This window comes from Rattus rattus, chromosome 8 (assembly GCF_011064425.1).
Source record: "Rattus rattus isolate New Zealand chromosome 8, Rrattus_CSIRO_v1, whole genome shotgun sequence".
In the NCBI taxonomy this organism is placed as follows: domain Eukaryota; kingdom Metazoa; phylum Chordata; class Mammalia; order Rodentia; family Muridae; genus Rattus; species Rattus rattus.
Genome location: NC_046161.1, coordinates 55,322,585 through 55,394,673, shown reverse-complemented (window position 1 = coordinate 55,394,673; position 72,089 = coordinate 55,322,585). Strand labels below are relative to the sequence as shown.

General features: G+C 49.3%; 1 long non-coding RNA gene across 1 annotated transcript; it reads right to left on the bottom strand.

Annotated features, from left to right (window-relative positions):
* Positions 1-29,659: 29,659 nt before the first annotated feature.
* Positions 29,660-41,272, bottom strand: LOC116906929. The gene is made up of 4 exons (XR_004388782.1): positions 41,124-41,272; positions 40,497-40,589; positions 29,969-30,036; positions 29,660-29,824 (listed from the first exon to the last, which is right to left on the bottom strand). It is a non-coding gene; the product is annotated as an uncharacterized LOC116906929 (long non-coding RNA).
* Positions 41,273-72,089: the final 30,817 nt, after the last annotated feature.

Genomic DNA, 72,089 nt, shown 5'->3' with positions numbered 1-72,089 from the left:
TGATGGGGTGAGCCTGCTGGCTGCTCTCCTGGCATCTGCTGCTGGGAGGAGACCTGAGCCCCTAAGGAAAGCCAGTGGTGCACAGCAGCACCAGTGAGTGGACTACAGCTGAGGAGATGCCAAGTTAGCCAAAGGGGTGGGGTTCTCCAGAGGGCCAGAGCCCAGAAATGACGATGCATTTCACAGAGGATTGAGTAGACTGGCTCGGGAGATAGGGGCTGGGTAGTTCAGTCGCAGCTGTTCATATTAAGAGAAGGAAGACCCGCTGGATATCTTGGTAGTACCGATTTGACGATGAAATCTGGTGGATTCCTGGAGAGGCACCAGGAGCTGGGTTCTGGTGGCAATAAAAGACCTCAGGGGCAGCTGGAAGATGGGCTACACTGTACACTGAACTTATTAGCACAATGGGAAGGCCGGTCGGCAAGCAATACGTCACCTACTCTAAGGGAGGGGCTCTTTTCGTCTATTGAGTCTTCCCGGAAATGGCCTCACAGAGCCACCCAAAGTCAATCAAATTGGTAATTGAGTTTAACCACCACAGGGGCCACCAGGCTGATGGAGCCAAAGGAGCTTCATTCTGACTCTTCTCTGCCACAGACTTGGTCACCAATTCCCCAAGAAGACAAGGTAGAGGAGACCAGGACACCTTGTCTCTGGTCCACCATGCTCTAGCCCATAGGATCCTCATGCTACAGTAATCAGGTTGGAGGTTTGGGGGCAGAGGCATAGTCACTAACCTCACATGGGCAAAGATGTTGACTTCTAGTAGGAAACAAAGAGATGGGAAAGAAAGACCAAGACCCAAGGTTGGACCCCACTGGGCTGGGGTTAACCTTAGACTTCATAGTCAGAACCATACATTCCCATTTTCTTTTCTCTCAGGCTAATTTGAACTGTGTTTCTCAACGCTTCCAAAGGCAAGCCTTATGCATGCATGCAGGAAGCCATCTTGGAGTGACATGTCATTACTGAACCTCCGGAGACGGAAAGTTGATAGGGACAAAACATCTCTGTCCCATCTCCTAACTAAAACGTTGGAATGTAAAAAAATTCTTATTAAACTCACCCCAGGGAGCAGCCTGATATAGGGCTTCCAGACTTCAGACCTGGGAGCACATACATTGTTACTATAGCCAATTGGTCTGTTATGGCATCCTGAATACAGTCAGATAAAAACTCTTAGGTTGGTAATCAGAGTGGATAACATGGAAAATGGGACTAAGAAAGTGGGCACGGGTACCCTTGGTGGTATGTGGTGTGTGAGCCAAGCAGGATTTTGGCAGACAGCAGCCGAACCCAAGGCCAAATGTTAGGCTGGGTCCCAATTATGTAAAGCAAATAGCACAGAGAAGAGGGTTCCTCTCTCCTCTAGGCAGTGGAGATCTGTGAAAGGTGTTTGGGTTGGAGGTAGAAATATGAAAGTATTGCTAGGGAAGCCGCCTTTGAACTTGAAGCCAGAGATCCCAGGCAAAAAAACTACCATGGCTTCCAGCTGGTCCTTTGCCAAGTATTTCTTCATGTTGTCACTGTGGCCACAGTAGGAACGAGTGTGCTGTGAAAGACTTTAAAGGACATTTACTTACATTCCCACTTTGGGTTATGACTTGTCTGAAGTTGTACTGGGGTTGTAGGTCAAATGGTAGAGTGCTTGCCAGGCATGCATAAAGGCCTGGGCTTGATATCCAGCACTGGTAAACTGGGCACAGTGGTGTAGACCTGTAACCCCAGCTCTCAGAGGTCAGAGGCAGGGGATGAGGAGTTCAAGGTCGTCCTAGGTTACTATTCTAGTTTTATTTAAATTGCTGCGATAAAATACTCAGAAAAGGCAACACGGGATAGGAGAGGGGTTATTTGGCTTATAATTACAAATCATAGTCCATTATATCAGGGAATTCAAGGAAGGAATTCAAGCAGGTGATTACATCACCTCCTCAATCAAGAGCAGAGAGAATCAAATGCACCTAGGTTGCCTGTTTTGTGCTGGCTTGCTTTCAGCTAGCATTCTTTATTCGTACAGTTCACGGTTTCCTGCCTAGGGAATAGTGCTGCCCATAGTGGGATGGATCAACTAATAATCAAAACAGTCTCCCACAGACATGTCCACGGGCTGATCTGATCTAGATAATGCCTCAATGGAGACCCTCTTCCTAGGCAAGTCTAGGTTGTGACAAGTTGCCATTTAAAATGGACCAGTACAGCTACACAGTAAGTTAGAGGTAGAGTGGAAAAGCAATTAATGATATCACCTCTACTGAGTCCAGTCCCTGTATCCCTAAACTGTGTGTGTGTGGGGGGGGGGGGTGGCAGCGAGACCTTACGCCTTTCAGGGGCCAGTGGGGAGACTGAACGCCTTCATTCAGTTTCCGTTGATGTACGTTATCAGCACACAGTGGCTTCGGCAGCATTCATTTGTGTACTTGTGGGCCTGCAAGTGATGTATCTGGAGCAGTGTTGCTGGGTCCCCTTCAGGCATGATACAACCGAGGTGAAAGGGGGTAGCCAGGTAAAATGTTGGAGAGGTTCTTGAGGAAGCCCACTCTCAAGTCGGTTTTTCTTGGTAGAATCAAGCTCTTTGTGTTTGAGGAGAGATGGATTTAGACATCTTGGAAAATGAATTGTGTCTCTATTTCCCTGACATGAGTCACTAGGAGTTGGACAGCCTGTTTTCTTAACCCAGTACACGTTGGGAAGGACACAGTTACACAGAGGACAAGCCCTTCCTGTATTACAGATCAAAACCAAGACTCAAAAGTTCAAGGCAAGGACTTCTGGGCCAAGGTAGCTGCTTGAGATGAGGGGTCCTCAGCTTCCTGCCTTCATTGAGAACCCAAGTTTGGTCAGATGACATCATCTGGGATCCACGGTGGGTAGGCCTCTGAGAGTCCTTCCTTGACGGTGACTTCAGTTGATCTTCCAGGACCTGTGACTCCCGTTAGCAAGTTAGGCTTGTCCTCACGCCTCTTTTGCAACTAATTTATGGACCCCTACAAGGCTACACCATTCTGTACCCTACTGGGACAGCCAGCTCTTGTCACTGTGCAGCTTGAAGAAGCCATCAAAGCGATGGCCCATGCACCCTGCTGACTGACTATTGCTGCAGACAGGACACAGCACCTTTTGGGTCACCGGACAGGGACATTGGGGTCATTCAATCCAGTCAGCCATATACCATTCTGTCAGCAATTTTGTCCATGAGCCATGTGAGCAATATTTATTATGAAGTCAGCATTTAGCCTGTTTAATCAATTCCTTTACAGATTGCTTAGTAGGACTGAGGGAAGAAAAAAAAATCTACTCAAAAGCAGGAATCTTAAAGAGTCATGGTAGAAAGAACCAGTGGGTTTGGCCTCTCTTGTCTCCTAGTCCCACAGGAAGCCATGAAAGCCTGCATATTGGAACAACGTGTTTCCTAACCGCCCCAAGAAGGATCTAGAAGATCAGTACCCCTGATAAGCCTGACCAGCAGGAGCCGCCCAGCCTGGTAAGATGGGTGGCTACCACATTGCCTTGTTCTTCAAGAGAGGCCTGCCTCTCATGCTTGCTCCTAGGCCCCGGCAGGTCGGCTCAGCTCTGAGCAGTTTGGTTTTCTTTCTTTCTTTTTTTTTTTTTGCTTTTAAGTCTCATAAATTTCCAAGAAACTTCTCCAGACAACTGTCACGAGGCTGCACCTGCCAAACAAACACAAACAGAGCTCTCCTCCACCAGATTAGTTACTTAATTAAGAAGAGAAAGAGACAAGGCACATAATGTGGAGATAATTACCCATCTTGCCAAGTCTCCAAGTGGAGCGTGGCGTGCACGGGCAAATTGCAGCGCCGCCGCTAATGCATATTCATCCAGAGTTGTAACTGCTGTGAACATTCTCCACACAGACAGCAATATGTTCACCCAACAATCTCAGCTCCTTCCCCATTCCAGCATCTTCCCACACCCTTCCCTTGACTTCCCAGGCTCCCTCCCCTGCTCACTGTGAAGGAATTTGCTAAACAAAGCAAATAAGAAAACAGTTGCAAGGGAGTGGAACCACCACAACCCACTCCATCAAACTTGGCCCCAAGAAGATGTTGCGACTTTTTTTTTCTAACCTGTTGACTCACTTCATTGAATTGAATTCCGGAGACGTGTAAAACACGCACTGATTTAATGTGCGCCTTGGGGGTAGGCAAGACTCGCCATGCATACACATAGCTAGAGGACAATTATCAGGAGTCTGTGTTCCAGTTTTACCATGGGGCTCGGGAATCAAACTCAGGACATGAGGCTTGGTGACAAGCATCTTCATTTGCCGAGCCACCTTGAAGGCACACAAAGATTTATTTAGTGATTGCTGTGCTGGATTTAAAGCCCGCTGAGTACTGTGAGGTACAGTGAGTAGCATGAGGGGGCCTCATCCACCCTAAAGGCCACACCCAGGGGAGACGCACTCTCCCTTAGGCAGGACAGGTCTTACTTTTGTCCCTTTTACAGATGAAGCAAAGGTCCAAAGTGATTAAGTTGACTAAAAGAACAGAATAACAAAATAGGTGTTCTGGGCCCTAAATTGTTCTAAGTTACCTGACTTCAAAGCCTATGTCCTAGGCGGACAAGGAGAAATTCTGCCCCGACAAATGGAAGAACAGAGCTCAGAAACTCGCAGAACAGGTAGTCTCCGATACTTACCAGCTCTGCTGCCTTGGTCAGTCATTGAACTGTGAAGACGATCATCTTCCTCATTAATGAAATGTAGCTGGGATGCCGGAGGAATGGATCAGAGGGTAAAGTGCTAGCCCAGCAAGTCTGGGTTCAGATCGCTAGCTCACATATAAACATCGAGTGGATGGCCTTGTAAACCCCAGAGCTTGAGAAGTGGACACAGGGGGATTCTCGGAGCAAATTGGATGTGTAGACAAGCCAAACTGGAGAGCTGGGTTTCAGCTGAGAGACTTTCCCTCACTGTATAAGACAGCAACTGAAGAGGACACCTGAAATCAACCTCAGGCCTCCATGTGTAGGCAAAATAAAATCTTGATGAGGAGATGTGATCTTAAAGCCAGATTCCAAAAGCAGTAGCCTAGAGCATGCCTAGCATGTGACTATGCTTAAGAATAAAGGCCCCAGACTTCTACTAATTCAACTCCCAATCTCCAATTGGTGCAATGAATGATCAATAGGAACCACTAACGTTTGACCCCTTCCCAGCCTGGTGCTATGCAGTGCTGTACTCTCCTGGTGCTACGCAGAGCTGTACTCTCCTGGTGCTATGCAGTGCTGTACTCTCCTGGTGCTACGCAGTGCTGTACTCTCCTGGTGCTACGCAGAGCTGTACTCTCCTGGTGCTATGCAGTGCTGTACTCTCCTGGTGCTATGCAGTGCTGTACTCTCTGATAACACCCGCAGAGGTGAAGAACTGCAGCCTCCAACTGGGCACACACCCACGAGGGCCCACAATCTGCATTGTGTGCCCAAGCTGTGCTGTTTGCCGGGTTAAGTGTATTAAACCCGTCGTTGACTTGTGGTGCCTTCATCTTCTGGTTGGGGTGTAGTCCCATCAAGGAGTGTCTGTAGTCCTGTGTTCCCCTTGGCTGTAAAGGAGGAGAAGAAAAGTTCAAGGGAGGTCAGGGGAGTGATGGATCCCGCACAGCTGGAGCTGGGGAACTAAGTGCAGGGCACGGGAGGCATTCGTATGGGTCTTTCATGTGCACACAGTCCAGCAGCAGGGGCAGAAATGGAGGAAGGAACATTTTAGTCAGTGACAGTGAGATAGAAGACCAATGTATTCAGGAGAAGAAGGTGATAGTGTGATCAGAACTTGAGGAAAGCCAGAGCAAAAGCAGTGTGGACTAGAGCCTTGACTTATGGTCTGGCAAGCATCCAGCAGGAACAGAGATTTTCTAAAGAGACACTTGTACTCTTCCCTTGATTATCAAACTGCGAAACAATGGGCCCCACGAAATGAAATTCTCCCAGGAATGCCATGCTGGGAGAGAGAAAAGAAGGACTGAAGCCTGGTGCCAGCCAGACGGAGCGCTCATCTATGGGAAAAGAGACATCCCACGGTGCTGGCAACTTATCAGATCACCATGCCAGGAGGCCAGGGAGCCCATGATGACTGTGAGCAGGGCCACACTCTGACCAGGAAGGCTGAACTTGATTCATTTACACCAAAACCTCAAGTCGGGACCCTAAAGATGGACTTGAACCTCTTTGTTCTTCTCAAAGCACTCACATTGAATAAATACGTTGTTGTTGTTGTTGTTGTTGTTTTGTTTGTTGTGTGTTTTGCTTTTCACTGTTGTCTGTTTTATCAGCTTGTTGAGGGCAAGTAGTTGAGCCAGGCTCACTAACACAGCCTAGGGCCGGGCTCTAACAACCCAAGTAGCAACGCACAGCCTTGACCAGAGCTAGCACAATCAAGGACATTTGGAGTGTAGTTTAGAAAGGGAGCAGGCTCAGGTGGGTCAGCCTACTCACGGCTGGCTGTTGGACTTTTAGAGCAATGACATCTGGAAAGTTCCCATACACTCAAAGAAAGAATGGGTTTTTATTACTTCTAGAACATGCTCAAGGGGGAGGAAACTGACAGGCCAACCTCTTTAGAAGCATATGTAGCCATTTTAGCTGGCACTTCACAGCTTAGTAACTATCCTTGCCCTAAGTCAGTGCAAGGACCAGTGGGAAACAGCACCCAGTTTTTAAGAAAGATGAACGAGTTGACTCGTGTTAAAGATACTTAGCATTGTCCTTCCACTTACTCCACCTAAATCAGGAGCCCACAGCCAGATAAAGGAACTCCAGCAAGCCTCCATGACCTAACCTTAGGAGCAGGGCTTCACCCCATTATCCCTGCCCTTCTGTCAGGCTTCCCCTAAGAGGCTAACTCCACTTGACCAAGACTGATTAGACTTGTGTTGGAACACTGAGGACGCTTCCCAATCAGTTGTGTGCCGTACTAATTATTGATGTTTGTCAAGGGCATCATTCAGAAGGATGTCTACACTGGTACTTGTCACCTTCATCCATCATCCCTGGACATTTGAATAGTTGAGCTACACCTAGTTAAGCCATGGCCGATGAATAGAGATGAGAAAAGGAATCAAAGATCAATAGTATAATTTGTTGGAGGAAGAGGAAGTGCCTTTATTCCCAAATGGCCCTCCCATGGCTAGGAATGAGGAACAGCCCATTGTAGAGATCCTCAGCCTTTAGTGTGTAGGTCAGTGTCCTAGTTTCGTTTATGCCACTGTGATAAAATACCCTGACAAAAAGAAATTAGAGAAAAAAAGTTTAGTTGTCTTATAATTCCAGGTTATAACCAATTGATGTGGGAAGTCAGAGCGGGAACTTGAAGTTGCACACATAGTCAGGAGCAAAGAGAAATGAATTAATTCATTCTTGTCAGTGCTCAGTTTCTCTCTATGTGTAGTCCAGGATATCCTGACTGGGGAATGGTATTTCCCATAGTAGGCTGAGTTTCCCAAATCAGTTAACATTTAAAAAATCCTCCACAGACATGCCCACAGGCCAACCTGATCCAGACAAATCCTATGAAAGACTCTACCCAGGTAATTCTAGGTTGTAATAAGCAACAATTAAAATTAACCATCACACATACAGTAACCTGGCTGACAATTGAAATGAGTTGGTTGCCCCACAGGTAGTTGGTTTCAGTTGACCTGGGACAGGAGTAGGCATTACTAAGTTGTTACGATGTGTGGAAAAACTAGGAGTCTCTGTGCCTACTGCAGTTACCATGCATGAAGCAGCTTGTAGTCCATGACTGCAGTCCTACCATGAGGCCTCTGATCCTCTAAACTCTCAGAGCTCTGGTCTCTGCCCTGAAGGGACACTGAGGTCAGCTCACAAGACCAGATGAAATGTCAAAGGGAGTATACATTCTGCTGGTGTAGTTAAGGATACTGTACAGTAAGGGACTCAACTGTGCCTTGGATGGGTAAACACCAGGAAGATGGCAATTTCTACAACAGAAGACTCCACTTTCAAGCACACAGGACATGGACAGGTTAACTGCTGCCTCTGCAAACATGAAGGCCTGAGTTTGATCCCTAGCACCCATGGGAAACAATGTTGAGCATGGTGCTATAATCTTAAGGAAGTAACCCTATGTCAGTTTGTAACCCCAGAGCTGAGGAGACCAACACAACCTTCTAGGAGGATCTCTAGAGACTGCTGGTCACCCAGGTCTAGCCTAAATGGTGAGCTCCAGGCAAATGTGGGGCAGTGGGGGCCTCAAATAGAGTGGATTGTGTTCTTGGGGATGATAAATAAAATTTGTCTTTGGCACAAACAAACACACACACACAAACACACACACACACACACACAATGCATATATGCAATGGCTGGAGCAGAGGTCCCAGAGAGTTAGTCATAAGCAGCCATGAAACTGAGTGTATGTGGCCTGCAAGAACTTGCTGAAAGCCGAGGTCTTGAACCTGGGAGTCTGGGTTGCCGAGCATCAGATCTCTTTGGATCTATCTGCTTCTAGAAGCCTAGATCTTGGCATCTTCTAGCTTCAGTTACCAAATTTTTCTTCTGACCACAAACCTACAAGGAAGTATAATGTCTGTAAGACACACACACACACACACACACACACACACACACACACACACACACTGCCACCGCCGCCCGGCCACCACCACCACCACCACCACTAGCTTCAGAGAAAAGCTTTGAATAGCCTGCTCTTAAGGGTTCATTAGCTGCCTTCCTTCCAAACAGAACGTAGCTCCTGGCCTGTAATGTCTGTCTGAACAACCCCACTCGTCCGCCCCCATCGTGTGTACCTGAGTCTGTCGGGAACTTGTTGTTTAAACTTGGCACCTGCGGATGTGTTGCTTCTCATGTCCTTTCCTGTCTCCCACCTGTTCACAGGGACTTCTAAATTAGTCATCTGTTGCCAAGGAAACTCTGCTTTCCCCCAAGGTGTGAATCCTGAGAGATTTTAAAAGAAGGGGCGGTGATTTAATGGGCCTGGATTGCTTCATAAACCTATCACTGCCTGAAGAGCAGAAGCCAAAGTTGTGTGTGTATGCATTTGTATGCACATATGTATATACGTGTGTGTGCATGTGTGTGCATGTGCGTGTGTTGTTTGGTTTTTTGTTTGTTTGTTTGTTTGTTTTGGTTGTTTTTTTTTTTGAGACAGGGTCTCATACAGCTCAGGGTAGTCTTGACCTTGAACTTCTGATCCCCCTTTCTCCACCTCTCAAGTACTAAGATTATAAGTGTGTGTGATGATTGCCACCGTACAGTGATAGATATTGAACCCAGAGTTTCATGCATGCCAGTGCTTACACCAATGAGCCTTACCACCAGCCTTCAGTACTCCCAGCATTAGCAGCCCTGGAGAATCTTGCTAACATGCAGATCCCTAGGCCCATTGTGACTTCCTGAGTAAGTATCCAGACTCCACATTCTAGAGTCTAGAGCATGGGCTCAAAGGTTATTTTCAGCCAAACAAGAGGTCTTTCAGGAATCAGGAATATAATGTCAGGTTTTGCTGATATATATACAAAATAGTCACGGGCTGGAGAGATGGCTCAGCCATTAAAGGCTAGGCTCACAATCCAAACCTCAACAGAAAACAGTCACAGAGGGCTAGGGCATCTGATTCGTCTTCAGAGATGTGTTCCCAATAATTATGTCTTCCTCCCTTGCCACTTGTAATTGGGGAAGGGGGTAGAGGCGTAGTTAAAATGATGCAATAACGTAGAAACCCAGGCCCGTGCTCTGGAACATGTTCTCTGGGCCCCATAATTTATGCTATTTCCAGGCAGGTTGCTTTGAGCACCTGGGGTGTAAAGGGTATTCCAAAATTGCTAAAGACAAATCAGCATCTAATTAATCTAGAACAGAGACAATGGCAGTGGTTGGAATGGCCTACACAGATGCCACTCACATGGCCTCCTGCAGCCTCGTCTGCCTCCCCAAAGAAGCTTGAGCCCAGTTCACCTTGGTTGGGTGGTCCAAGAGCTCACTGGGGTGCTATCTCTGCCCCTTTCCCCTTCACCACCACCCCTCCACCCCCGCTTTTCAAAGCACTTTGAGAACTGAGTCCTCTTCAAATACAGGGGAGGACCACGTGACATACACTTCTTCCTTCCAGGGGCTCTGTGCAAGCGTTCACCCCAGGCCAGAGGTCTATCTTATGTGCCTTGTGTTATCCTTGAGAGGGACCCTGCCCAGGTGAAGACAGACTTCCCACGACCTGCTCCAGGTCACGGAGAGTGAGCAGAGGGCTCTCCGTGTTCCTGAGAGACCCCTCTATTCACCATCCCCAGCTTCTGGAGCTGCCTTTTCTTCCTTCAGCTAAAGTGGAAATTCTTTTCCAATGGCAAGTGACATCCTGCCTGACCTTCACTGTGTGCAAAGGAGCGGTGACATTTTCAGAACCACTCGCTTTCATTCCTCCTGATCGCCGTGGAGCCCCGGGAAGGCTCGCGCGAATACTCTGTGACACGTGGACTGTGCTCACAGGATACCCCGAATCCTCCTGTGCCTAACAGAGGATTTGAAACTGTGAAAAGGGATGACAGAGAGGGGCAAGGCAGTGGGGTAGGACAGGCTCTGGACTGGCCTGCAGCTCAGCCCAAAGGTGGCCTGAAAGCAAGGAGAGGCAGGTGCCCACTTTACAATGAAGAGAGGAAGGCTCTCGAATTTATATCACTGACTGGATATTCCTGCACCCGTTATGGTACACAGGATAGAGACCTAGAGACCATTGGGAACATTAGTGTTCCTGTGGAGGTCCCATCAGACCCTCCTAGCCTGACTGACCCCACACCAGCAGAGATTCTGCCAGCTCTGAAGATTGGTGTGTCTGCCCCATCTCTGCTCAGAGCTATATCTCAGAGTGTGCCCGTGAGCAAGCGTGCTTTCTTTGCATAGCAATGGTAAGGGCAAAGACCACGGCCAGAGTCACTGGTCTCCCTTTTGTCAAATGGAATGAGGAGAAAGGTGCTGACCAAATTCGTAGATGGGGAGCAAGATGGCTCAGTCAATAAAGTGTTTGCCCTGTAAGCGTGAAGTCCCAAGTTCAGTCCTCAGAATCCACTAGACTGAGGGGAGGGGACAGCAAGCGATGTGGTGACACAGGCTTGCATGCCAAGCACTGAGGAGGCAGAGACACGTGGATCCTTGGCACTCGTTGGCCAGCCTACTTGAATCTGTGACCTGTAGGCCAGTGAGCGGTCCTGCATCAAAAACAAACAAAACGTGGGCAGAGACTAAGGAAGGACACCACGATGGTCTCTGGGTATTCACGTGAACACACTCCTATACAGAAGAGTAGTAGTAATAATAATAAAACACAAACCTTGTGGGGCTGTTTTTGATCTGGTCCTGACTTGTGGACACCTACTGCTATGGGAGATTAGAAAAAGTCCCCTTCTCTGTGGGTCAGAAGCAGAGCCCAGGCCTGTCACACCCAGCTCATGGGCAAAGAGAATGGGGGCCCCTTTCCTTGCCTTGCCCCTGGACACTCCACTCACTGTTCCTCCATTTCTTCTCCACCCATTGGGGAGCCAGGACTCACCGTTTATGGTCAAATCCAATGGCTGTTTTCCCAAAGAGCCGTCATCGGACCCAGGAGGCAGAGCTAGTGAGCCCCTCTGAGGGCTCCACACACATTTAGAGCTCAGTCCCCCCATCTATAGAGAATGAATTTGCAAAGTTCCCTCACACGTAAGCCTCCATTTTCTTCATCCAGCAAATAGAGCTGTTCAAAGCACCAACTTATTATGGGGCTTAAAGGGGAGCTGGGCAAAGGAGGGACCTCGCCTAGTACCTGGTACAAAATCGACACATACACACAGTTGTCACAGGGCAGGCAGAGTCAGTTCAGGAGGTTTGGAAAGAACTGAGCTCTGACTCATTTCAGGTCCTACCCTAGCTTCAGAGCAGTGGGGCCTCAAGATGTGGTCCATGGAGAAGTTTCTGTATCCATGGAAACACAAACCTCTTCAGTGCATCCCAAACCCTTGGGATCAGAATCAGCAGCTCTGGGATAGGGTCCCAGTCCATGACCTCTGGGGGTTTCATGTGCACACACAAGTTAAAGACACCCCCACTTCCATGGTGGGATATCGAGCAGGACCACCACTCCACTTCCTATAGAGGTGGGACCTCCCACTCATATCCCCACTTACAGCAAACTCCACAAGTCTGTGAAATCTCTTCCAAAAACATCCCTGGCAAAGCCTACTTGTAGAGCTGAGAGGATGGGGCAGGCACAAAGGAGTGACCAAGAGTGATGAGGAAGGGAACAGCCCCTGGAGGGTAAATATTTTGAGTAAATTAAAAAAAAAATGATCGGGACATGAATCATACCTTTATAAGTCTCTAACATGGCTCCCCACCCCTCCTTCATGTGGCCTTCTGCTTTGGTTCCCGATACCCAGACCAATGTAAGTCAGAAAGCTTCATGCACTGTGCCTCTTCGACCCACGTCATATGGTACCATAAGGCATAATGAGGAGACCACCATAGTTAGACCTGAAAAAGGAAAAAGAAAGACTGACCAGGGCTGGGGAATGTAGACTGCTTGGCTAGCAGACACTAAGCCCTGTGTCCATCTCAAGCACAGCATAAAATAGGGCACGATGGAACACGCCTGTAAATCCTGGTGCTCAGGGGTGGGTGCAGAAGGATCAGAGGTTCAAGGCTATCCTTGGTTACTCAACTGCATAGCTAGTTTGAGGCCAGCCTAGACTATATGCAAACCTGTCCCAAGAAGATAAAAAGAAAGGCTGTTTTCTGAGCCAGAGAGAGCCCCCTTACGGTTATCACTGGGGTGAAGGTTGAGGCAGCCGGGCCAGGTCAGGACTTGGGGAGGCATCAGAGACTCCTCAGACATGATACTGAAGGATATAACAGGCTGTCCAGTCTGAGCAGGTACCTCTAAAACTTCCCGTTTGCGACCACACTTGACATGAAAGTCGGCCCACTCCTTTCAGGAACACGTTGGTTTCTTCTCAGGAAGTCACCTGAGCCGTTTATCCATCCATTACTGGTTAGAAGGAAACCCTTAGGAAGAGGAAGGTAGGAGGCTAGCCCCTTCTACTCACAATACCAGTCCAAGGTCCTACTGTGGAAGGCCATGCCCTGTCCCCCTACTGTCTCTGCCTGCATCAATGGTGCTATGGACTGCACTCTAGGGGACTCTGCTTGGCCCTCGCAGCTGCCAGGAGGCAGCACCACCCACCTGTGCCAGCTGACAGGCTGGCCTCTGCATGCTCGGAGCCTCGAGGCTCTGAACGGCAGCAGCAGGTGCGAGCCCCACTGGGGGAGGCAATGAAACTCACAGCCGTAAACGAGTTTATTATTGTTGTTAACTCGGGAAATAAACGTCTCCGGCACTAATAAAACACTGCGCTTGCTGTCTTTATGTCCCAAGACCAGGTTTTCCCAGCACCTGGGCTACTGGAACTGGAATAGCCTCAGAGTCCCAGGCATTGGCAGGCTGTCTCCCTGGGGCTCCTCTTCCATCAACCCCAGCCCAGTGCAGACTGGATGTTCCTGCTCCATCAGGAAGATGGAGAGGACCGGATAGCAGGGACTAGGAAGGGATCTCTACCTGGAGGGAGGAAAGGTGATGTGCAAGGAGCTGTGGAAGTGCTCTGCCTTCGCTCCTCTCTGTTCTCATGCTGCCCCTGCAGGTAAGGATTGAATACCCTCCTGCTTGTCCATCAGAAGCTCCTGACAGGGGACGGTAGTGACACAATAGCCCTCTGGGCTTCCATTTCTACAAACCAGTGCCAAGGTCTAGAGCTCAGGCTTTCTTGGTAGAGAAGGTTTAAAGACTAAGACGGATCTCTGATGCTGAGGGCAGAGTCTTTCTGGCCAGGGGCAGCCAGGTCATGTGCAAATCAAACCTAATGGACTCAAATGAAGTCACTGGGGAGTTAGCACAAAATCACTTTACTTACTGCTCCGTGAGGGCCCGTCTGTGTGGTGATCTAGCCTTTGCCACCCAGTGGCTCTGTTCTCTTCAAAGTCTTTGGAGTCCTCTGTATCCACAGCATATGAGGATGGATGGTGAAGCTAAGGTACAGTGGCTTAGAAATCCTGGCCAGCTCATTCCCATCAGCAAGAACTAGTCACACGCTCCATGGTGTTACGACACTGCCTGGGAGATGTAGTTCCTGACGGAACAGTGATACACACACACACACACACACACACACACGAGGCCTGTGGGCTGGAGATTATGAATTTCCAGTGGACAGTTGTTCATCTCTGCCCTGGACTGTCTGCTTACTAGATGGCTGGGCAAAGAAGTCAAGGTCATAGCCTCAGTAGTATCTGCCTAACCAGAAGGCATCACTGTTGCTGCTGGAGCAGGGTGTAGGAGAATGAGGAGTGAGTCCTTACAGGGACTCTTGGCTACCTCAGTTTCTCTAACGGGAAGCTAGTGTTATAAAGAGCACCTGACCCTCAGGTCATGCTGTTTAAATGAAGTGATGTCCAGCCCCTGGTGGCTTCCTAGTAAAAGATAATTAAGGAAGAATGGGAGGGAGCTGCCCCAGAGACAGTGAATCTTAGGAGGAGGCACTATGAGTGTGGAAGGAGGCAGCCTGCTCCGCCCTCTGCCCTCACAGATGTCCCCAAATCTCAGCCTATGGGATTACCACTGAGCCCAGCATGGCCTTGTAAGATAGAACTGCGGGTGTGTGCTTGGTTTAAAATCACTCCAGCAAAAACAAACAGATAGCAAACACCTTCCCTCAGACAGAGACTATATACACACAACCACACGGGGAGAAAAGAAACAAACAGATTAGCAAGAGATGCAGCTGGTCTAAATTTAGCGTAGACTTGGTACACGCACACACCTTGTGTTATCCTAACTCCTAAAGCAATTATCCTGCTAAGAATTCTCAGAGAGAAATAAAAAGTATAAATGCCCAGCTTTCGAAGAGCCCATGGTGGGGATGTGGTGAGAAACAGCCCCAGAAAGGGCTGTTTAAATAAAAAGCCCCAGCTGAGGATGTAGCTCAGGTGGCAGTGTGCCTGCAGCATGAAGTCGCGGGTTCCAATCCCAGTGCTGAGGCGACCAGTCTTGGTGATACATGGCTCTAATCTCAGCACTGGATCGATAGAGGTAGAGGGACCCTAAGTTTAAAGTCATTCTTGGCTACATAGTGAGTTTAGGGACAGCCTGGGCTACATGAGGCTTTGTCTCAAAACAGAAATAGGAAGGAAGGAAGGGAAGGAAGCAGGCAGGGCTGGACCCTATGTGTTCAGACCTGTGACAGCTCAGGTTGAACAGGAATCGGCAAAGCACCAGTCCCTCTACCAGGTAACAAGACCCCACTTTCCCTCAATGACTCCTGTCTATGTGACAGTGGGTGCTAGAATGGGGCTTGGGGGGATGCCATGTGTTTCAGAGAGGCAGGCTCTCCAGGGCTTGCTGGGCCACTTAAGCAGAGTGCAACATCAGCAGCTCTGGCTCTCAGAGCGATCTGTCTAAAGCCATGCCGAAGGCCCATACCCAGCCATTCCACAAACTGCAAGAACTTCCCATTCAACCCGGGAGAAGCAGAACGCTGCTTAAAACCCAGGAGCCATCTCTGGGATCTGGCTGGGCTCACAGAAGGCATATGGGGTCTGTGGCACTTTCACCCTCTCCTTGCCTTCCCCTCTCCTTCCCCTCGTCTACCTTCTCTTCGCTCTACTCGGTTCTCCCACCCTACCCAGAGGCATTAACCAACCAGAAGTCAGAGGTGTGTCCTTCCTCAGCTTGCTGGAGTAGTGAGCATGAAGCTGGAGTTCTCATGGACCTGTTCTAATCCCGGTCCTGTCACTGACTCTCGGTAACCTGAGGCAAGTCACAAGCCTCTGGAAGCCTTGGGTCCAACAGGTCCAAATGGAGAGAGCAACCCCTGGAGACGGATATGGGGGTTAAGCAAAATAACAGACCCAGAGCACTAAGTTTATGGTTGTGTGGGAAGAGTCTTCATCCCATAGGTTGATACTGCAAAGATCTGCTCACCCGGCTTCTGTGACTCTCTTGAATTCCCATCGTAGGAGCTTTGTCTTTTAAGATGCTGATCGCTGGAAAACTACAATGTAGAAAAAAATACATATGAGAAGTGGAAGGGACCAGAAGCAAATTCCTACCTTCATGTCGCTTGACACAGCTGGGTGAGAAGTCAATCTCACCTTCCTTCTGATCCCAAGCTGCCAGGAGAAAGTAGGCTGAGACTGCCATTTGGGACATTCTGAGGTTGCTTAACAGCTTGAAGAGAAGGGGTTACCTGGTGGTGTGATGAATATGGGACCTTCGTTGTAGGTATGGGCGCTTGCTCCCCAGCTTCCTCCTCCCACCAACCCGGGCTGGCCCCCTAAGGAATGATGTCTTCCCGAGCACGGCTGCCCTTGGCTTTGCTTTCGGCCTACCCTGAGCCCAGCTGTTCACAGCCAGAGCCAGCTCTGGCTCCTGGAGGGAAGCAGATTTGAGCATGCAAGACCATGCCTCCGCATCCTTCTCTCCGAGCCTCATTACGATATTGTCGATATTCCCCGCAAAAGGGCATCTCTCCCGACGCCTTCGCGTTTTTTATTAATGTGCGTGAAGGCAAGTCATGCCTGATTAGCATGAAGACAATTGCTGCAATCCCTCCTGGAGAAGGCTCTCCCAGACTGCGTAGGCGGTTTAATTTCAGAGAGCCATTAATTGGCAAAATTGCTTAAGCAGCTGCTCTCTGTGTCATTTCAGGACCACTTCGTGAGAAGCAGAAAAGGGAGAGGGAGGGAAGGGAGTCGGCTTCCCTGCAGGCCAGCCTGCCTGGGCGCCAGTGTTCACACTCACCTGAGCAGATGGACACAGTCTGTGGGAGGGCCGCATGGCGGCCCTGGGCATCCCACTCCTTTGTGTCCTAGCTCATATCCAGCCCTTCCTTTGGCCCTTACTCCTACATGCACACCTCCAGCCTCTCCGCTGCCTTTCTTTCTCTAACCACTTTCAGCCAGAATGGAATTCCTGCCCATCTGCATCATCAGCTTCAGTGTCAACTCCTTCTGGAAGTTTCCAGGATCAGCTCCTGGAAAGAATCTCTCCTCTCTTATAAAAATTTATTTTAATTTGAGGATAGGTGTTTTGTTTTGCATGTGTGTCTGGTTACTACTTATATGCCCGATGCTCACGGAGGAGAGAGGAGAGTGTTGGATCCCCGGAACTGGAGTTACAGATGGTTGTGAGCCACCATGGGGGTGCTGGGAATTGAACCCAGGTCCCCTGGAAGAGCAGCCAGTGTTCCTAACCACCGAGCCAACTGTCCAGCATGCCCCTTTCTTTCTGACTCCTTTGTATCAATGCTTCTGCTCTGTCCTGGGTCAGGCTGGACTGTGGGCAGGGATTGCCAAGGTTAGCTTTGATTGTCAATTTCACCCAATTTAGACACTAGAGAAGAGGGTGTCCGTGGGTGGTTGTTTCTATTGTGTTGGCTTCATGGGGGCGGGGACAGTTCACTGAGATGAGGACCCATCCTGAATGTGTGTGGTGCCATTCATGGGCTAGGCACTGGGTTACAGAACAGGAGATCCAGCCAAGCACAAGCCAAAAAGCAACAAAGGACCCATGAATGTATTCTCTCTGTTCTTGACTGTGGTTGTGTTGTTTCAAGTTCCTGGCTCAATGACCTCCCAAAATGATAAACTGTATCCTGAAAAGTTTATCCAAACAAATCCTTCTACCCAAAGGCACTTTTGTAACAGCAACAGAAACCAGGACAGGGGTCTTGGGTCTGTCATCTCCAGCCCTGGAAGCTTGGGTGGTGGGTCTTCAAGCTGCCCATTATTTAGCAAGCACATAGCAGGCATTGATCTAAGGGGAAAGTACAGGGCTCATTAGGGGAGAGAGGGCCTGCTGTGTCATGTGCTGATAAACCCCTGGAGATGTTCTGAGGAAAGAGAGGAGAAAGATGGCATGCCCGACACACGAGATCTGAGAAAGCCGGGCAGGGAAGAAGCCCACCTTGAGCCTCAGAGGAGTCCGGCAAGGCTAGTGATTGTTGTATTGCTAGAATTTTCTCCAACGTGAACAAGCAGAAAGAAAGTAGAAAAATAATTGTATGTGTGTCTGAATATGTGTGCTGTGACATATAAATCTTGGAACAAACACGCTTTGAAAGAAATGTTCAGGGCTGCAGAGATGGTTCAGCAGTTACGAGCATGGACTGATCTTTGCAGAAGACCCGAGTTCAGTTCCCAGCACCTACATTGGGTAGCTCACAGCTACCTGTAACTCCAGCTTCAGGACATCCAATGCCTTCTGCTGGCTCTGCAGACCCCTGCATGCTCACATTAAAAATAAAGCCCACATATAAGCACATAATTAAAAGTAAAAATAAAATCTAAACAAATCAATTGTTGGGCCATAGCACGTATGAGATAAGGCACAGAAATATGTGCCTCACTAAATTTTTTGTTTGTCTTACTTATATCCACCCCTAAGATGAAGTGCTCAAATATTCCTAATTCCCCAGAAAACTCTGGCTTGGATGTTGGAAGCAATCATTTACACCAGGCCCCTTCATTTGACCTTGTAGCTCTCAGACTTGTCCATAGTGTGCAAGGCTATCACACAACAAGCTTTCAACAAATCTTCTTGTGACCATCTCTAGCAAGGACTGCTTGTTGCTCACCACAAATCCACTTCCCCAATCTTTCACCAGAAGAACCCAATTTTCATTGGATGATAGAAATCTGTTAAGTTAAAAAAAACCTGCATTTCCCAGGTCCCATTCCAAGCATAGTCAATGACAAGCCAGAGAATGCTACTCAGTAAAATACCTGGGAAATCTTTAACAATGCTTATTTGTCAAGGAAACCTTTTTCCTTCTATTGTCAGGTGTGGGGGATAGTTGGAAGGTCAACAGCCATACAGGGCCATGAGACTGTGGCCATGTCATAAGCATTGAGAAGCAGGAACAGACAACAGAGTCTAAGTCACCAATAGTATCCTGAAGCCTGTGTGTAAGCACCAGACTGCCCCCACCCCCATCCTCGTCCTCCGCCCACAATCCCTACACCCATCTCTGCATTGAAGGAGGTCACTGTGCTTAGAGCTCCAATAAGACATAAGCAACAAGTGCACGTCAAGGCACCATGCAGACAGATGGCATTCTGGGAAAATAGGAAGGAGGAATTGAGAATGACCAGGGACAGTTCTGAAAGCTGGGGCAACTATAAGAAACAGAGAAAGGGGTAAAGAACTGTCAGTATCAGTATGTAGAGGATAGCATACTAATTAGGTTCCTGTAGGCCAACTTAACAAAGATTAAGGGACACTCTCCTAAAACATTACTGTCTTAGCTTGGGTTTTATTGCTGTGAAGAGATACCATGATCATGGCACCTGTTATAAAGGACAACATTTAATTGGTGCTGGCTTATAGTTCAGAGGTTCAGTCCATTACTGTCATGGCAGGAAACATGGCAGTGTGCCGGCAGACATGGTCTTGGAGCATGAGCTGAGAGTTCTACATTTTGAACCAAAGGCAGCAGAAGAGGACTGTCACACTGGGCATAGCTTGAGCACAGCAAACCTCAAAGCCTGCCTCCACAGTGACATGCTTCCTCCAACAAAGCCACACCTATTCCTACAAGGCCACACCTCTTAATAGTGCTGCTCCTCATGGGCCAAGCATTCAAACGCATGAGTCCATGGGGGTCAAACCTATTCAAACCACCACAGTTGTCAAGCACTAGAATCCTGGGGTCTTTCTACCTTGCTTCTCTGTTACAATTATTGTGTTGTCTCACGGTCTGATGTGATTGCTTGGTTCCAGACACTACACTCAGTATCGGGATGAAAGATAGAGTAGACATTGGCCTAAGGTACACAGTGTCTCACCACAGAGATACATTGTGAAGGAGGCTACAATTCACTGTAACTCTTCCCATCCCGAGGTAAGATCTATTTCCTCAACTCTTAATCAGAGCTGTACTGTGAGTTCATGCAGTGGGGATGGCGAGGGATCTGAGACCAAGGAGACTGCAAAGTTTCTATACCTGTTCTCTTTCAGAACTTCTATACAAACCTGAGCAAACTCATAGATGATGAGGATCCAGGGAAGAAAACCCCAAGACTCTCCAGCCAACAGGTACACAACCAACACCATCCAGGCCCAGCCAGCCTCCTGCCAACCCACCAGCCAACTGCAGAAGTGGAGGCACTTTCTACTTCTGATGTCATTTCCTCAAACTACAGCTTCGTTGCCCATCAATAGACACGTGGTGTGGCTGGGGATGGCAGATGAGAACTCAGGGACTGTCTGGGATTGTCTGGGGCTGTCTGGGGAGGACTCTGGAAGCTAATGCCAAGGTTATTCTTGAACATGACCTTACTGATGTTTATGAAGTGCATTAGTTCTGAAATAAGAGCCTCTTCCAGAGCAGAAGCCTTCCCAGAATGTCCTGGTATGGACAATTCGAGAAGAAGACTCAGAGTTCCAGGAATTGTATGAACGGCAGCAAACCTCTCCTCTTTTGCCTTGTGATGTGTGGACTCCATTGTCAAGGCCCTAAGAGAGTAGGGTGAGGTTAGTCTGCAAATAGGAGGCCAAAGGTGACCCCAATATGCAGCCTGGACACACTCTAGCCTTGGCCACACACATTCACTCAAGTGATAGGAAAGTGTCAAGCCATCCTGTGCACTGCACACATAACGGCTCAACAGCATATACTCCAACTTCACTTCCTGACTCATCTTCTCCCAAGGAACTACATTTCCCAGGTTCCCTTGCAGCTGGCTTCCTGTAGGTTTGGCTAATAGGAAGGACTGGTGGGAGACTGGAAAGTGAGAGGAGAGAGAAGGCACTTGTGGGCTTCTGGAACTGCCTCCTGGAGCTGCATACTTCTAGGAATGTTCCTGCAGGCTGGCTAGACAGCAGGTCCCAGGTTACTGGGTGGTCACACCAGGTATTCAGGCCAGGGTGAGGTCTCCTGGGCTACAAGGTTCCCAAGATACAACCAGCTCTCTTCGTTTAGTTACTATGCAGCTTTGAGCCTTGGTAACTGGTTCCTTGTGTTATACTGAACTATCTAGAACCGTTTCGGAGTTCCTGTCTGACCACTGACAGAGGATGACAAACATCTGGGGAACTTCTGACTTACCCTGCGAATCCTTCAATTAACTGTAGGCCAGGTCACCACAGTGTCAAGAACCCCAGGAACCCCAACTACCTCACCCTCACGTCATCAGATCCAGATCAGAACTTCAGTTTCTTCTCTTTTGCCCTGGCTGGTCCCACACTCAACATTTCTGTTCGACTCTTTCCAACTTCTCCCCAGGTGAAGGCACACCCCTCAGCTCAGGGCGTGGTCATGTGTTGGACTTTCCCCACCAACTCCATCCCCGTCATTTCTACTTCTCTCTAGGGAAGTGATGGATGAATTTGTATACAGGGTCATGGGGTGTCACTCTCTTCCTTGGGGCGACTTGTTTCTTCATTGAGACCTCACCTGGGCCACCCCAAACAGCTGCCCAGCCTGTCAACTGAGGTATTGACCAACCATCCGGCTGAACCCTATGTGTTCAGCTTGGGAATTCTGCCTTTCTAAAGTACAGTGGTTAAACGGGAGGAATACATTGGTAGACAGAACTCATTGTGAGACGTCAGGATCCTAGAGACCATTGACAAGACTCTCTGAATCCCTTTCCTCTCTTGAAAACTCACCCTAAGTTTGTTTGTTTGGAGCAAAATACTTTTCAACACCTGTGCTTTCAGAGCTCTAGATCAACATGCGGATTTCTGCGGGGGGCTTGGGGGAGGAGACGACAATGGTGACCGTGGGTATGGCAGGTGGTATCCTAGGGTCTGTTGGGTCTCTCCGTTCTCTTCCCAGATGGGGTTCCCCTGGCTTCAGCTCAGTGCTGGCTCTTTGAGATGCCAGGTGGAATCCCAACATTTTTCCTGGCAAGTACAGCCTGGGAGCAGACGCTCAGCACCTTGTTCCTGGCGGGAGAGAAAGCTTCTTGATTCCCCTTTCCAGAAGCCTCCATCCCTTCCCCGTGTACACACTGTGTCAGCCTGTCCCGGGCTGGCGAGAATAAACAGTGTCATTATCCCTCTGTTGAGGGCTGTACACCGGATCCATGCCACTTAAGACACCAGATAAACGGCTTCTCCGTTCCATAATGAAAGGAATATTTCATTTTGCAGAGCTGAGGAGCCATTTATGGGGCACCAGAAAACATTTATCCTGTGTTTTGGTAATAAACGGATCTGGAAGTTGGTTCTTTGGGTAGTGGCTGGGGTGTGATTCAGTGTTCTCTGAAGCTGGTGTGGGGAGGAAAGGAGGAGTGTGGGATACGAAGTCTGAGGGGCACGAGGCCCCCAAATACCCTTTTCATTTACTGCATTAACTTGTTGGAGACAATCCTATTGGGTGCCTGCTGCTGTTATTCCCAGTTCACGGCTGGGGAAACTGAGGTAAGGAATGGCTTTGGAACTTTCCCCGGTTGTAGGGCCAGCATCTGGGAGAGCTGTGTATTAAAATACAAGCAGTCTGCCTCCAGAACTCACTTCCTTAAATACTGCCAGAAATTTGTTCTTAGCCTAAGAAAAGTCTAGAACATAGAATAGACCAAGAGGAGATGAAGGGAGGGGTGTAGCTTATAAAAAAACAGAATCATCCTCCATCCTGGCACCTGCTCTGTTTTGCTACAATGGCTGCGGGTCTGCAGAGAGAGAGAGGATGTGAGGGCCTTGTCACAGGGTCCCTTTAGCTCGAAGGGATGACACCCGCAGTCCTAGCCTCTGCTGTTCTAAAGTGTGGCCCTGCACAGGGCTTTATTAGCTGGCTCCTACTCATGACCTTTATCGGGGACTGGCAGAACAGAAACGCAAACCTAGACCTGTCCTCCCCCGTCCTGAGCCTTGCCTGGAGTGTCGGCTTCATCCCTTTCCTTTCTGCCTCCTCCTGCCATCAGCCAGACCTCACTTGCCCTGTGCAGAAGCAAGAGCTGTTCCCAGGAAGAACTAGAAATGGCTTGGATGAACATTTAGTGACATCCCATTCCTGCCAAAAACAGACAAGCAGGGAAATGTTGTGTAATCACAGTAACGTGCCCTTCCTTATTAAACCCCAGGCCTGCCATCTGCTGCAGAGACAGAATAACAAGACAAACAAAACAAAATAATACCCAAAGAGGCAAAAAGCCACACACACACACACACACACACACACACACACACACACACGCACACGCACACACACACACACATACACACATATACACAGACACACATGTGCACATGAGAGACAGACAGACAGACAGATATAGTAATAGCACTGAGCTCATGGAGTTCATCTTTCTGGGTGTCTGCATGGTGCAAGCATCGTCTGGAAGAATGGAGGGTGAATTCCTCCCCAGCCAGAGGCCCTGGGCTTCAGTCCCACGCACACTCCTGCAGCTTCTTGTGTTAAGCCAGTCCCTCCCCTTCTCTAGGCCCTCGGATAGTAACGAGGTTTCCTGAGCTGATGTTGGCACACGGGCTTGCATGTTGTGCTAGTTGTTTGTTGTTTGTGCCAACTTGACTCAAGCTAGAGTGGGCTCGGCTCCCTGTGGGTGGTGCCAGCCCTGCACAGGTAGTAAAGGAAGAGCAGGCTGAGGGAGAAAGGAAGAGCAAGCCTGTAAGCCGCACTCCACCATGGTCCTTGCCTTGACATTGTGAACGGACAGTTATTGAGACATGTAAGCCAAAAAAAAAAACCAAAAAACAAAACAAAACAAAACAAAAACAAAAACCCTTTCCTCCCCAGGTTGCTTTGAGTAGGTGTTTTATCAGAGCAATAGAAAGCAAGCTAGATCGTGTGCCTGTGGAGGGCAGGGGACAGTGTGCGTGCCTGCCTGCGTGCGTGCGTGCGTGCGTGCGTGCGTGCGTGCGTGGACAGCAGTGGCCAGCCCAGGGTGTTTTGAGGCAGGCTCTTTCTGAATCTGAAATTCTTGCTCACTAGATTGGCTGAGCAGCAAGTCCCAAGGGTCCTCCTGTCTCCGTCTTTCTAGCGCTGGAATTACGTCATCACAACCAGTTTTTCATGTGGGTTCCAGGGATTAGAACTCAGGTCCTCAAGTTTGCTCAACAGGTACCTCGCCAAACTGAGCCATCTCCCTAGCAAGGACAATCCTTTAACATCCTGATCAAACCAGAGACCGGGCAGCTAGGACTCAGTCTCCTCTCACTCCTGTAACAGGTTGTCATCAACCTGGCGACTCCCAGCTACACAAATTTCCCCTGCTCAACTCTGGAGGTCAGAATCTTGAAATGAGTCTCATTTGGCAAAAGCCAAGGTGTCACCAGACTGCTTTCTTCTGTAGGACGGAGCCCGGGGAAACCCATTCTTTGCCTATTCTAGCTACCAAGGTGGCCAGAATTTCTTTGGCTCAGGGCCACACTTCTGCTTTTGTCTAGAGAGCGGCCTCCTTCTCTCCTGCAGTCAATCCTCCACCCTTTGTTCCATACGGTAACATTCACTGTGGGGGGACCAGGATGCGGAGAGCCGCTGGGATTCTTAGCCATCCTATGTCAAGGTTGGAGCATACTGAAGGAGTTGGATGTGTTTGTGGAGGAAGGAGGGGATGCTTGCACAGCCTGTCCAAGAGGGCATCACTCTCCAAGCAGAGAAAACAGAAACTAAAACAATAGAATTGGTTGAAACTAGTATATTTTTACCAACCACGAAACATTTTTTTTTTTTTTTTGCAATTTGAAACCTTGGGAATCTATGTATCTTACAACTAGTAATATGTCACGACATAATTAGCACGGCCTTTTCTCATGAAACATAAAATAATGCTGTGACATCAACGAGACACAATGCAAAGCGAATATGGCCAGAAAACTTTTATAAGTTAAGTGCCCCTTTCTTCATCGAGGAACTTAAGCGTCTAGGTTCATATTAACATAGTGGGAGCTAAGTGCCTGAGCTGCTGCTTGGGAAAGAGGTGTCCAGCGTTGCAAATTTCAGATTAAAAAAACAACAACAACAACTAAATAATGGTGTTTAATGAACAAGAGCAATAGCAAATGGCTAGGACGTGGATTTTCATAGTCGGCAGCCAAACAGCTGTGAGCTAGCTCCTCAGTCTAGGACTAGTGAGGGGTCTCTCTAATCCACTCTTCATTTTCTCCCTCTCTCTCTCTCTCTCTCTCTCTCTCTCTCTCTCTCTCTCTCCTCTCTCTTCTCCCTCCCTCCCCTCCCTCTCTCCATCTTCCTCTCCCCTCCCCCCCTCCCCTTCTCCCCTTCCCCCTCCCCTCACCCCTCCTCCCCAAGTATTGTCCTGGACATGTGGGGGAGGTACAACTTCCTAAACAGGAATAAGCTCCTAAGCCCCAGCCACCTCCTTTCTGAATCCCAGCCCTTCTCTGAAAATCAGGGAGGATGCCCATGTTAACCCTGCAGGGACAGTTTAGCAGTGCCAGGTCTGATAGGAAGTACTGCCCATGTGATGTCCAGCATTCACTCCATCAATATGACTCTCGCAGCCCTTCCCTCACTCTTCCGGAACTTCAGTCATGTCTCCACTTACGTCCCTCAAGGTTGCAGTTAGGTCTTTGACCCGGTGAATACTTCGTCCCTCGTCTAGGGCTGAGCAAGTCTTTAGCGTGTTTTTGTATGATTGGGAAATAAAGAATGGAGCCTGGTCTACATAGCAAGTACCAGGACAACCAGGGCTACAGAGATTGACCCTGTCTCGAAACAAAACAAAACAAAACAAAAATCAAAAGAACAACAGCAAAATTCCCAATGAATACATGGACAGATGCATTCACTCGTGAATAGAAGGACGGGTTGATCAATGCATGCACAAATGCATGAATGGATGCAGAGAGGGCACACACACCAATTCCAGAATGGGTAGATAGATGAATAGACCGACACACGGCATGTATATACATAGGTACGTGGATGGGTGGATGGAACTATTTAGAAGTCTTTTGCTCTTGAATCATCAAAACAGGCTAAAACAGGATTCCCTGTGACTGCTGTTTGTAGTCACTGAGGTAGGGCTGCATTTAGAAGGCTGCGGCCAGTCTATCCAATATCACAAATGAGTAAAAATGGCAAAGTCCCCCAAAGTCCAGAAATCCAGATGGGTGTCTGCTTCTGGCCAAACACGCATGATATATTCTTCTTAATAAAGCCAGGCTCATGTCCTCAAATTATCTAAGGAATACATTTGCCCACCCACAGCGGTGGGGGAAGCGATTACTTATTAATAAGGCAATAGCTAAATCTAATTATATCCCCATCAGAGGCAGCTGGTAATAAAACCCGGCTGGTCTTCCAGAGCTTGGTGACCTCGCTGACCTCAAATCAAAGTTTAAACCATCCTTCAGCTTCCCATACACCCCCAGCACACCTCCCAATTACGAGCACCCTGGTGCCTCTGTCTGCCAGGGGTCAGAGGTCGCTGCATGCACTAGATGGCTGGGAGCTGGGATGGGACTTTAGAAATCTCATTATCCTGTTAACCATACATTTATCTGACAAGATAAAAGAGACTAGGTGACCAAGCTATCATTAAAGATTAATAGAAAGTATAAAAAATTCAGCTGCAACGACCATCGCTGTTTAGGGCTTGTGATCGGCCTGACAGGGTTATTAATCAGGGAGCCAAAAAGATTTAGGTCTTTGCTCTTGATATTTTTCTATTTTTATTTTCAGCGTTTTTTCCCCCCCTTTCCTTCTGTCTTAAGTCATTACCTTGTCTCCTACCACCTCGAACTGGAGGTCAGAGGAAGCTACTGTTAATTGGTTCTTCTGGTTATTTTTTCTAAATCACAGCCCACTGGGTCAATTATAAAATTGCCAGGACTCTGAAGGATGCTGGTGGACTGGGACGGGGATTCAAGCCGCTTCCCGGAGCTCCCCCCCACCCCCAGTGCCAGGCCTGTTTGTTGGCAGGGAAAATCGATATGTTTTTAATTTAATTCAGTCCTGGAAGGCACACCCAAGCCCCAAGACGCTTTCTCTTCATTCGCGATTCCATTTCAATTTTACATGAAAAGATTTTCCAGCCCACGCCTGCGGAGGCATCAGAGGGCAGGATCCTCCTCCTCATCTTTTTTTCAGGCATAGGGAATCTTCTTTATTCTTTCTGATACTATCTCTTAGCGCCCACCCACCCCTACTGCCCTGCGTCTCCCCCGCATCCTCCTCCCTTTTGATCATAAATCAATGTCTTTTTCCTGGGCAGCCCTGAGAGACGCCAGCCCAGATGAAAACTGAACTGACCCTCCACCACCCTAGGCCCAAGGCAAAGAGAAGGGGTTGTGGGGAGAGGATGTCCAGAGCCCCAGAGCGTTCTTGGACTCACGGAAGCTCTGAGAGAAGTCTGTGCTGGGAGCCATGCTGGCCAAAGCTTTGCTGGATTCTGGGACCAAGCGCTCCAGGACTGAGCTCTGGGACGTTCATGCGGTTTTCCAGAGTTCTGCACTTCAGCCTGGTGACATCGGGAGAGTCCACTAGCCTGGCTGAGCGGCTGCCATGGTTGGATAATGGGGACCCCCTCCTCCCTCACTGTTTGAAGATCAAATGGAATCCCTAAGAGCAGTCTATTGTAATCGCTTCCTGCTGCATTTCCGCTTCCTCCCCGAGCCATTAAAGCTAATCTGATAGATCAATTAAGGGTAAAATGTGATTGGCTGACCTCTGGATAGCTGCCAGGGTTCAAGGACAACATTCTATTCCAGTGTTAGCATTGTGCCCCTCACCCACTAGGATGCCCTCCCTCCAGAGAAAGCATGCTCATGCCTACATGGTGGTAGTGAGCTGTGTAAAGCCTCATCTTCCCAGAGGAGGCGCTGTTCTTACCTCCAGGATCACAGCTTATCACCTATGCCAGTGATTATTCTCATAAAGGTCAAAGGTCAGAGTTGAGCACATAGGGTAGGGCTCAGGATTCAGCCCAGGAAGGAAGCCAAGGTATGTGGAACAGAATGAAAAAAAAAATCAGGAAAAGAAAACACGGATTGGAAAGAGGGGTTCAGGCTAGGTCAGGAGAAGTGGCTCAGGCTGTGTACTGAGACAAGTCTTTCAGACCTTTAAGAGGACGTGTCTGCAGCTCTGAGGCTCAGGGCCAAACCCGATGGTTTCTGGGTCCGGCAGCTCTAGACACTGTAAATCAATCTGTCGACCCAGAGCTGGTGAGTATGGTGTGGAAAGAATGCTTCCTTCCTCTGGAAAGCCACACGGGTGAGGGAGAAGCAAAGTGGGTTGTGGGGAAGACGTTAAGCAGGGCCGCAGCATGGGAAACGTCACATTTCTGGACACGAATGTCCAGGGACATCATGCAGAAAGCAGGGAAAGGAGGAGGGAGGAACTGACCTAGGAGCCCTAGGGAGGGTGGCCATGCACCTGTCCAGGGAAGACTCAGCCAAGGCCATGCCGTGACAGTAAAGCTAGACCGGCAAGCCTAGGGAGACCTGGATGTGGCAGCAGAGAGGCTGGATACTTGATCCGCTGACTAAGTGATTCCATTTTATCTCTTCATCTCAGTCAAAGATCCATCCCTGCCCAGCAGGGGGTCGGGGTGCAGGGAGTGGGGGTGCAGGGGGCTGGGGTGTTGGGGTGGCCACTGTCAGGACACCACAGTTGCTTCTTACCTTTCTCTCCCACCTCCTCTCACTGCCCCCAACTGCAAACATGTGCCATTTACTTTGGAAGCTCTACTGGCTAGTGATTTAGTAGGTGTGTCTGGGTCATGATCACAGTTGAAGACGCTCCCTTAAGCAATAGGGCTCATTGTTGGAAGATTAAGCATTTGGGAAACACATCAGGAAACAGAATCTGAGATGGGCATGTAAGCAGGCCTCACAGACAGACTGCATCATCGGCTGCCTCCAATACCTGGAGGACTCTGGGGTCAAGAAAGGCATTCTGGAATGGGATGTGCATCCTGGGGGCTGTGGGTGCCTGTGTATAGCTTTTGTCTCTTTTTTGTGTTGCTGAGGTTAAAGCAGAAGTGTGTCTTGTAAGGAGCCTACTGTGTCTATGTAGGTGCTTTGCACATGCTCTTACATATTCTTTAATTATCAACAGGGTAAAACAATTATACCATGGGAATTGTCAACTCTGTGATCAGGCAGTTTTCTCTTGTCCTTGGCAAAGCTAGTCATTAAACATTAATTGGCACACCCCTAATTTGGGCAAGCATCTTCTCTTCTATCTCGAACTCAACTCATCGGGGCCATGCTTATGTAGCTCCCAATTCCCTCCCCATTAACTCCCTCCCCAGCATCCCCTCCCCAACACCCTTCCCCAACACCCCCTCCCCAGCATTCCCTCCCCAGCATCCCCTCCCCAGCATCCCCTCCCCAGCATCCCCTCCCCAGCATCCCCTCCCCATTAACTCCTCCCCAGCATCCCCTCCCCAGCATCCCTCCCCAACACCCCCTCCCCAACATCCCTCCCCAGCATCCCCTCCCCAGCATCCCCTCCCCCAACACCCCCTCCCCAACATCCCTCCCCAGCATCCCCTCCCCAGCATCCCCCTCCCCAGCATCCCCTTCCCATTAACTCCCTCCCCAGCATCCCCTCCCCAGCATCCCCCCCCAGCATCCCTCCCCAGCATCCCCTCCCCAGCATCCCTCCCCAGCATCCCTCCCCAGCATCCCTCCCCAGCATCCAGGATGTGTGTTCCTGTTCTCTAAAACAGAACTCCATTCTAGGCAGTTAGCTCCTGGAAGAAGAGCATCATAGTGAGGCTGCTCCAAATAGGATTATTCTTCAGTGTGTGTGAGGACATTTCTGTGTGCATGGGACTTCTGTGTGCTTGTCTCTAGCAATCTTGCCCAGGCTGGCCCTGCCTGTGGAAGAAGGAACAGCAGGGATAGTTTACTACTGATGTAGTGAAGTGAAGTGGCCCCAGCCCTCCCCAGATCCCTGAATCTTGCACAATGGGGGGGGGGCATAATTGAATAAGGAGTACTGTAATAGAAAGTTCATCATACCTGGCAGTGCAGCCCAGTGTGGATCATCAGAACTGGTAGGGTTACAGGGGCCATCTAGTTCACCTCATCTAGACAGAGGAGAGCAAGAAGCAGGTGGAGTAGCATGCCCTAGGGGGTGTCCTTGAATCCATAGGTCCAAAGCTGTGACTGGCAGCAGAGCCATGACTGTCAGGGCACTGGGTACAGTGAGGTCTTTAGAGATAGACAGACTCAACCACAAGTCACTCACAAGGCAAAGCTCTGTGGCCCTGAACTCATACACATCCATGGCTTCAAAGCCCTTGCTTGGGTTTGGATGCTAATAATAGTCTGGACCAAAACTTGACTGATTCATGCTGGAGTTGAGCGGTAGCCCTTTAAGAATTGAGTGGATGTTGGTGAGTTCATGCCTTGTTGGTGTGGGAAAATGAGTTCTTGCTCTCCCCAGAGGGAGCCAGTCATAATTAGATGGGGCCATCTCTTATGTTCTTCTAATTCATGCTCACTCTTCTTCCATGAAACATTCGCCCAAAGCCAAACAGCTACTGACACCGGTGTCTTAGTTACTGTTCTATTGATGTGATGGAACACCATGATCAAGGCAACTCTTTTTAAAAGAAAGCATTTAATTGGGGGTTTGCTTACACTTTCAGAGGGTGTCTTAGTTAGGGTTCCCATTGCTGTGATTAAAACACCATGACAAAAGCAACCTGGGGAGAAAAGGGTTAATTTCATTCACTCTTCCATAGAGCAGTCCCTCTGTGAAAGCAGTTGTGGCAGGAACCTGGAGGTAGGAGCTGAAGCAGAGACCATGGAGGATTGTGGTTCACTAGTTTGCCCCTCACGGCTTTGCTCAGAACTTCTTTCTTATAGAAGAACCCAGGACCACCAGCCCAGGGTGGTACCGCCCACAATGGGCTGGGCCCTCCCACATCAATCATGAATTAAGAAAATGCCCTACAGCCTGATTTTCTCAGTCAAGGTTTCCTACTCTCAGAGGAGTTTTTTTGGCCTAAAACTGGTCAACACAGAGTCCATGATCATCAGGGTAGGAAGCAGAGAGGCATGGTGCTTGAGTAATTAACTGAGAGCTCTGCATCCTGATCTGCAGAAAGCATGCAGAAAAAGGAGACACTGGGTCTGGAATGGGCTTTTAATACCTCAAAGCCCACACCCAGTGATATACCTCTTAATCCTTCCCAAACAGTTCCACTAACTTAGAACCAAGCATCCAAACATATGAGCCTATGGAGTCATTCTTAATCAAACTACCATAGGATGTTTGCAGAGGTCCTGACTAAGTAAACTTCATTCCTTTTAAAATTACCCTGACTTGGGGAATTTTGTTACAGCAACGGAAGATGATCTCAACCAATAATACTGAGAGGCAGATTCATGGTCATTATAGGCAAAAGGACACATCACCATTCTCATCTCAGTGACTGGTCTTTTCACATGTCAGTCTCAACTGCGTTTGTTGAAGAAACAAAAGTGAGCTCTTGTCTCTGGACCTGGCTTTTCTTGGACCAGGCCTCAGTTTCCCCATATGAACACTGATCTTTTTGGGCTCAGTGGCACCCCTCTGAACCCTGCACTGCTGCCACCTTACTCTTCCAGATGTTTGATTATTTATTTATTTATTTAATTTTTAGACCAGGTCTCATGTAGTCCAGGCTGGCAATGAATTCCTCCTTAGCCAAAGATGGCCTTGCATTGCTGATTCTCCTGTCCCCTAGGACTGCAAGAATGTCCCACCATGCTCAATTTATGTGGTGTTGAGCCCAAGCCTCCTGCCTGCTAGGCTGCCACTCTATCCAGCGAATCACTTCCCCAATCTTTACTTTGGGTACTTCTGATCTGGCTGTCGGGCCTAAATTGCAGGGTCACTAAGCATTTGAGAGAGCTTAACATGTCCATCTGTTGGCCAGGCTGGGAGACTCCTGGGCCATGACCTGGTGCCTATACAAGCCTATCTGTCACCTGCAGAGGAGGGGGCTATTTCTTGGGTCCCATCTAACTTCTAGGAGCACTCTTCAGGCCTACATGAGGCAGCTACTGAGAAATAACCTACCCCTAAGCCAAATGCCAGAGTCATGCTGATATCCCTATGGCTGCTATTCCAGCCAACAGAGTAGGCAGCGTTAGAGAGGCCTTGGCACCTGGAAGCCAGTCCCTAGTAGATATAAGACAAAGCAGAACAGGGGTTCAGGTTGCCTGCACCCCATCCTACAACCTTTAGGGATCTAGGAAAAGAGAGGGATGGGGAAATATTTTCCTACACCTTCTGCCTGTTATACATATGATAACCCATTCCATGTCTTCTTTATAATAACTTCAGTTACTCAGTTGAAGGTCAGCCAGGGATCCTGTCCTCCCTACGGTCACTTTGTCCTTTAGGAGTGATATCATTTGTACTGGTTAATACACTTTCAACAGACCCACCGTTATGGGCTGTAGGTTTGTGCTATTTGAAGAGGTTTGGGAGAATGATTCAATTGGGCAAGGTCATGAGGGTAGAGCCTTGCAAGATACAAGCAGTGTCCTTATAAGAGTGGGCCTAGTTCAATTCCCCTCTGTCTGTTCATAAGGCGGGAGAGGGCCCTCACTGGAGCTCAGCGCTGCTGGCTGCAGAGCCCAAGTCTTCAGCATCCAAATCCAGAACCCTGAGAAACTAATGTTTGGTCTTCAAGCTGTTCTACTGATGGGTTCTCTTACCACAGCCTGGACCAGCTGAGACAAGAGGAATCAGCCACCCACTTCCTCCACACACCCATTTCCATTTGTAAGTGATGACTCCACCTCTCCTGTCCATGCTGTGGGTAGACTGGGCCCTGCTGTTCCCAGAGTCTCACACATGTGTCCACATTCTGTCATTTTAAAATGACTTTGTCCTCTACAAATTTCATACTCAGGAACCCCGCAATCAAGTTACCTGAATGAATAGTCCTCACATTTTGAGTGAGTTTAGTATTCTGTGTTAGTTTGTTTTCACAGCATTTCCACGCCCTGTGCAGCCCATGGACCCCAGAGTGGCCTTACCTGGTAGAGTACCTTGCAGGGCTATCAGGTTTTGTTTAGGAGACTTTGAGGTGGACTAGGAAGGACTCCCAAGTGTTTGAGGTCTTGAGGTGGGTGAGGGCAGGCAGTCTGGTGTGACTGCCCCTCACGTCAGAGACAGTTTGGTATCCAGACTCCAGGCCAACCTTCGCATGGGGCCATAGCCACCGTAGACTCAAGAGCCTCAAGACTCATAGCACTCCAAGATGGTCCTGAAGGCCCTTGCTGCCCTTGGTACCTTCTCTATATTTTCGTTCTTTCTCACCTCTCAGATAAAAAGCCTGCAGTCTCTATCCCTCAATGTGGTTCCAGCTTGGCCAAGAAAAAGAAATTGCTTTCTGGACCATTCCACACCAGAAAATTAAAACAAGCTAGCCTACCTTCGGCCTTCCTCCTATCTAGCCCTGTGCCTGACCCTTCCTCAGGGCTTCTCCAGAGGGATAGAGGAACAGGAAGCCCCGAGAACTCTGAGAGACTGACGACTCACTGAAGGCCCAGAGGGTTGACAAACATGAAGGCATGGCTTTTGTGCTGACAGCCTTCACTGCATACAGGGCTGGGGCAGAGGTGAGACCGGAAGATGAGGAAGAGCCTGATGAGCAGGCAGAGCCTGAACAAGCCTGAGGGAAGGCCCCACAAGGCCTGGGAAGGAGGGGTAGGCTGGACAGCTAAGTGCTTTTGTGTGAGGGATCTCCTGCTCTATCTTCCAAGGGCCTCTGTCAAGCACCACTGCATTTCCTCCTTGGTCAGATAAGAAGCAGACGTGAGCAACACTTCCGGCCAAGCTGATAATCCGTGTGGGGTCTGTACTCTCAGGTCCTGGCAGCCAACCCCACACTAGTAAAAATGCTATGAGAGCACTTAACGAACCTGATTTACCTCGCTTTCTTCCTCTCTTTAAAATACATTTTCAAATATATTTGCTTACTTATTTAATTATTAGCAGAGTTTCATGTAACCCAGGCTGGCCTCTCACTGCTGTGTCACCAAAGAGGACCTGGATCTTCTGATCTTCTTGTCTTCACCCCCTAAGAAGTGGGGTTAAAGGTCTACACTAGTACAAGTGGTTTATGTGGCGCTGAGGATGGAGCCCAGGGCTCTGCGTCCACTGAGCTACATCCCCAGATCACTTTATTCTAATGGCAGGTCTTAGTCTGTAGCTTCAAACTCTCCCTCCTTCTGCTTCAGCCTCCTGGGTGATGACATTACAGGTGTGGCACTTTTAAGAGGAGGAGAAACCTCAGGTAGCCAGGACCTCTAAGCTCTTCTCACGTCACAGGCCAGAGCCATTCTGAGCACCAAAGTGGCCTCTCTTGAATGCACTCTGACAGAAGGATGCCTGATAGAGAGGGTCTCCAGAAGTGAGGGGCCCCTGGAGGCAAGGACAGCAGCTGTCACCAGACTATCCCTTCTGCTCTCCCTGCAACTCCGGAGGGCGGAAGGGGCAAGACCTGCGCTTGGTGACACTGTCTGATCAGCAACTTGAGCAGAACTTAATTGCTTCCCTGAACCTGAGAAATATCAAACGGCATAAATAATCGTGCTTTAAATTATTAATAAAGGCATTTACATCTCGAGTTTTGGAGCATGAAAATTAATTTAATTTCTTATGCTAAACCTGCTGGGGAAGCACTCCATTTCAGGATTTGGAGATGCCAAGGGCAGAGAAGAAAAGGAAGATGGGGTGTGTGGTGTCTTGGGCATTTTGTACTGAAAAAAAAATTCTCAAAAATTAGTAAGAAGGAGTGGGCAGAAAGGAAGGGAGGAAGAGAGCTCTTGTGCAGACTCAGGTACCCTCTGCCCTGTCACCGAGAACACGGGGCTTAGTTAGCCCTTCTAGTTCCAGGGATCCTTACTGTAAACGAACCTTACGGCTCTGGCAAGCCTGGCTTCGTGCGGAGAGTCCCTGGCTTTCAGAGACAGATATGGTTCAGTTCAGGATGAAATGGGCTCATCTGGTGGGCTGGGGAAGTAGGCCCAAAGCATCAGCTGGCATCAGGGGAGCAGCCAGAGCCCCGTAACCTGCCGACATTCTCCCCTTTGTTACTTTTCTTCCTCGGTCTCTAGCAGCAGATGCTCGACTGTCCCTGTGTCTACACCCAAGGAAGCCACGTCTTGGTTGAGGATCCTGGGCTCAGAATATTTCTTTTGAGCCTCAGTCTGTTCTGTTCTGTAAAATGGGTGTCGGACGGCTGGCTCATGACTGCACAGACGTAACCGGCTGTTTAAGGATGGCTAAGCTGATGGGACGGAAGCTCAGGAAAGATAGGAGGAAGAGGATGGAGGACTTCCTTCCAGACCCTGGGACTGAGCAGACCTTTGAGATGAGCAAGCGTGAGAAGTCCACAGCTTTGAAGATCAAGGGCAGGCGTTGGGCTATACGGGGAGCTTGGAAATGACCTGTCACTCAGGCGAAATAAACTGCTTTCCCTCCTCTGCCCTGAAGATTCTCTGTTCACACTCTGAGAGGGAGGGTGGTCTCACAAGAGCCATGCCACTGGGGATGGACACAGACCTGGGCTGAGAAGAGGAGAGGAAGAGCCAGGGGTTTCACACAAGATGGCTGCCCAGGCCTCCAATCTACAGAAACATGGGGTTGGGGAAAAGCCTTGCTCCCTGCACCCCTCTGGGTGGATGATTACAAATAGTCCCGACTGCTCTGGTCTGAGGCTAGATGCCTGAATGGCAGCCAGGGTAGATATGGACTGAGAGAAAGGCTGAGGGTAGATATGGACATTGTTGTGGTACAAAGCACAACGGGCCAACATGGTTCCACATGGAAAGGTTTAATGAGAGAAGAGTAGGAGAGGAGAGGAGTAGAGACTGACCATGGGCACATGGAGGGAAGCCAGGAGGGGAATGGGGAGAGAAGGGACAAAGGGGAAGAGGGCAGGAGAAGAGAAAAGCAAGAGAAGAGAATGAGGGGGCAAGCAGACCCTTTTACAGTGAGCCAGGCATGCCTGGCTGTTGCCAGGTAACTGTGGGGGCTGAGCTTAGGCAGAATACCAGCAGACACGCGTCTGGGTCGTTATGGATGTCAATCCTTAACTCTGCCAGATCTTCAAGGGAGTCGGGAATTTACATTCCGGACTTTCACTCCCAAACGCACTTGGACACATCATGACGAAGATCTTCATTAATAAAGATCCCACCTTCCACCATACACCCCCGGGCATGTTTCCACACCTTAATCACCCAAGGCCTAAGACCCTGGCAAAGTAGTCCCACTGTACAGCAAGGTAAATCAAGACCCAAAGGAAAATGATGTGCCCCAGATGGTACGGCTTCTAAATCATGAGTGGAGATGCGCAGTGGGTCCTGTGACTGAGCCTTCCGATGGAGCATGGGGTCCGTCTGACTGGAGGCTAGCCCTTGGCATTTAACACAGCCACCCTGCTTTAGGGCTTCCTCCTTGTTTAAGGTTTCTCAATTATTTGTTTTTCCAGCTTGGTTGAGGTGTAATTGGCAACGCTTGTATAATTTGAGTTACAAACATGATCCGCACAGGGGACTGAAGGCCATAATCCGGCTAATTCATTTCTCCATCCCCTCATCTCCTCTCATATCAAATCTGAAATCTGCACAATTAACCATAGTCTTCACGCCACTCATTGACCCTCCAGAACTTACCGTGTAACTGGAAATCTGTGTCCTTTGACCACCCCTCCGCCTCCCTCACCGAGGGTCCCTGCCACTTACTTGTGCTTCCATTCTTAAGACTTGGACTTTAGAGCCCACAGACAGGTAGGACCAGGCAGTCCTATGGTCTGTGCCTGGTTCCTTCTCCTTTAGCTTCTTACAACCCTCCAGATTTGTCTGTAGGCGCTCTCTCTCTCTCTCTCTCTCTCTCTCTCTCTCTCTCTCTCTCTCTCTGTGTGTGTGTGTGTGTGTGTGTGTGTGCGTGTGTTATGTTTTTCACTCTTCCCCTGCTGATAACTATCAAGGCTGTGTAAGCTCCAGTGAGCCTAGGAATCTCTCCCTCTCGTTTCCTTTGGCTTAGCTATTCAGAAGCGGGATTACTGGTTCCTGTGAGTGCTGTTTCTAAGTTTTGGAGGAAGCTACATACTATTTTCCGTCAGCCAGCCCTCTGTGTAAACAGTGACAGTTGCTGGTGTCTTTCAGCTTTGGAGTGTGCCACGCGCAGCCTAGAACTGTGTGCTTTGCCTCCTGGTTGTTAAGAGCCGTTGCTCTCTGGTAGGACAGCGCGGTTCAGAGAGTCCAGTGCAGAAGCTTTCATTTCAATGAGTACAAGACTCAGGACTCCAGGGGCACCCCGCCAGCCGCAGTCCCCACTGACAAGTCCCAACTTGAGCAACTTTTACACAGACTGGAGACACTCAACTTACAGAGTCCTGTGGACACCAAACAGGCCACAGAGCCCCTGGCTCAGGAGTGGCCTCTCAGGACGAGGGATGCTGCTTGGTTGGTGGAGTCCCTGCCTAGTGTGTACAAAGCCCTGGTTTGGGTCCTAGGAATCATAAACAACATGGTGTTGCTTGGGCAATGAAGGTAAGAGTACCAAAAGCTCAAGGTCATCCTGGGCTACAGAATCGGTTTGGGGCCAGCCTACTCTGCAGGGAGCCCTGTCTCAAAACCGTGTTTTTGGTTTTGTTTTGTTTTTTTTTTTGGGGGGGGTTGTTTTTCAGTTTTTTGTTTTGTTTTGTTTTTATTTTAAAACAATGTTTCTTTATGTAACAGAGCTCTGTCTGTCCTGAAACTTGCTCTGTAATCCAGTCTGGCCTCAAACTCAGAGATCTGCCTGCCTCTGCCTCCTAAGTACTAGGATTAAAGTGTCCAGCAAGAAGTGAGTTCCCAAAAGACATATGTTCCTTTTCCTAGACCCCAGGCTTTCACAGCCCAAACAGGAATAGGGCAGAGAAGAGGGGACTGACCACCGAGAACACAGTGAGAGGGGCCAAGCTCAGCAGTGGGCAGGAATTGCTGCTGGCAAACACATGTGTCCCTCAGCAGCAGCAGCAGCAGCAGCAGCAGCAGCAGCAGCAGCAGCAGCAGCAGCAGCAGCAGCAGCAGCAGCAGCAGAGTGGAGCCCAGAGTCCCAGTTGTTGTGGGAATATCTAAAAGGAATGGGGGCTAGAAGATGGCTCAGTTGGTAACATGCTTGCTTGCGAATGTCTTAGTTCCTTTCTTGTTGCTGTAGTAAGACACCCTAGCCAATGCAATGCAAGGGAGCAGGGGCACGCAGTCTATTGTGCCAGGATATGCATGGCGTGGGAGGTTGCTGTCACACTGCACCTGGTTTCAGGAAACAGAGAATGAACAAGAAGTGGGGCAAGGTTATAAGGGCCCACCCCCAGTGGCCCACTTCTTCCAGCAAGACTCTACTTACTAAGGGTTCCGTGACTATGGCACCAGCTTAGGACTGAATGCTCAAACACACAAATGTATGGGGAACTTTTCATAGTCGAACCACGGTGCCATGTAAGCATAAGGACCTGAGATCGGATCCTCAGCTCCCAGGTAAAAGTGTGGTGCATTATCGCTCATCTTTAGTCTGAGGACTCTCATGAGGTCAGGGGTGGAGACAGGTGATTCCCTGGAGCTCCCTGGTCAAAGTGACTGAGGGAGACACCTGATATTAACCTTTGAACTCTACATACATGTATACACACACATAAACATATACGTTATATATATACACACAATTAACTAATGATAAAATAAATGTATAAGGGAATTGAGATACTTTATCTCTTATTTATTCACAGCTCCTGGCCTCCCTAATTATCTTTGAAAAGACTAGATTATAACACCATCTTTCAAAAAAATATATCTTAAGTGCTAGAAAGACTGCTCAGCAGTTAAGAGCACTTGCTGCTTATGCAAAGGACCCAGGTTCCATTCCCAGCACCCGCGTGGCAGCTCACTACCATCCTTAACTCCAGCTCTATGGGAAACAGTACCCTCTTCTGGCCCCCATGTGCACTGCACCCTCTTCTGGCCCCCATGTGCACTGCACACATGTGGTGCACAGACACACAAGACATACACTTAAAATAAAAATAAACCACTTTTTAAAAAACATGTTGTAAGTAAAATTTTCATCAGTGTTTACTAAACACTCGTGTAACCTCGGGCAGAATTTATGATACCTTGGAGGTGGTTGGTTTAACATCCATCTTTAGGTTTTTATGGCAACCCATGGCCCCTCTTCTAATTATAGTATGAAGTAAACATTTATGTCCATTTTATAGGCTGTGGAGAGCAGCCTGGTATTTCACACCACTGTGGATATTTATGGCAGCTGCTCCCTTTGTGACACAAGGTCACTGCCTTGATTCAGGTGTCACCGAGACAAGTTGTCTGGCACACCGTTTGTATTTGCTGCGTGGCCATTTTGGACTGATGCCCTTCCATCTCGGGGATCATCTCTAAGGTCACCATTAGCAGATAGTATGAGCGGCTGCCGAGTGCCAGGTGTGCCCGAATACATGTTGAAGCCGGGATGGGAAATCATATTTTCTCGGAAACAGTTTTAACAACGTGTCAGAATGTCCAGAGGCCGAGGAAGTAGCTGTTAGTAAAATGATGGCTGTGCAACAGGGGGTGAGTGTGATCCCCAGAGCCCTCATGAAACAAAAGCCGGGTGTGGTAATGAGGACTTGTAATCCAGGTACTGGAGAGCCAGACAGGACCATCCCTGGGGCTTGCTGGCCGGTCAGTCTAGCCTAATTGGTTACTGGGAGATTCTGCATAAAAAAACAAAATCAAACAAACCAGGGTGGTTAGCACATGAAGAATGGTGTCCAAGGTTGTCCTCATGCAAAGGCAGCACAGGTACTTGTGCTCATGTATATTCTCTCTCTCTCTCTCTCTCTCTCTCTCTCTCTCTCTCTCTCTCTCTCTCTCTTCACCTGAAGGACAGATGGTCTGGGCTACCTCTCAGCTTCTATGCCGTCCTTTGGTCAGAGGGCAAGAGACAGTAAGAACCAGGACCTACCTGCTGGTTTCCCAAGTCCTCAGCCTAGGTTTTGATACCATGAGCCCAGCCCTCAACCACCCTGCCTTTTTTTCTTTCTCTCAGCCCAGCTCCTGGGCCCAGCTCTTCTCAGTGTGAGGCCGTGGGTTGTGGATAACTGGTCCCTGCCTATGGTGGTGAGCAAGTCACCTCAGTTTCCTTAGCTGTAAATTATGGGGACAAACACCTCCTCCGGAGAGTTATGACACTGCACGAGAGCCATTTGTCAACTGCGAAGCCCCTCAAGGCTGTTAGGCACAGAGCTCAGTCATGTGGTCAGCAGACAGACCGCTAAGTGTATCCGTTTCTCTCAGACTACTCACTGTCAGCCTGCAAGCTCAGCAGTCAGGGCACTGAGACAGGAGAATTGCTGCTGCTGCGTATGCCACATCTGCCTGGGCTACACATAGGTAGTTCCAGACCAGTCTGGGATGCAGGGTGAGACCCTGACTCAAAACAAAATAAAACATAACAAAGTAAGGCAACAGAATCCAGTCTCCATGGAAGGGGTCTCACATTTCAGAAGTGAAGCTGCAGCGCCCGTCGAAGGTCACCCTGTCCACAGATGCCGCCCTGCTCCTGGATGAAGATGGGGCACTGCTCTTCTTCCTGGAAAGGAGCCAGACTGGGCCACAGAGTGGCTGCTACCTGGGGTTGGGAGCCCAGCAGCTCTGGGTCCACAATAGGAAGGGAGCAGAGAGCATATTCAAAGCCTTTCTCCTCCTCAGCCTTTCCCAAATGGACACCTGGCCTCCCGAACTGGCCTGACACATGGGTCTGTTCCCCTGGCCAGACCCCAAAGGGGAGAAAGACTCCATGCCGAGCTCCTTGTTTTCTCCCTGGTCTGACGCAGATTAAGTAGAACGACACCAACCCCTGCTTTCCATTTTGCTGTATCAAAGTTCCCAGGGGCAGTTACTACACAGAACCCCACAACCACAGGGGCAATGGGGTGGGGCAATCAGAACAACCCAGACTACACAATTGTTCACCTCGCTCTGTATCATCCTGGGTCCCTGTCCCTCCAGGCAAGTGTATGCATCTTGTACCCACCCCCATACCCTGTGGGAGGCCCTGGCACTGAGTTTAGAACCTGCCTGCTGCAAAGCACATGAGGCCAGCCAGTGGCTTCCTCCTCCTTACCTTCCCCCAGCTTTCTGCTCCTCTCAGAACTCCAGCACCCCTGCAAGCCCCACAGCCCCCACAGAGCTTCTGCAGATCCACCCCCAGCAAGAGGGATGTGTTCTGAATCCTTTCACTGTCTAACTCAAGGAGGAGGAGGGAGGAGGGGAGAGGAGGGGGAAGGAGGAGGGGGAGAAGGGGAGAGGAGGAGGGGGAAAGAGGGAGAGAAGGGAAAAGGGAGGAGAAAAAAGGAGAGGAGGAGGAAGTAGGGGAGGAAGAAGTAGAAGAGGAGGAGGAGGGAGGGGGGGGGAGAAGGAAGCTTGGCAAAACTTGCCTAGTGGGGAGGAGAAAGGCGAGGGCCTGCCTGGGCACAGAACAGAAGTCCCCGATGCACTGTGGCTGCCTTGTGGTTCCAGCCCGAGGCTCCTGCAAGCACACTGTGGTTGAGCATGATAACCGTCGAGACGATTCGGAGAATTTCAGAAGGTTTTGTAATAAAAGGTGACAGACAGCACAAAGCCTGTGATAACAAGATGCAGGGGCTCGGTGCCAAGAAGCTGGGCAGCAGGGACAAGGAGGGCTCACCAGGGCAGGCTGGAAGGAGAAAGAAAACCCACTCCATTCCCGTCAAGGGAAACAAAATGGAGGCTTCCTCCTTGGCTTTGGAGTCAGGGCAGTGAATGCGCTTGGAAGGACTCACTTGCTCCTGTCTGGGGTGCCGCTGTGAGGATAACAGAGATGAGTCAGGCCCATCCCTTTCTGGGCAAGCCAAGTCTGCTCAGGAATTTCACTTATCCCCAGGCTCAGGCCAGCGCCCACCAGGGTCAGCTCCCACAGGTCTCTCCCAGCAGGCATCCCCTTCTCTCTCCCTAGTCATCAATATCACACGACCCTGTTGGAGAAGGCAGGTAAGGAGGGCAGCACCAGATGGGTGGCTGAGAGGGACAGCCTGGCAGGGCCTAGGATGTGTGGCCCACGAGGCAGACACTCATGGACACTCAGTGGCTGTGGGAGACGTCTCCATCTCACTGTACACATGGATGCTGCCTCTCTTAGGTACCACCTGTCTCAGCAGCATCCTTCCTTCTTCATGCTCACTGGCCGGATCTTCCCTCCAGATGTTCTAGGTGTGCCACACCCTCAGCTATGCTGGCTCAGTGCCTTGGCACATACAGACCTCCTACTCAGAACAACCACCCCTTTACCGTCTGCCTTGCTCTCCCTTGGAGACCCTGTTCAAACCATGTATGCATGTCCATCGCTTCTGTACGGACTCCTGAGCCCTCACAGCAGGACTAACCTCCAGCTTCTCCACCAGGCTGACCATGTAGCCATCTGCTTTGCCCACGTCTCCACTGAAGCCAGGTGTTCTGCCTTCTGCCTTCCATTCAGGTTCTAAGGAGAGGAGCTACGTCTTAAATTACCTCTGGCTTCCAAAGTCTAGCTCAGAACCACGCATTCTGGGCAGGTGGATGGGTGAAGCTGATGTTTTTATTATGTAGCAAGCTCAAAGGTTTCAGTGTTGAAGGTTTTGTCCCTAACTGTAGCTCTCTTTTAGGAGGAGTGGGAGCTCTCTGGGGTAGGGCCTAATGGAAGGAGGCAGATCTCTAGGGGCGTGCCTTTGAAGGGCATGTTTTGTCTCTAGCCCTTCCTCTGTCTCTCCGTGTGCCCTGGCTGCCACGGGGTGAGCTGTTCTGCTTAACTATTTCTTTCCACCACGATACCTCATCTCACCACAAATCCACAGTGATGGGGCCAAGCAACCATGGGCTGAGATCTCCAAAACCGTGAGCTAAAATACATCTTGCCTCCTGTAAGTTATATCAGGTGTGTGTGTGTGTGTGTGTGTGTGTGTGTGTGTGTGTGTGTGCGCGCGTGTGTGTGTTTACATACATAATTGATAAATGTATATCTGTAGGGATGGGATGGGTGGATGGACGGACAGACAGATGGATGGACAGGCAGACAGATGGACAGATAGACATACAGATGGACAGACAGACATGTGGATGGAAGGATGGGATGAAGGCAGGAACTGGTCAGATGAGGGTTCCAGGATACCTCCAGGTAGAGCAAGCACTTTACAGACCCACCATACAATTCAAGCCCAGGAAAGGAAGAACTGTACATATGATATGTCCCTTGGGCATGTACCTCCCCTCAGATTGGAGGCAGGGGAATCTCACTGTCTAACAGAAAGCCTTTTGCTTTGCCTTTTGCATGTGAGGCTCTGGCAAGGTTTCTCCTCACCCCTAAGTAGACTTTTAGACCTTGGGTCCTGAATAACTATTTATTGTTGTTTAGACCTCAGGCCTAGACAGTATCATGGGAACCCAATTTTCTCCTTAGAAACACATCAAAAGATGACAGCTTCTCTGCTTTGAAAGCCTCCCCACTTCCAGCCTGCCACAGTCAGAAACAGAAGGCAGAGGGCTTGATCCCAAATCAGGTCATTGGTCCTCTCTCGGGGAATTTCCCTAGGCTTCCCCCACATAAAACCCTCCTACCAGCTGCAGCTATATCAATGCCTACCCCCACGAAGGCACCCCACATAGAGGCACAGATAGATGCCTAACAATCAAAACAGACACCAGCCACAAGCCAGAGTAGTTGCAGGACTGAGGAAGTGACCAGGAGCTGACAGGAACTGGTTTGAACCAGGCCCATTTGTTTTGGCTCTGTCTGACTCTAAGCCACCGAGGACGTAAATGGTTCAACCCTGGTGCACTAGAGCCCCTATGGGACCTCTGGAAACCATGCCTTTTCTTGGCTGCATCTATTGCTAAGCAGATAGAAACCCCACCATGTAGCCCAGCCTGGGCCCCACACAGGCCCAGACACACTCACAAACTAGCAGACCATGACTTCCTGGCCCCTCAGCTGAGGTCTCAGGAGACTTTAGCACCTGTTTTTCTTTGACGCACAATCATTTCTAGAGAATTCAGGGTTTTTTTTTTTTTTTTTTTTTTTTCCTGTACTCCCTCAGAGAACCATTATGCTCCTGGATTGTGGGCACTCCCTTCAAAAATGGTTCTGTTTCCTCCACCTTCTCTTCACTTCCTCCTTGGAGCATCTGCTGTACCTCAGGAGGAAATGTCACATCTCTCACGCCTACTGTGTGAATGGATATGGGGTCTTTACCATGGAGAAGATGGACTCTGGGGCCAGATACCAGAAGTTCTAAACTCCAGTCCCACCGCAAGTCAGCCCACTGTGATACCCCAGCTCCTGTTAGTGTTGTGACCCCAGAGGTAGTCACTGCCTCCCAGGTCCATTCAGAGGACTGGATGAAAAGGCATGTGCAAAGCACTTAGTACTGGCAGACAGAAATCCACAAAAACAGTGGCTTTCTACACAAAAATACAAACTGTAGTCACAGAGGTCCCCAGGTGCCAGAATAGACAGGGGTTGATCACACACACACGGGCACGCACGCGCACACACACAAAACCTTAGGAGTTATTGTATCAAGCACTCCTTTGAGTTGTGTCTACATCATCTGTGGGACACTTGTCACTGTGGTGTACCCACTTCTGCTCCCGGACACTTCTGCTGCTGAGTTTCCAGAACAGAATACATCCCTGCAGCCCACCGCCAGGCCCAGGTGTCCTGGACAGATGACAGAAGGGAGTCTGCTGTACACAGCTTCTCTCTGGTCAAGGGCCCTGCTGGGAAACTAAAGGCTCGATCTGAATATGAAACCACAGGCTCTGATATTGCACGTTGGCCCTACTTGGCGGTGCTATTTGAGAGGTTATGGAAACTGTAGGGGCTAGAACCAGTAGGAAGGCATACATCACTGAAGGTAGGTCCTGGGGTATCTTGTCCAGGGCATCCGATATTTCTCTCTCTTCCTTTCTATCACTAGACGGTCCTCCTCTGCCACACACTCTTGCTATCATGATATTCAGCCTTGTAATGGTCCAGCATTAACAGAGACAAGTACTGTGATCTGAAACCACCAAATCTAGGAGCCAAAATAAATCCTTCTTAAGTCATTCATGTTGGGTCTTTTGTCTCAAAAAAAAAAAAAAAAAGTTATATAACCAGAGTGCTGCTGGCTACACACATGGTGAACATACTACATGCCCTTAGCTGTGTGCACTTTAAAATGGCTCATTAAGTAACACATGTTGTCACCACATGCACAACAAAAAGTTCTGAAGCAAAAAAAAGTTAAAGGACAGGTTGAAAGGGATGAGCCCTCTGTAGCTGTCACAACCATGCACAGGTGCACACAAGGAGCAAGCTGTTGAGGTTCTCAGGTCACTGACAAAGCCGTGATGGCGGGATCGGAGGCTGCACGTGGGTCACGGCTCTCGTTGTGACCCTCTAGGCCTCACTTGTGCAACCTTGTGGAAGAGCAAAGCTCAGACTGAGGCCTGCAGAGCACAAAGAGGGACTTACTCATGCTCCCGGGAAGAGAATCCCCTCCCACAACACAGTGTGCTTCTCCTGGAAGGTTGCACTGGCCTACCCTGGCCTACCCTGGCCTACCCTGGCCTACCCTGGCCTACCCTGGCCTACCCTGGCCTACCCTGGCCTACCCTGGCCTACCCTGGCTATGATAGGCCGTTTTAATATGCTGCCATGCTGCCTTGATTCAGCTCCATGAACGTTTGTGTCTGTGGTGCTAGGGAGTGACCCAACCCATGGCCTTGTTCGTACGAGACGATCCCTCTCACACTGAGCTACACCTCAGCAAATGTTCATTTTTATGGCACCATCTAAAGGCGGCTTTAGACCACACCCCTCATCGTCTTCAGTTCCTCCGATGCATTTTCCAGAACGATACTCTCCAGCTCATGCCTGACCAAAGTACCCATGATTCCACCGGCCTCTGGCCCAGGCTCCTGGTCCCTTCCTTCGGATGCTCTTCTCATAGGCTTGGGCGGTTCGATGGTTTCCTGGTCATTTTATTTGGATCCTAGATTCCTTCTTCGCATGTAAATGTGGGCTTTCCCTACAACTTCTCCCGTTGGGAGTTTGCTCTTTCGAGTGGCCCACCCCCTAAGGCTGTGTCTTGTAGATCGGCCCACACCTTGTGCTTGCTCAGTTATTTCATTTGTCAGCTTGTACGCTGTCCCCGTGAGTCACGTGACCTGAAAGGCAGCATTGAAAGCATTGCACAGGAGTCGGGGTCTTTCCTTTAAATACGGTGGAATTACTTATATAAATGTATTTGTTTTTAATCGGTTCATAATAATCTTACAGATTTATAAGATCAGGAGTAATATTTCAATATGTGCATATATTAGGCTTTTTTTTAATTCTTTTTTTTTTTAAAAAAAACGTCTTATTTGAATCTCATTTTGGAAAACTTTGACTCCTATTTTGGTTTGAATGCAAAAATGCCTCCTTCCCGCACGCCCATGTGTTTGAGCATGTGGTCTCCAACTGGTGGCGCTATTTGGGGATGTTGGGTAGCTTTTAAGAGCTAGAACTTGGCTGGGCAACCTGGGTCCCTTGAGGTGGGCTGGGCACAGCTGGCGACTGGGTCTGATCTGGTTCTCTCTGTTTCCTGACCCAGCCACCAAGGGAGCAGCCCGCATCATACACTCCTTCTCCATCCCCTCTGCCTTCCCCCAGGGGTGAACAGAACCCCAGGAACTGCGAACCAGCGCACATTTTACAATTGCGTGGTGCAGAGGTAGCGTGTCTGATTCCCGATTGGAAGTCATACTTCCTGTAAGTTGCCTAGAGTTTGTGACAGTAGAGAAAGCTGTTCCCTACGTATTAACCACTGGCTAACCATCTTTAGAAACACAAGTAAAGCTGACAGCTTGTCATTTTTAAAATGGAGTGTGTGTGTGTGTGTGTGTGTGTGTGTGTGTGTGTGTGCGCGCGCGCGCGCGCATGTGTGTGCGCGCCAGAGGAGGGCATGGGATCCCTAGACTTGGGGTTTCAGGAGGCTGTGAGCTACAGAACTCAGGTGTTTTGGAAGAACAGCAAGCACTCATAGCCGCTGAGCCATTTCTCCAGCCCCCCCCCCTTTTTTTTTTCAATTTTGTTTGTCCTTAGACTATTTCCCACCATGGATATATAGGCAGGATATTCCCCCCCCAAGATTATTTAAATAAGGTTTAATTTTTTCTTCTTGCTTTGTGACCAGGCTCACTAGTAATTTATAATTTTGTCTATGTGTTCCTGCTAGTGCATAACTTGGCATTTTCCTCTTTCCTAATTTTCATTTGATTTGATTAATTTTTTTGAACATGTAAATCATGTACAAATTATGTACGAATGATTCAGAACACAAAGCTGTATTAAAAATCCTGCCTAAAGAAGTTTTATTCCCATGGTAGTGTTTCCTGCCCCCACCCCACCACCGCTGTTTGCTGGTTCTTTCTCTCCGTATTTCTTTAGACACGTGTCACTTCCAAGCATGAATATGCATACATGTGCATAAACACAAGCCAGTTCCCACCTCTTTCTCATAGAATTTATGTTAAGGATGTGGATGGGGGCTGAAGTCTCAGAAGGGAAAACAGGGCTTAGTTTTGATGTTTTAAAAATAATTTAAAATTATGTGTAGCTGTGTGTCCCTGTGAGCTTGGGCACACGAGGGCAGGTGCACATAGAGGTCAGAAACAGAAGAGCCTGGAGCTGGAGTACATGTGTTCTTAACTGCTGAGCCATCTCTTTGGATCCTATTTTCACTTTTTTGAAACTGGGTCTAATGTAGCCCAGGCTAGCCCGGGGAAACCTCACATTGATAATACAGTTTAGGACAACCTTGAACTCCTGGCCTTCCTCTTTCTACCCCTGGGGTGCTGGGATTGTAGCCATATGCCACCACATCCAGTTTGAGAAGCAGTTTTAATTTTTAAATGGAAAGATTTAAAAATGAGTGTGTGGACACACATGCGTTTGTGTGGATGAAAGTCACCTGTCACAGAACAAACATGGAGGTCAGAGGGCAACCTCGGGTCAGAGGACTATCTGGGCTGCCAGTCCTTACGTTCCTCAGCTCATACAAAATGGCTACATCCTAGATAAAAACAAAAGGGCACAAAATATAGGAAACAGAGTAGAGGAGCACCTGAACCCAGAAGTCCCAGAAACTACTAAGTAAAACCAGGGGTGACTTCATGGGAATGTGAGAGAGCTCTATAACAAAAGACAAGAGTCACTAAAACTCATGTGACTGACATGTGACCAGGGTGGCTGTATTTAAGGCACTCCAGGCACATCAGTGGAAAACTGGTTAGGGCTGGGAGAGGGTGAGCCTGGGAAAGTCCTTGCTGTGCAACCCTGAGGATCTCAGTTCAGAGCCCAGAACCAGAGTAAAAGACGTGGCAGCGTGCACGCCTGACCGCAGCATGCTTACAGGGAGACCGGAGGCAGAAACGGAATTCTCTAGCTACCTGGCTCAAACAAGGTGAAAGGCAAGGATGACACCGGAGCTCGCCCTCTGGCTTCCATTTGCAACACGATGCCACACGTACATGAATATGCACACATTGCACACACATACACACACATCAGTTCTCTCACACACATATCACACAGATACATAATATCACACATGCACATCACAGGTATACATGCATACACACATGATACATACACAATGTTTTAAAAAACCCTCAAATGTTTGTAAATTCCTCAAAAAAAAACCATTAAACACATACTCTCAGGGGCCACAGTGCCTCAGCTCCCAGATGTTTATCTAAGAGAAGTCAGAGGACGTATCTACACAAAGACTCGAGAAGTGTTCACAGCAGCCATGTTCCTAAGAGCACCAGAGGAGAGAACCAGTCTGTTCACCAGGAAGAGAACCAACAACTAGTAGGTGGTTCAGCTGTCCAGCAGCTTCCGGCTCCAGGAACACGCCCTCATGGCCACCTTCTCGAGCACTGATGCTCCTCACACAGCCAGTACAGCACTGGCCCAGAACTTAGTATGTCCCCGACACACCTCTAGATGATTAGAACAGTGTCAACACTGGGCCAGTGGTTGTCACCTCATGTCACTTAGGAAACAATAGCAACACATGTTGTCTGCACGTGTTTCATATGGTTTCTGAATAATCTTAATCTGCAAGGCCAACATTATACTCACACGAGAGACTACCATCCCAGGAAACCAGCTGCAGTACATGTGAATGGCAGGGTCTCAGAATGACACACTGGACAAAAGACGGAGACATAAAAGAACTTATCTGTGTGATCCCATTAAAGGAAGTCCAGGAAGAAACGTCCAATCTCCAGTGGCAGAGCTCAGAGCGATGACTGCCGCCGGAGGTATTGGCTGGAAGTGGACCCGAGGGACCTCTCAGGAGTGATGAAGATGTCTCATGTCTGCGTTTGGGGGATGGGCCCCCACATTTATCAAGACTCCTCAAACTCTACCGTGATGGTCTCCGCCTTTACCTGGTTTGAGTCACCTCCATTAAAATGATAATAGATTGAATAAAATGCATGTAAAGAGCACCCGCCAATCAGCAAGGAAGGGATAATAAACCTCAGGTAAAATGGGGGACAAAGACTATGAAGGGGCAGCCCGTGGCTGGTGAAGTGCAGTCGTCTTTCAGCGATGAAGAATGACATTTGCCTTCACACGCCAGCCGGGAAAGGCAGGTGAGAACACCCTCCCCTCGCCGGCTAGCCAAAGTGAAGATTAATAGTGCCAGATATTGGCGGAAAATCAAGGAAGCAATCATTTGCTTGCACTGTAAACCGGCAGAGGTTGCTCAAAGGTGACTTGGCAGTAGCTGTTGAAGTTTAAAAGCGCGTGACCTCTAACCCAGCACGATGACGTCCGGAAACAGGGGGAAGGGTCATTTTAAACCACAGTATTCCCGTGCTAGAAAACAAATCCAGTCTATCTGTGCCAATGCAACCAGCATGCACATATACACACACATACACACACCACACACACACATATACACACACACATGCACACACATACACACATATACACACACACATACACACACATACACATACACACACATACATTCACACACACATACATACATACACACATTCACACACACACATACACATACATTCACACATACATACACACACACATTCACACACACATACACACACATACACATACACACATACATACACATATATACACATACACACATACATACACATACACACACATACACACACATACACACACATACACACACATACACACACATACACACACATACACACATATACACACATACAGAGAGAGAGAGAGAGAGAGAGAGAGAGAGAGAGAGAGAGAGAAATCTGAGTGCCTATAACACACCTGTAAATATTCAGACTGGGGAAGGAAAATGTACTTCAAGTGTTGCTATGGTTACTTCTGGGGAGGGAAGTTCAGGTAAAGGAAGAATTTAGTTTTTTCTACTGTATTGCACATTCTCTGTGCTTTTCAAGAATTAGATTCTTGCATTCTTGGTGTGTATGTGTGTGCATGTGCATGAGAGCCCAGATGCGTGTGCACAGACACATGCCTATGGAGGTCAAAGGTTAACAGTTGGGTGTGTGCCTGCCACTCTCCACTTTGTTTTTGGAGGCAAGGTTTCTCACTAAGCCAGGAGCTTCCTGATCCGGCTAGACTAGCTGGCCAGCAGGCCCCAGAATCTTCCTGTTTCTGCCTACATACCGACACCCCTCCCCAGCCCCCAGCTTTTTAACATGAGTTCTGGGGATCCAGATTCATGTCTTTGTGCTCACAGGGTGAACGCTTTACTGGGTAAGCCATCTCGTCGGCCTGTTCTTGGTGTGATTTTTCAAAAGTCTCTGCTGCTGGTTCAGTGTTAAGGAATCATTGTACAAGGGCTTGCATAGCACCAGGCTGACAGGCAGTCCTGTAAGAGGGATAAAAGCCCACAGAAACCTGCCTCGCTCTGCTCCCTGTGCTCTGGTCTCACTGTGATCCCACACCCGGTCCCTAAGTGCAGGGAAAACACACCGGGCTGTCAGGTGTGGGTGCTGGCCTACGCTCTCATGGGTAGTGGTGCCAGGTGTTCTTCCTCAGCTTTAGTCACACGGGTCCTTTCCGGAACTCAGGAACTAGGTGTCCTCTGAAGATCAGAAGTGTTAGGGTTTTGATAGGTGCGACTGTGACAACTCTGTGTATTATATAACACCTCCACCAAGGCTGTGGCAACAGCCCATGTGATCACACATAGTATTCCTGCAGCCACATGCTCAATATTCCTTCTGAATCAAAGACTACGAATAACCACAGGTCAGCCAGAGTGAGCCACTGCTGCTGTGTTCTCAAGAGAGCGACAAGGTCAACTTTCTGACTCTCAGAGCTCTAGACTCAGAAAGAGTGGATAAGCAAGATCCCTTAGAAAGCCTGACCCTGAGAAACCCCGACAGGTGACGGCATGGCTCTCTAATTCATTCTGCCCTGCAGCAGGTGAGCACCCAGTGAGCGGAGTCTTCCTTAAGGGAACCCAGTGTCAGAGAGTGAGCCTTACAAGCCCCAGTTTCCCCATCTTCATGGAGCATGGAGCCTACGGGCTGGCAGGATGGCTCAGTGGGTGAAGGCACTTGCTGCCCAGTCTGATGACTTGGGTTCAGTCCCCGGGATGTACATGGTAGAGAGAACCAACTCCTAAAAGTTGTCCTCTGACTTGCACACTCTCACCAATGTGAGCGCACTACCCACCCTCCCCCATACATCCTCTCCACCCACAACGTTTTGTTGCTGTTTTTGTTGTTTTTAGAAGCCTGCTTCTCCTGTGGCTGGCATTTGTTTGTTTCCAGTTTCAGTCCACTTTAAAGAAATGTCACGGGGACAGAATACTGCACCCTAGTCATACACACACACACACACACACACACACACACACACACACACACACACACACTGCTGGTTACGCATCGGGAAGGGCAAGGGCAGTGAGCACGAAAAGTCTAATTCTGCACCTGAACCTCAGTTCCAGAGCAGCAAGTGCTAAGGGACAAAATTTCCACCCACAATTCCTTGAGCCTAGGGTTTGAAATCACACCAGCCCTGGGACAAGGCAAGCCATCCAGGTTTGGTGGTGCCCCCTGGTGGTTTGGAGAAGCAACTACAGGAGCTATCTATGCGTCTCCAATCAGGGAATCTCAAAATTGTCCACAAGAGAAGGGAAAAAAAAAATGCCACCAGTTGTTGAAAGTCACTGATTGAGATCATCAAAAAAGCTTGCATATAACAATGATGCAGTCATATATAGAAAAATTATGAATCAAATGAATAGAAACACAAGATGGAATAGAAAAAGTAGCAAAAGTACAAGGCACTACCAAAAGTCATAGCTTGTCTAAGACCAAGGTTTCTGGAGATGGAAAATATAATCAGTGAACTGTAGACATGGATAAAGAAGAAATTAGTGAGTTAGAAGGCAGCTTTGAAGAAGTCACATCCAATGTATCAGGAAAGCAAAAAACTAAACATAAAAATGTAATAGATTAAAAGTTCAGTGGGCAGGGAGGGCATGCAATAAGCTGGGGTGCCTGGACTTGAAATAGTACTAGCCTTTGACAAACTATAACCTGCAGACCAGAGCTGGTTTACTGATGTTTTTGTAAATAAAGTTTTATTGGAACACAGCCCTGCTCATCCACTCAGCTCCTTCACAGATTCCTGAAGTGTCAAAGAGTTGGATGAACCATGCAGAGCTGGCAAAACAAATCTGAGGGTTGCAAAAGTTCAACCCTGGGCTGGAGAGATGGCTCAGAAGTTAGGAGCACTGACTGCTCTTCCAGAGGTTGTGAGTTCAACTCCCAGCAACCACATGGTGGCTCACAACCATCTGTAATGGGATCTGATGCCCTCTTCTGGTGTGTCTGAAAATAAATAAAATAAATAAATCTTTAAGAAAATGTGTCCAAAAAATGTCCAAAACTGGTGAATCTTGGTAAAAAGTTCAACCCAGGTGAGATGCTTCAGGGTACACGGCCACCAGAGACAGATTCAAAGCAGGAATCTGAGGTGCAGCAGACAGCACACGGCTGTGTGGCATTGCACGACTTTGCTGAAGCTTCAACAAGCATAAAGCACACTTACACCGCCTTACACTGCACGTGTGACTCACCGTGCAGCACTAAGAGGCCCCGTCTGAGCTGCTTCAGCTCAGCTCTGGAGCCAGGGTGTCCAGGACAGCAGTGTTTCTACTGTGCGCACAACGTTTTCTGCCCTTCCAGAAGTGAGGTCGTTTGATGACAGAAAACGAAGACTTTTAATATTTTCCCATCACCGTTGCTTAGCATGTAAGTATCAGATCCGTGTATCTTCAGATTGGATTATGTTTGAATGTTTGATTTTTCAAATTGCTCTTCGAGTTGCTGGCTTCAGTTACACTTTTAAGTCTAAGTAAATTTCGACTTGGGTGAGGACAGAACTTCCAGGTTTCTGAAACAGCCTTGAGCATGTTTCTGCTGTTTTGTACTCTGGAGTTATACAAAGTGGCCTCTTTATTGGTGGTTATAAAATGGAAATATTGATCAACTCTGAAAATACAGTGAAGATGGACCACATCCTGCATGCCAAATATCCAGCCTAGGTCTGGCTGTTTGTAACCACGAACAAGTATGTCTCCTCACTGGGAGGCTTTTCCCCCCCTTTAATAAACAGTCAACTTAACTTAGCAGAGGAGTTGTTTTTAAACCAATTTCTTCATTGACATATTATCAGTAAACATTTAATTTTTATACCTATAGTATAGACCAATGTATGTGGAGGGTCCACAGAAGTTACTTGGTAGGAAAAAAGGGGTTCAAAGAAGAAAATAATTTAAGAAGATCTAGTTGGTACCCGATGTTGATGCTTTTTATCTCACTGGGAAGAGAGTAAAACAGTTTCCAGAGAAGCCATATGCGTCCCATGAAGCCTGTGACATGTGTCCTCCGACCCACCTATGAAATCCTAGGCAGAGACAGACTACCAATGAAGACTCAGTCAACACCCAAGGAAAGAGGAAAAGGCTGTGGGGCTAAAAGATGTGAAAAGGAGAGGGCCTGCCTGGCAGGAGTGAGTTCCTGGTGCATCTTGTCTGTGAAGGTACCTCTTGGCTGTCAACTTGATTGAATCTGAGGTCAACGAAGAGACACACCTGTGGAAGGGCCACCTTTGGAAGATCAACATTCTGGAATATCCTCCCAGAGAGCTAGCATTGTCTTAGTTAGGATTTTACGGCTGTGAACAGACACCGTGACCAAGATAAGTCTTATGAAGGACAACATTTAATTGGGGCTGGCTTACAGGTTCACAGGTTCAGTCCATTATCATCAAGGCAGAAGCATGGCAGCATCTAGGCTGGCATGGTATAGGAGGTGCTGAGAGTTCTACATCTTGCTTCAAAGGCAAACAGGGAGAAGACTGACTTCCAAGCAGCTAGGCTGACGAGGGTCATAAAGCCCATACCCACAGTGACACACCAACTCCAACAATGTCATACCTCCTAATAGTGGCACTCTCTGGGCCATACATATTCAAACCACCATAGGCATCTTCCTGTGGTATGTCTTAGGGGAGGACACAGCTGATTTTGCCTGTCCCTCTTCCCTGCCTGCTGGGAAATGCATCTACTCTACTGCTGCTGTACAACCTTTGCTAATCCAGCCTCTTGGCCCTTCAACATGGATAAAGAGAAGTGGCTCTCCAGCAATCTTCCAGGGCCTTAGTCTTACAGTGGAGCTGCTGAGGCATCCATCTTTTTGGACTGAGCAGCTACAAAGCTCTCACCTGTCCCAGCATGCAGACAACCACTGTTAGGCTACCCAACCTCTCTTGTGTAAGTCAATCTAACAAGCCCTTTGTAAGACACATTCCTTCCGCTGGGTTTGTCCCTCCGGAGAACCCCAATACACCATCCCTTCACCCATGTGACCACCATTCATTCTCATAGCCAGGGAGCTGGGATTAGGCCCATTTTAGAGATAGGGAAAATAGATCCGGAGAGGTTGGCTCCCTCAAGGTTGCCCAGTTCTTCAAGGAAGAGATGAGATCTCCTTTGAGTCAAGCAGACTCCAAAGTCACTCTTCTTATCTCTAACCTTCCATACTAAAGTAGGAGGGGACAGCCCTGAGCCAGTGAGCCAGCAACTGTGTCACAGCAGGCCCTGACTCAAACCAGGGAGAAGGTAACTGTTTTATGCCCCTGATAATCGGTCTAGGGCCAATGCTGCTCTGAAGGTGCCCAGGGCTCTTTCATCCTTTCCTCCCAATGGTGGCTTTACCCTGTCCCCTCCTTTGTGTCTCCAGACCCATGAGCTCTGCCGAGAATACTATCATGCCATCGCCCTGCAGCCTCGTACCCTGCCGGGCGCTCAAGGCAGTTGGGCGATACCATCTCCACATCTGTGATAAAAGCACAGGGGTTGGCAGCCCACGGGTGCCACCCACGCCACAAGAGATGACCCAGTTGATTTTCAGTGACATTGCAGCAAGCCATCTCGCTCTGGCCCCAGCAGGACCCCAGGCCCCAGCAGCTTCTTTTTCACTCCCAGCCAGGCTCCTGGGCCACATTTGACTCATCAGGGTTCCCTTCTGACAGCTGCCATGACGGCTTCACTCAGGGAACCCAAACCGCTCAGCTCTGCAGACACTTCCTGCAGCTCCCAGAGGCCCAGCCTGTCTGTGAGGGACTGTAAGCAGCAGCCTCTGGGCTGAGAAACCCCGAGGAAGAGGTCAGGAAAAGGTGACTTCTGCCTGTGGCCTGGGCTCTCCACAGGGAGGGACGTGGTGTGACCTACCCAGCAGGTCCCACAGAAGGAACTTTTCCTCACCAGCTCCCCACCCACCAGAGACTCAGCCTATACCGTTCCTGATGACAGTGTGTCAATGCAGGCAAGGCCCTCTCTGGGAGAGGAGGAGGAGGCCTGCGACCCTAGGGCCTGTAGTCTACAACAGGGATTACAACATCGTCAGGCTCTGCTGCCTCAGGAAATAGCCAGCTCCACAGAAGACACAGAGCTCTAGGGCTAACTGCCCTGAAGCTGAGGAGAGGGGGTAATGGGGAACACTTGCCAGTGCTATTCCCAGCCTGCTAGTACCTGTCACAGTCCCACCTGGTGTGGCCCCAATGTTTGCTGTACTGGGAGTAGGGAGGGAAAAGAATCTAGAGGGGTGCACACAAGCTAAGTATGGTTTTGGGAACATCTGACATGGGTTGAATGGATAGACACAGCATAGCAGGACATTAATGGAGTTGGGATGCTGGCTCTCCGTGAATCCCAGATCTGTCTGTCTACTTGGCCATGGGTAACATGGAGGACATCATGTCTTCTGCTATGTTACTTTCTACTTTATTCTCTCCAGACAGGGTCTTTCACTGAGCCTAAAGCTAAGGTGGTAGCCAGGAGGCTCTAGTCATTCCTGTCTCTGCCTCCTGCAGTGCGGGGTTATAGGTCTGCATAGAGGGGCACACTTAGGTTCTTGTGTGGGTACAGGGGGTTTGAACTCAGGTCCTTTGCTTGCTCCGCATGCGCTTTCACCTCCTGAGCATCTCTCCAGGCCTCCTTATAAGGACTACAGGAGGCTATTTCTATAAAGCACTTGAATAATTAATTCCTGACACAAGAGGATTGAAATAGGGTGAATAAATTATGTTTTTAAAAAATGATTATACTCTTTTATTTGTGGGGAAATTGAAGTTCTAGGGGGACAGTGACCTGCCCAAGGTCACGGTTAGAAAATGATGACAGGATTCCATTCTAGCAGAGGATAATGCTCCCATTCCAAGAGTTCACAAGGATTAGACAGGAAATAAAAAACCTGTGGGTGTCCTTGAGCTGGGGGGAGGGAAGAGGGGGAAAGGAAGAAAAAGGAGGGGGAGAGAGAGAAGGAAGAAAGGAGAGAGGAAGAGAGGGAGGGAAGAAAGGAGAAAGGGAGGAAGAATTGCTTTAAGCCAAAAGAGAAGCCCATCCTTTGAAGGTCAGCAATACCAGCAAATATTAGAGTGGTGGAGAAGGAATAAACCAGCCCCCCCCCCACCCCAGCCCCCATCCTCTTCCAGGGCTCAGAAGCAGGGCGTTCTCAAAGAACCCAGACAGGAGGTAATACAAAGGTCATTGTTCACACCAGGACAGACTCATGAGCAGAGATGGTGGCACCGAAGTGCGGTCATGTGCCTTCAGAGCCATGCCTCCTTCACAGACCTCCAGCACAAAACAGGCCCAGCCTCTGGAACTTGGGGGAAAACCCCAGCTTCCCAAAGGATTCACTTGCCAGTGCCCAGCTCCGTTTAAGCAGACCCTGCTCCTTAGCCATCCGGAAGGCTCAGGTCAGGCATGTACGGGAGGGAGATCAGAGGGTTCCAGGCTCTGAAGGGAAGCCCTGTCCCCAGTGCAGGGCAGCTGGGGCAAGAACACCCCTGGGACCTCTCTGTTTAGCACTGCATTCTCAGGCTTCTGTCCAAGTCTGCCTCTAGTTCTCAGACAGCCAGACGCCATGACAGCCTTCCACTGAGCATCCCTGGGTACCCCAATGCCTAATCAAGAGATGTACAAACTGAACGTTTTCCAAAGAGGACAGCCCCGGATGTCTCTATGTTCTAGGGGACAATAAGCACAGAAACCCTGGTGGCTCTGGAAACTGCTGAGCAACCGAGATCCACGGCTTTCAAATGCATGGAGCCTGAGCCTCTGATAAAGCAGACAGCCGCTCTGTTTTATAAATGATATTTTCGTGTGTGTGTGTGTGTGTGTGTGTGTGTGTGTGTGTGTGTGTGTGTGTGTGTGTGTGTGAGCCATCCCTTGGCCCTGATTTTACTTTTGAACTCCTTTGCAGAGAACAAGGCCTTCTTGACCAGGTACTCGCTGCCTGATGACGTCAGGTTCAAAACCAGCACAACACAGAGAGGGAAAAGAGAAGAATGCAGAGATAGGGTGGGAAACAGGGCCCCTAGAACCCAGCACTTTCCTACCAAAATCTTCCTCACTTCCAGGGTTTCTGAGCCACTAGAGCCCCAGCAGGCTGGGCTGTGACAAAAACCCATTTTGTTCCAAGGCCCGAGGCACATCAGACAGCATGGGTGGGAGGGTGGGTGGGTAGGGAGGGGTAAGTTCCTGCTGCCTTCTAGAATCATCTTTGGATTCCATAATTGTTGGCTCTGAAAATGTCAGAGGCTTGGAGAAGCACAGAGGCAGCTGCTTGGAAGACAGGCAGACAGCCATGAAAGGAGTCAAGGCCTTCATTACTCCAGGGACCCAAGCCGCAGAAAGAGACAGTTTAATGAAAAGGTGCTGTCAGGGACTAATCATGTGGAGGGCAGCTCATGCAGGGAGGCTTCCTATCTGTCCCCTCCCTTCCCGCTCAGTCAGGAGCTCCTGCCCAGCCCTGCATTTTCTGTGACCAGGGGGCTTGAGGATCAGCCCGCCTGGGCTGGGCTGATAGGAGGCTTGGGAGCGTGGGAGCCCTCTGTTACACAGGATACCTCCTATAGGTCTCGTGCCGGCTGCCTGGTTCGTCCTCCATGCTGACTGTTCTTTTTGCTCAGTTTCACCCTTCCTAGCTGGGAAGACAATGGACTTGCATGGACTTTTAATTTTAAAAAATTATTTTAAATTTATGTATGTATATATGCATGTGTGTGTGTATGTATGTGTGTGTATCTATGTGTATGTATGTATTATGTATGTTTGGAAGGGTGGTATTACCTGCATGCCATGGCACATGTTTGGAACTGAGAAGACAACTTGAGGGGACAGGTTCTCTCCTTTCCCCAGAGGGAGAGAAGATTGGAGCCAGGCAGTGTGGTGCTCTGTAGCTATGAGGTGAGCTATGTGTTGCTCACCTATCTCCTGATCCCTTAGCCTCATCTCTAGACCCTGAGTGGCACCCAGATTAGCTTACCCCAGACTCAGCTGGGTTGTCTCTCTGCCACCACTCTCCCTGCCTTTGATCCAAGTCAGGAACCACTCCCACCTACAGGCTCAAACACACTGCAATCCAGGAGGATCTCAGCAAAGCCGAACGCCCCCAGTGTGCCTGGGTACTCTACCACCCAGGGAACCCGGCCTGAGCAAAGGCCTGGGACCTGTAGGATGCTGGGAAATCTGAAGCCCAGCCGAGCTAAGTTTCAATGACAATATTGGATCTACAAGACAAAAAGGAGCAGAGAGAAGTGCACTGATGTGATGACAGGCACTTGGTGGGGGGGGGGGCTGGCAGGGATCCTACTGTCTCAAAGGAGCTCCTTTCCTAGGGCAGTTTGCCCACTGTCACTGGGAGGGAATGCTGTGTGCTTCATGTACCTGTCTGTCTCTCCCACCCAGCTTTCCTAACGGATGGCTTTCCCCACTGAGGAAATCTATGATGCTGTGAAGGGCCCCTGAGCTGGGGACGATGAAGGACAAGGCAAGCTAGAAGTCACAACAGGAAGTCAGAAGGAGCTGCTGAGCTGAGTGTCTCTCACCACAGGCAGGGACTGCGTCCAGCTGGAGAAACAGGGCAAGTTCACAGCTCTGACTCTGTTTCTAGATTTGCCATTAGCATGCTGGGTCATCACCTCTCTGGGCCCCGAAGCCTGATTTATGTGGAAGGAGAAAGGAAGTAGCCATGGACTCTGCCCAGAGTAAGTGGTAGGTGCTGTGTGAGCCACCTTACACCCTCCATCGCTAGTCTCCGGGGCAGCCAGGGCAGAGCAGTATTAACAATGGTACTAATGGACGGGGGAGATGCTGAAATCAGTAAAGTGCTTGTCTTGCAAGTACAAGGACCTGAATTCAATCCCCAGAACCCATATGGATTGCCTCAGCAGGTAGGAGCATGTGGCACACAGGCCCGATAACCTGAATTTGAAGCTGACCCACACAAATGACATGGCTCACATGCTCCTGTGCATGTACACACACACACACACACACACACACACACACACACACACACACACACACACACACACACACAACTACTCCTTTGAACTTTATAAAAACATGAAGAGAAACTGAGTCCTGAGTTCCGCGATGCCCATGCCTGGTCAGCTGCCCAGACATCTTCACTTTTCATGCCACAGAACTGTGGGGAGGACTAGTGGTTCTGGAGCAGAAAGCACTACATCGTTTCCAGAAGAAAGAGAATGAATGACCTTTGCTTCCTCCCACCCTGAGTGGCCACTTATGGTATGAATATTTCCATAGCTGGGTTATAGCCTCATGATTGTCAGGACGAGGGACAACAAGACCACGGCTTTGATAGCTCCAGGCCTGCCTTCTGCACCCTGCATGGCCGAGCAGGTCAGTTGGTTGCTTCTCTGTACAAGGATCTGGCGGCAGCAGAGCCTATGAGCTGAAAGGCCTGGCCTGGGTAGGCTCCCTTTAGGGTCTCTGGATCCTCACAGAGCTGGGATAAGGGGCTTCTTGGGTCCAGAAAGCAGCTGGGAGATCTTCTGGACGGATGCATGGGCCTGGGGCTGGGGCTACATCATCATTAAGCGTGAGCAAGGCAAGCAGACAGAAAATAAAGGGTTAGAGGTGAGAAGGATGGGACAGGAGGTGGGGAGATGGCTGGGCTGGTAAAGTGCTTGCCTTGCAAGCATGGGGACCATACCTAGAACCCACATAAAAAAGCCAGACATAATTTCTTCTCTGGGTTGGAGGTAATTAGCCTAGCCTACTTGGATAGCTTCAGGATAGTGAGGGAGCCTGGATCAAAAAAAGGAAGTGGACTATGCCTGAGAAATAGTATCAGAGCTTTCCCCTGGCTTCCACCGGTAAGGGAACACACACACACACACACACACACACACACACACACACACACACACGCACAGAGAGAGAGAGAGACAGAGACAGAGAGAGACAGAGAGAGACAGAGAGAGAGAGAGACAGAGAGACAAAGACAGAGAGAGACAGAGACAGAGACAGAGACAGAAAGACAGAGGCAAAGGTAGAGACAGAGACAGACACAGACACACACATACACAGAGAGAGAGAGAGAGAGAGAGAGAGAGAGGCAGAGACAGAGAGACAGAGGCAAAGGCAGAGACAGAGACACACACACACACACACACACACACACAATGCAGCAGAGGAATAGAGAAATAGACACACAGAGAGAAGCAAAGAGTGTGTGTGAGAGAACTTGCCAGAGAGTTGACAACCAGGGATGGGGTCACTGTCCCCACTGACTCTCCTACCTAAAGGACAGAGCCAGCAGGACAAATGCCACATTACAGAGACCGTCTACCCAGGCCTTTCCTGAGCATTGTTAGGACACTCCGCCCAGTAGCTGTAGGACACAAGGCAGAGAGGCGGGGCTGTAAGCCCCTCTGAGCTACTGTTGCCTTAGGATTGCCCACACCTTAGCACCCAGCAGAGATGAGTGGGTTTGGGCTGGGTGGCCCTTCACACAGCTCTAGGAGGCAAGTCAAGGACAGAACCTGTGTTACTGGAGGCTAGTGGGTAAAGAAGTCCTCCTCACCCCCGTTTTCATTTCCCTCCACCCCAGAGTCTCACACAGAGCCCAGGCAGACAGGAGTCAAAGTGTTTGTGATGTCCATTACCCAGTACTCCTTCCCACATATGTATGTTTTGGTTATCTTCCCAGGGGTCTACCTGCTCCCAGCTGTCAGTCACAGCCTGGGGACACACGTCTGTGTGCCTGACACCCTAAACCGCCGCCCCTTCAGCTTCTGCTCACCCCGCACACATTGTCTCTTCCCGGAAGAAGAGCCAGGAGCCTTGCCAAGGGGGAAGTCCCATGTGGTCTGTGGATGGCCCTGCCCCATGGCGCTCAGGACGTGGTAGGGAAAGGAGTACACATGGAAATTCATTGACTTGGGGTGAGAGGAAGAAGTTGTAGGGGAGCTGGGGGTGGGGACAGGCAGTGGGGATGAGTGGCAACGATGCAATGGGGACCCGGTGATCTGAGGGGCTGGTCTGGTGTGTGGTGTGTAGGGTATGTCTCGGAGCGCTATAGGCAGGCCAGAAGAAGCTCTATGTCCGATTCCTTACCCCTCAGTCCTTCAGCCAGGCCTAATGGTAGCAGGCAACACAGAGGGCACTTAGGTGCCAGAGCAGCCTCCTGCTCTGGGGCCAGGGCTGGTGTTGAGCTGCCTGTACTGACCAACAGACGCCGCTGTGTCCCCATCTTCCATTGCTCATCCATCCATCTCTCGCCAAGGCCACACAGTAGAGGGGGCCAAGCTTCAGGACCCTTGCACACAGGCTGATACCCACTATCCTTTCTGGTCAGGCTGTCAGAAAGCTGTCTAGCCTTTGGGGAAGTCTTCTCATGGGCACTGAAACAGTAAGGCAGGGAAGCCATCACCCCCTCTGTCAGAACCCCGAGTCCACGGCTGACTGCCCGGCAGTAATATCAATAGAATGTACAACCAAAGTGTGTTCTCTCAGCATCGGCGTGTGAAGCCCAAGGCGTCCTGTGAGGAATCACACCCTGGAGGGCTGACAGGCTGTGCACAAAGTGTGGGAGGGAGAAGGTGGCTGAGGATTCAGCCCAGCTCAGGAGGAAGTCACACCTCGTAAGAAACCAAGTTTAGGGAACTGCTTGTCACTGTAATGGGCTTGTTGGAGGCCCCAGTGCCAGAGTAGGGGCTTCAGAATCATGCCTGAATTCCCAAGTTTCCTGAGTTTGGTCTTGAAATCTTATTTCAACGCTAACTCCTGGCCAGGGTATAGGGCAGGCTGCTGTGAGATGCAAGGCCCAGTTCTAGCCAGGGAACTCCCATACTGCCCCAACACCTATGTCTCCTACCTCCTCCCTGAACCTTCTCCTTCATTCTCTGTGGACTCCAGGCTCCAGGGTGAGGCTGGATGAAGGAGGAAATTGAACTGAGGGGCCCACTTCTTTCGCTAACTCAGGGTGGCTCCAAGTAAATCCCTTAACCTTTCTGGGCCTCAGCTCCCTTTCCTGTAAAAGGGAGTTTGCATTATGGTTTCCCAATGCTGAGCACAGCGGTAACTGGTCTCCAGTAGGGCTCAGCAAACTTTGGCTGCATTTATAAGCTGTTATAAAGCACTTGGCAGTGGCGTAGACACTCCACAAATAAGCACCACACAAGTGTAAATAATTATTAATTATTATGATGAGTAATCACGGTTATTGTCGATGATAAACGTGAGAAAAGCTACCCAAACACCAGCTTCCCCACTCAATCTGTCTGTAGACAGACATCACTCCTCAACCACAGATATTCATTCTGGGACCCAGAAAGGAAGCTAGTCACAGCAGTCACACAGGGACAACTGCCCTGCATACTCGAAGCGCCCTGCCTGGGTAGGTGGCACTCAACAAACCCATTCCTTCTGGATGTTCATGGCCAGCGCCTATTCAGCGTAGCTCTTTGGTCTCTGAGATGTTAAGTATTTTGTATGCTTGGTGCCCATGGCTTCCTTGAGCCCTGCTCCATGTACAAGAAGGCTGACCTGAGCTCAGAGCAGCCTGAAAGCATCTTGGATCTGCCTCTCGGACTCTGCTTCTAAGAGGAGGGCAGATGAGGAAGCAGAGACCTCTGCTTAGCCTGCAACTCCTTTCGTTATCTATGTTTATTTATTTTACATGTGCAAGTTCTTTGCCCGCATGCATGTGTGCCTACCATGTATGTCCTGGTGCCTACAAAGGTTAAACAGTGAAAAGGGGGCATTTGATACCCTGGAACTCAAGTTACAAATACAATTGTTACAAATGCAAATTGTGACCTACTGTATGGGTGCTTGGAATCAAATCCAGGTCCTCTACAAGGACAACAGGTGCTCTTAACTACTGAGCCATCCAGCCCTGTGCTTGAAACTCTTACCACCATCCAGAACAAGGCCCACCAGCACCCAGTATTAAAAGTGCTCGCTTAAAGTGGGGGCAGTGGTGGCACGCACTTTTAATCCCAGCACTTGAGAGGGAAAGACAAGTGGATCTCTGAGTTCAAGGCTAGCCTGGTCTACAGAGTTCCAGGACAGTCAGCGCCACACTGAGAAACCTTGTCTTAAAAAAATGAAACAAAACAGAAATGTGTTCGCTGCATACCTAGACAGGTAGGTGGATGGGTAGGTGAAAAGGACTGTATTCTCCATGTTTTTATTTTCCTGCATCCTCAGCTGTGGTCACCGGGCCTATTGGTAGGTTGCCATGTTCAGGGTCATTATCCCTCATCCGGTCTTAGGGCCAGGTACCAGACCAGAGTACCAGATCACCCCTATTTCTAAGAGTCCACTGAAATTACCCTAACTCCTCAACCTAGGGCTGCAATCCTAACCCTCCCCACAGTCTGTCTGCCTCCACCCCCACCCCTATAGAAAAGCTCTTGTCCATGTTCCCCTCACTTCCTCTGCCTCCTGTCTGGCCTGGTGCTTCTGTATATGATCCTAGGTGGCAAGGCATGGTGTGGTTGGCATGCCTCTGCTCTGAAAATTAGGAATGTCTAAGGAGTTTGTCCATGGTGGTCAACCTATCTTCGGATCACCATATGTGAAAAGGCTGTATCTTAAAACAAGGAAGGGAGTGACAGGAAGGGAAGGAGGAGGGAGGAAGGAGGGAGGGGGAGGGAGGGAAAAGAGGGGGGAAGAGAGGGAGGGAGGGAAGGGTAAAGAAGGCCTTTATGTTTCCATAGGGATCATGTAACCTATCACGACCTCCTGCTTTGAAAGAGGCCTTTTCCTGGAATGTTCTGGATGGGTTTATAAACAGTGATCATCATGACCTGTGCTCTGGGATGATGCTGACCCTTCCCAATGCAGAGCTGTTTTCCCTGCTGATTCTCACACCAGAAGGGGCTGACCTGCCCCTGGAATGGCTTTCCAGTCTCCTCATCTCCCCCGACAACATCACGCAGGGAAACACAGCTAATTTTAAAATGGCTGCTCTCGTGATGGACGAGATTAATGGATCTTGAAGAGCAGCCAGTGTACCAACTGCTCCTGCAGCCATGATGAAAGCTAATAATGTAGAAAATTCTGCCAATTCCTTTAATTCATGAATATTTAAGCCTGTGAAAAATCTGTCAGATTATATCATTTTTTCCTGGTGATTTTCCGCCTAAGTACATTCATGGCGGCCTGCCAGGTGCTCAAGAAACTTCAGTGGGAGTAAAATCATTCTTGTTGTTGGTACGGTGAGCCTCCAACTCACCTTCTTCCGCTGGATTTATCCCCGGTCTCTGGGCAGGAATCGGGTCCACTGAGATTGTCCCCGACAGCCTCAGCATTTGTATCTCGGCCGGCTTGGATTCTTCTCCTAACCTAAGGCTGGCAGAGCTCGTCAAGATCATAGCTCATGGTTTTCAATTTGTGTTCTGTGCTACCCATAAAAGTAGGTGCCAGGGCCTCGGGCTCTCTGGGAGGGGTTTGGGCTGGAAAGACTGGGTGGGTGGGGCTGTGGGATTGACACCTCATTCCATCAAATAGTCAGCTCTGGGCATCAAACAGCCTTCCCTCGAAAGACAGAGTACAAGTACGCTTGTGACCCTGCCTGGAAACAATGTTCCTCAAATCTCAAAATGGCAACAGAAAGAGAATCCCTCTAAGAGAATTAATTTGCTTACCTCACAGGACCCGAGCTGCCACACCCAGTACCATTTGCCCCCACCTGCCTCACTCTCTCCAGCACATCATAGCGTCCCCAGTGTCACGTGTCTGAGGCAAACAGGAAGTGAGGTTCAGATAGGCGGAAGCTCCTAGCCACCAGGAGAAACCTTTCAGGAACCATACAAAGACCGGAGAGACAATGAACCTGTTTAGCCACTTAAGAGGGAGGGGAGGGAGGGAGACGAGGAGTGGGGGACTGGAAGGAGGGAGGTTGGCCAATTTCAGAGATGATTATCATTCAGGGACTTGTTGGCTGGAGGAAGGAGGGAGCTGCTTTTTATAGGATCCAGTTCTGCGTTCTCTCCGGTTATTCTCCAAAAGCAAACCGGCTCTTCAGTCAGCTGGCAGGAGAGCTAAGAGAACTGGGCAAGCGGGCAAGTTCTGGCGGACATGGCCCGGGTTCAAGGTTTGCTCCAGCTGGTCACGTCCTCACCAGGGCAGCGGGCCTGCCTGCCCACAACTTTATGCCAGGAGCCCAGGTCAGCTCTCATCTCTTAGGGGCCTGAGCCCATCCAAAATCAACAAGTCTTTTGTGCTCCTCCTTCGGAGGCTGTGTAATTACAGCAAACACGCATTGGCGGCACGCAGCCATGCCGAGGCGATTGTTGAAGTATCTCAAATGCACTTGGCATCGGGTCTTGGAGAGCAACACGAAGAACCACAGCTCCAGTTGGCTCATGCTGGCCAGAAAACAAGTGATTTCAGACGTCGTGAGTGGCATGCTGGCCGGGCAAGGACGACATGGCACTGTTCAGCTATTTTCTTGATAATAGGCTGCATCTTGCCACCAAACTACCCAATGGATTCATAAGGCAGGGCCTTAAAAGTAAATAGGACAGGCCCTCTGTGCTGATGTCCAGTAAACACATCAGACTGTCGACAAAATGGGGCCCTGCTGCTTCCCTGGGTGGTTTCAATTTTCCTCTTTTTGTGTTCTTGTTTGAAAACTATAAAAGCATAAAAGTGAAACCATATACCATTCCCCCCAGTAGGTCTGTTCCCACAGGCAGCCAGAGAACGGGGGTGGACAGGCTGTGGGGGTATTAGGTGAGACCCAGCCACATTGTCCATCTGAGAATCTATTCGATAGATACTGGGCTCAAACAAGGTCCTGAGCAGGGACTCCTCAGATCAAAGCAAGGGCTCATGGAAGGGGTAACCAAGAGCTGGTGACCATTGACTGTATGATGGGGACCCAAATGCTAGCTTAGGCGTGGCTTGCCGCAGGATTAGATAACTCTGTGAGGGGACAGCTTGGTCTTGGGGCTATGTCCCTGCTCTGTCTGATTCCAATGCTCATCCTCTCAATGCTGACCTTATCCCATGCCTCGGCACTCTGTGAATGTACTTTGAGTGTACAGAGAATGTTACTTGTGCTTTGGGGAATGATTAAAATGTATGTGGTCTCTGCCCCACCCACTAGCATAACCAGAGATAGCATTTAAGATTGGGAGGTGGACAACTGAAGATGAATTGGACAACTGGTCATCTGGTTACACTGTGGTAATGCTTACAAGGAGGGCTGGATGATCATAGCAGAGGAAACTGGCTTGGCCTGAGAGAGGTCTATGAGAGGTGGTAGAAATTAGTGGGCAGAGGAAAAAAATAGGATCAATAGCCCTAGAGACAGTAAGGTGGAATGCTAGGGGCTGACAGGTTGGGAAGCCTGGAGTACTCAATTGATGTAGTTATTTTGGTGGGGAATCTTGTGGGAGCCTTAAAAGCCAAAGACTGTTGGAAGGTGTTTACCTCAATAGAAAAGAGCTGGCCTTGGTGGTTTTTAAAAAGAGGTAGAGTCAGGTCTTGGTTACTCTGTGAACTGTGAACAAGAAGGGCAGGATTCCAATAACCCTGAGTCAGGGACTTCCTAATAAAACACACTGTTAAGGGCAGTTACCTCATGCTATGGCAAAGGTACTTTGAGGAGCCTGTTGGTGACTTGGGTAGCCTTAGGATTGGGACTGTGAGTTTATAGCTCTAGAAATCCCACTCAGAGGGGCAGAGTGGCCAGGCTGACTGTACAGCAAATGAATGGCTTTTGGTTTCTACAGCTCTCAGTCTCTGACCCTCTCCTCACCAGGTCTCTGATGCTCCAGGAAGGACCCAATACCTGGCCAGAGCCAGACCTAAGTGACTCTGAAAGCCATCCTCTTCCTCTTCCCTTTGAGTAGTCTCCATATTCTCTTCAAGCCTGCTGTAGAATTCTGCTTGGCCAGACCTCCTCTGGTCAGACAGTTGTCTTGCTATCTTTTCTTCTTCCTGCTGAGCTGGCCAGAGGGGTTCTGGGTCCTTCTGCCATGACACAACACCAACCTGACTCTCTCTCATCTCTAGTTTGAGGATGGATGAGTTAGTCAGAAGAGCAGTATCCTTCAGGGTGGAACTTCATGGAGAATGAGGACACAGAGTTGGAAATCAGTCTCTACTCCCTCCTCCCTAGAAAGACCATCTTGGGAAAGGCTATTGTCTGCTTTCCATAAAGACAACCTTCTCCACTAATCTGCCTCTCCTTTCTCATCTTCCCCCTCCTGCACCTCCTTCTCTCCCCTATCTTCCTTCCTCCATCATCTTCAATGGCAACTGGACCTGATACCTTCTGGCATGGCCTTCAGTGTCTGGTGCTAGGCTGACCTGGCTCTTGGGCCACTACCTGATCCTCCCCAACCCTGACAGCAAAGAGAAGACCCAGATGTGACTCTGCATATGTTAAAGAAGTTGCTGGATCCCTATACTTTGAGGGGCACCAATACCCAATACTGGCCTTCCTACTCCTTGCCCTCGGAGAATGGCAGGGGTAGGATAGTATCCTGGGATCCTCAAGAGCTTCTAACCAGACACCATCCTCAGAGCATCATAGCCCACTCTGATTTCTAATCCCCTTCTTGCAGCTGAGACAATGCAAGTCTAGAGGGAACTGAGTTACCCCATGGAAATGAGAAGCTCAACCTCCTTCCTGTTTTACATCCTGGGTTATCAAGGAACAGGGAGGCTGGACTCATTCACCAGCTATTCTATGCCCACCAGACCATACTATCCTGCAGAGATCTGGCCCTCAGAAGCAAGCCTCTTTACCCAGTACTGCCTCTTAGCAGCCCTTAGTAAGACCAGGTTAGAGATGGAGCCAATCAGACCCACAGTCAGCTCCCAACGACATCCAATAGCAGCCACAATTGCTTCCCTCCTCATGTTGCTAGGACCCCAGGATATCTGCGGGCATCCACTTGGGAAATCATTATCAATGAGGATTTAATGACTCTCACTCTTCTCACAAGGTTTTCTGAATCTTTCTTGTCAGCTCCAGGCAGGAGTCCCCTCCCGCCCCCAAACATCTGTACCCTGTGCAGTCTCTCACACAGGCACAACCCCCTGCAATGCCACTGTTGAGAACTCCTCTCCTAATGCCTGACCCGTCATCCCTGAACCTTCCCACATCCAGGACAAAATAATTTATAATAGCACACTGCTGAGGGATGGCAAGTTGGATTAATGTCCCAGCAGGCACTAGCGGGGGCAGTCGCCTTACCAAACACACATCATGAAAACTTATGGCTCAGAAAACATTATGAATTGCACTAATTCATAAATATTTAATATCACCCCACTTCCAGTAGCCTGGGAAGAGGTTTAGGCCCTGTAGAAAGGAACCTGGGGGCTCCTCAGAAAACTCCATTTCTGTTCCTCTGCTTAGCCAAATATCTCTTCCCATTCCCTACCTCTGTCAGATAGCCATTGACCTGACGGTCCAGCAGGCTTCTACCTAGCCTGAGGTCTTAGTTTATCTGGTCTCAGGATGATGCTGTGAGCCCTAGATGGTCCCTGGGCCAAAGGCATTGCTCAAAATGGCTACCAGTCAGCCCTGCAGCACCTAGACAGGAAGGAGCCAGGAGGGTGCCCACAATAAATCAACCTGGATCCTGGAGGCCCATCCCATGCCTGAGAGAATGGGGTACTGAGAACTAGCCTTCAGGGAAAGCACAGGTTAGTGAGTAAAACCCAGTTCTAGCACCTGCCTCACCCAGGATGATACTGGAGGGCTTACATTGCCGTGGGGAAGCACCAGCTAAGGATGCAGATACAAGAGCCCAAGGCAGGGGGAGTAGCAGTCATCTCCTAGTGCCTAGGAAGGGTAGGAAGCGCTCTTTCTCTCTCTCTCTCTCTCTCTCTCTCTCTCTCTCTCTCTCTCTCTCTCTCTCTTTCCCCGTCCCTCCCTCCGTCCCTCCCTCCCTCCTTCCATTTTGAAGATGCAGTTTCCCGACCTCCCTGCAAGTCTTTTGTCTATCATCACCAGTCCCCTGGGCCTCCTGGTGTCTGGAGTGTAGCCAGGGAAGGAGCCCTCACCTGGTAGGAGACAAGAAAGTGGAAAGCAGGGAAGGTCAAGATGTGTCCTGACAATCAATCATTTCTATGCTAAGCCTTGTTTCTTTCCCAGAGGTCCTCAGTTACCAGTTCCCCTGTCCCTCAGGACAGGGCTGAGCACAGCTTCTAGCCTCGCTGAACATCAGTTTTCATTCCCTTCCTTCCACCTACCCTTGGTGAGAAGCCTCTGTGTTCACAACCCTGCTTCGAGTGAGACTCTGCCTAGTCAGAACTTTCTTCTCCCCAGGGCCTCTTCTTGGCCTGCAGAGGTGACATGCAGGGAGGGAGGATAGGGCTGGCTTGGGGGATCCATCAGTTATAGCCTCAAGTCCCACCCTCACGACTTGGGCTGAGCCCTTGAACTCCCCAAGCTTTGATTTCTTCATATAGAAGACAGAGATGAAGAAAGCAGCTTCCTCCTGGGTTAAAAGGATGAAACAAGAGACACCCATTCACTTGGATCCCGCTGGAAGGAGTGGGTAAGGATGCCGAAAGCCTAGAGGCCAGGGAAGCCTGGCCCTCCCTAGGGAGCCTCACAATCTCAAATACAGTCCCTGTTCCCATGAAGCTTTCCCACTGTGAACACAGAGCTCTCCATCCCTAAACTTCAAAACCACAAAGAAAAGAAAAAAAGACTCATGGTTAATAGTGACACCCTCGGAGCCTGGATCAGCCCTGACTCCTAAGAGAGAGTTCACTGCACCAATCCTGTGTAGCCCCTGACCTGGCACAGGCAGCTCTCAAAGTAAGAGGAGGGTAACTCCGAAAAGGACATCTCTCTCTTCCACCCAGCAGCTCTTCTCCTCACTTCTGCTGCATCCCATCCCCAGATGCCTTACCACAGCACATCTGCTCTGTTGACACCAGTCTGGGGCTTGCACAGCATCCTAAAGCCCCAATGTGCAGGATGGCAGCCCAGATTGTCCAGTCCTGTCAGAGGTGACAGCAAATGACTCTCCTGCTTAGAACTCAACAATGGCCCTACACTGGAACCCTACACTGGCTGCCACCTTCTCTGCTTGGGGTACTAAACCATCCTCAGTATCCAGAAACCCATCCCAGCTGTCCTGGCTGCTTCTTAAGATCCAAACCAATATGACTGATTGACAATTCTCATGCACTATATTTGTTCATTCAAATATGAACATATTCAATCACAGACAGACAGACAGAGAGAGGGGGAGAAGAGACTGAACTTACTATCTGTCAAGCATTGTAACAGGATAAGAATGAATCAAGGAAGTAGCCTGAGGCCTGACCAAGAGTTCTATCAATTTCTTACAAGTTGTGATGGTCACTGGAGCCGTTTGTGGGGAGGGCATATACAGTTACAGTCCACCATGAGTGGATATAACTACAGTATAATATATGAAGGTGGAGTGTGAATGTCCTGGAAGCCCATTCAAAAACCATAAACCAATCAGGGAGATCAGAGACCACTAGAGAAAGGCTAAAGCTACATTAATGGGACTTAGTACTTAACACGGAAGTTATCGGAGAAAGAAAGCATCTCGATTTGCTCTTGGGTTTCTGGATTAGGAGACCACAGTGAGATTCAGAATGCTGGAGGGTAGGACCAGCCTTGTGGACCAGAGTGAAGGCTGCAGCTTTGGTTTTCAATGTGGTGAATCGGAGGTGACACTGAGATGTTACTCAGATATTAAGCAGAGACCAGGCTCAGACAGACGTGGGACTCAGAGGAAGGTGGGTCGTCACCTATGTCAAAGAGTTAGTTGAAGGCCAAGAAGCAGGTGAACTCTGTAGAGGAAGTAGGATCACACTCTGAGAAGCTCCCAAAGGCCAGGGCCAAGTAAAAGAGGAAGACATCGCAAAGGAGCCAGGAATAGTAGGAAAGAAACTGGGCAAGATGAGGACCCGGGTTCAAGCTCCCAGTTCCCACATAAAAAGTGAAGCACTTTCACCTGTGCCCATTTGTGAAGGGCAGAGACAGGAGGATGGTTGAGACCTGGCCTCAGGAGACTGAGATAGAGAGTGATAGAAGACATCCTCCTCAGCCCCTACATGAATGCGTGGACACATGCACCCACAAACATATATCAAGTCATATAACAAAAAAAAATTCTCATCCCTCGCTTTTGCTAAGTACTGTGAGTTTCATCTCCTAAGTCCACAGTAAA